General features: G+C 35.4%; 3 protein-coding genes across 3 annotated transcripts; 1 reads left to right on the forward strand and 2 right to left on the reverse strand.

Annotated features, from left to right (window-relative positions):
• Positions 1-31,104: 31,104 nt before the first annotated feature.
• On the reverse strand, positions 31,105-35,590 carry LOC126883973 (uncharacterized). The gene is made up of 2 exons (XM_050649742.1): positions 35,090-35,590; positions 31,105-34,758 (listed from the first exon to the last, which is right to left on the reverse strand). Exon 2 carries the CDS (start codon positions 33,451-33,453, stop codon positions 31,105-31,107), a length of 2,349 nt encoding a protein of 782 aa, XP_050505699.1. The 5' UTR covers positions 33,454-34,758; positions 35,090-35,590.
• Positions 35,591-40,283: 4,693 nt separating this feature from the next.
• Positions 40,284-41,540, reverse strand: LOC126883713 (hatching enzyme-like). The gene has a single exon (XM_050649375.1). It carries the CDS (start codon positions 41,538-41,540, stop codon positions 40,284-40,286), a length of 1,257 nt encoding a protein of 418 aa, XP_050505332.1.
• A 7,740-nt stretch (positions 41,541-49,280) lies between these two features.
• On the forward strand, positions 49,281-54,274 carry LOC126883714 (uncharacterized). The gene is made up of 2 exons (XM_050649376.1): positions 49,281-50,100; positions 54,252-54,274. Exons 1-2 carry the CDS (start codon positions 49,281-49,283, stop codon positions 54,272-54,274), a joined length of 843 nt encoding a protein of 280 aa, XP_050505333.1.
• The last annotated feature ends 17,815 nt before the right edge of the window (positions 54,275-72,089 follow it).

The following is a 72,089-nucleotide window of genomic DNA, read 5'->3' on the forward strand; positions in this document are numbered from 1 at the left end:
GGCAATTCAATAATTGAGATGCGTATATTTTGCAAGCTCATAAATTATTAAACGATATGTAGTCGCCAAAAAATTAATTTAAATTATTTTAAGAACAACTCTCTCTTAAGCCGGGAATATGGGGTCGTTTTCTTGCGAAGGGGTTGTAGCTCTATAATCGAAAGACGCGTGATTTAAGAGTTTATTCTTAGAATATAAGCTATACGAATTAAACTACTATTAACTTTTTTGTAAAAACTTAAAGTTTTTCAGTGATTTACAAAAAACCTTTTCAAAACATGCATTTTTTTCACAAATAATTAAAATCTTTGATCTTTAATAACTTAAAAAGTATTGACTTATTTTATTAACTTTATATAATAAATTTTGCTTTTAATTTGTTCTTTTATTGATTTGTGCATTTATTTTTTATAAAATAATTTTCACCCCCGAGAAGGGGCGGTATCCACCCTCAGGGTAAAGGCGCAAGGTGGTACCATGTCACCTTTGTTTCTTGACGTATCCTCTAACCACTGACCAATTTTCGTGAAAATCGATGAAGGTTCACCGAAATTGAAGGTAATCGTTGATTTTTACCTTCAGTGACTGCACTATACAAAATAAATTGCAATTTACTGATCTAAATGCGCGTAATTTGGAAGCTTATAAATTATTAAATGATATGTAGTCGCCAAATAATTAGTTTAACGCATTTTAAATACAACTTTCTCTTAAGCCGGGAAGATAGGGTGGTTTTCTGGCGAAGGGGTTGTAGCTCAATAATCGAAATGCTCTTGATTTAATAGTTTATTTTTAGAGTATATAAGCTATAGGAATTATATTCGCAATACGATATATTTTAAGTTTTCTCAGCATCTTTCTCTTAAGTTAAATCAATTAAAGGGTTGTTTGGGGGTGAAGGGGATGAGCTCAAAAATCGAAACTATATAATTTCAAGAGCTCATAAATAGCTCGTAATTCTGCCGCAAAAACCGATTCAATATTCCTATTTTTAAGTAGTGGGGGGGGGGGCTGACTCAGACTAGGGTATTAAATTCCTGCTCAGTGGAACGAGCTCAAAATTTTTAGTTTGCGGAATATGAGAGCTCATAAATAGCTCATAAATCAGGGCTATTTGTTTTTTAATTTTTGCAAGTGGGGGGGGGGGCAGCTCAACACGGGTGAATTTATTTTGAAACTCTAGCGGTTTCTGCAGCCAGTAATCACTGATTTTGGTTTGTTTCTTAGAGCCAATAAGTTCAGGACTTCTTAGTCTCTTATTATTTGAAACTTCTACCCATTCTTGTTAAGAAGATAGGTCTTCTTGCTCTTGTGGACCTAAAAATGGGGACGATGTACAAGGTTGTTGAGTTTGTTTATACATTTGAGGTGTATTACATAATTGCACGTCTGCGGACTGCACATCCTGGGTATTGCAGGAGGCCATCTTGTTCTTCCATCAAGTTGAAAAATCGATTTCAGGATCCCATCTAAACATTTATATATATAATTTCTTAATTTTTAATATTTTTTAATTTTAATTTTTAATATATTGTAATATTTATATACAACTACTAGTGTACTAAAAAACCGCGAAAGGAGCTAATTTCGGATCAACTCCTTAGAAAATTAGCCCCTATCGGTTTTAATATTTTTATTTCTTATTAATATTTTCTATTTTTTTTATTTCTGATGTATTATTATGTAAAAATTCTAATAATAATTGCAATTATACTCACCGTTCCTTTGGAGCGTTGATTCCCATCTTTATATCCGCCAACACTTAACAATATAAAAAGGACAATGTTCTACATAGAAATTAAATCCAAAGAAAATAACAAACAAATTTATAATATAGAAAAACTTGGCAACACCATCATAAAATGTGAACCGCCGCATACCAAAAGGATAATACCGCAATGCACAAGATGCCACGCATTCGGACATACTAAAACCTGCTGCCGAAATTCCTTTAGATGCGTAAAATGTGAAGATTTCCATGCCACGAGGGAATGCACTCGCAAGGTACGTGATGAAAATGTTAAAAATGTGTTAATTGAGGAAGTAATCATCCGGCAAATTATAGAGGATGTCTAGTACACAAGCAACTACAACAAAAGCTATACTCAGCATTAAGAGAAAGAAGCAACCCACAAACAAAAGTATAGTTAACATCAACACAGCAAATACAACCAGGCGTATCCTTTGCTCAAATAATAAGTAATACCCAGGTTTTAAGTAGTACTACTCATAATAATAATACTGTGCCCGAAACGTTAACAGCTAATAATCAAACAGAAACAAATATGACTAAACTCGAAGACATGCTTCGTAAACTTACGGAGCAAATAAGCATAATATTGAACCTCCTCACCACTGTCTAACTAACGATATCTGCCATCTATGGTCGTCCAAAACACAATATTAAGAAGGAACATTACGAAAGGTTTTTCTACACACTCGGAAACAGATTCCTGGCTGGTGGCGACTATAATGCCAAACATCCAGAATGGGGTTCCAGATTAACAACTACAAAAGGGCGAGAATTGATCTCAGCAATGAAGGCGAATAATCTACAGAAAATATCTACTGAACCAACATACTGGCCATCTGACAGGAACAAGATTCCCGATGCTATTGACTTTTGCGTCACAAAAGGTGTTGACACTAAAAAGTGCATAGCGAAGTCCTGCCATGAGTTATCATCGGATCATTCTCCAGTGATAATATCAATATATTCAAAAATATTGCATCAGTCAAAAAAACCATTTCTATATAATAATAAAACCGATTGGGGAGTATTCAGGGAAACATTAGATCATTTAATCACCTTAAATCAGCTATTAAAAAATGAAATTGACATAGAAGTAGAAGCAGAAAAGTTGACCAAGATTATACAGGAGGCCTGGCTTGCTATCCCACACTATGAAACGCGCCAAGGAGAATATGAAATATCTCCTTCAGTCAGAGAAAAAATTGCCGCAAAAAGACACTTGAGGAAATAATGGCAACAAGCTAGGACCACAGAAAACAAGAAAAAATTGAACAAAGCCACCAAAAAATTGAAAGAGCTAATCATAGCAGAAAAAATCAGGAAATCCAGTGTTACCTGGAAAGCCTTACACCTACAGAGGCCACAGATTATTCGCTGTGGAAAGCAACAAAAAAGTTAAAAAGGTTTTACTTGCCTAATCCACAAATCAGACTGGGTGAAATTGGGTCATCGATGACACGAGACCCGCGTGATTTGTGTATCTAACAAAGGTAAATAGTTTTACTGTCGTCAGCACTTTTGTGTAATTTCCAAATTATCTTGTTTAATATTGACAAATTAGTATCTAAATTAATGATCCACATGTGTAATAATATAAAAACAAATTATTTCGTGCGATCTACTGGGTGATATAATTATACTGTTCAAAACGGATAATAATTCTGAATATTTGGTATTGGACATACTGCTCGACGGCCAATCTGATGATTTATACAAAAATAGATTAAGAATAAATTAATATTTCTCCAACCGTAACCTTAGATCTCAATGTCCGACTCTATATTTAGATCAAAATTGGGGATATTGGATGAAAATGTGGTGGGTGGAACGTCGGCTTTTGAAGTCGACGGGGAATCGTCTTTTCGGTTCCCAACTAACGTGTGTACCTCGTGTTCGGGTTTCTTATTAAGTGGTTTAACTGAGCGACATTTGGGTGTAACAGGACAGTATTTCCATAATGCTAGTAGCCCAATTACAACTATCGTGGTAATGATCCCGGTGGCCGCTAAATAAGGCCAATGTGATTCTTGTATCGTTCGCCAAGGCATATGTGTTAACTCTTCCTCCAGACTCTCCTCTTCAAGTAGTATAGGACGGAGCTCTTCTCCTTGTATGTTAATGTGGGTGTGTGGTGTCGTATTTAACTTACGTCGTGTCCTCGTCACCAATTGTGCTACGGGAGTGATTGGGGCCTTCAGGTAACTGGTAACCGCTGTCTCCACTCCACTGCTAGTGGGGAGTAGTGTAATATTTTTCGTTTGGGCGATGCATCGGGGTGAGAGTTTCAGAAATGTGACTCGTTCCAGGATATTTTCGTTCCGATTTCCATCACAAAAAATGGACATGTGTATCGTGATCGGCGTGATAACTAGCCAGAGGTTGGGAGTACCCATATTACTCCACTGAGCTTGTTGTATTTTCCGGGTTACCACTGGACATGTGCTATTTTTAGATCGCTCATAAATTTCTTCTAGTATACAGTTTGGTTTGGTATCCATGTTCATTATAGCCGTTGAAGAGCACGCTATCTGTGCCCTTGCCAACTGTAAGCAACTTTCTCTATCTTCCGAGGTTAATTCGAAGTAGTGAAGTGTATTATAATCTACGATCAGTAGATTCCTTGGGGCGGCAAATGAATGCAACACTGACCCCTCAACCCTTAGTGGTATAGCAGTGACCTTGAGCATGTTGCATTTATTTCTCCCTGTCACTATGAAGTAGCCGATGACCGTTATATATTTGTCGTCATGGCTGACTTCTGTTTCTATAATGGGTTGTCGTCGTATTTCAACCCCTTGCGGTAGTATCTGCCCTGCTCTTTCTATTAACTTGGATATTTGACCCTTCCAAATTGTAACTATTAACTTGTGCATTCGCTTCGTGAGCTCCTCTCCTCCGTTGATGATCAGTTCGTTGTTGATTTCATCTGGCCCTGGCGTTTTGTTTACTTTTAGTTGTTTTAGTACCTCCATGAATTCCTGATAAGTAGGTGTACCTTCCTCTTCATCTCTGTTATCTCTTATATCCTCATCCTCTGAATCTGCCCTATTGTTGTTTTTGTATAGGTTCCTGAAATGTTTTTCCCAATCTTTTTTGGTTATTTTCGTGACAGTTTTTTTGGTGTTGTATTGTTGTTTTATGTATTCGAACAATTTCTTGTTGTCTTTATTATTCGATTCTAATTCTTGCATTTGTTCAGAGATCCATGTGTTCTTCTTTCTTCTATAGAGTTTTAATGCTTCTTGTTTTTCTTTTCTATATTGGTCCAGTTGTTCCCTTTCGGCACTCTGTAGTCATTTGTTTCTTGCGAGGTACTTCAGTTGACTTTTTTGGTGACATTCGTCATCAAACCATTCTTTCGATTCTTTGTTTTTTTGGAATCCTATTATTTGTTCTGCTGTCTCTATTATGCTGTTCTTAATGTTTTTCCATTCCTCTTCTATTTCGCTGTTCTCGTACCTACCCAGTTTCTGTTCCAGTTGTTCTGTATATTGTTGCTTTTTATCTTGCGTTTTCAGTTTGGCTATATTCCATTTCCTCCTTTTTCTTTCCTTATGATTATTTGCTTTGATTATTTTCATCTTAAGTTTTGCTATCAATAATATGTGATCGGTGTCCGTATTTGCCCCTCTATATGACCTTACATCTTGTACTATTTGTGTCCACTTTTTCGAAATTAGAATATGATCTATTTGGTGTCCATCCATTCTTCCTGGTATCATCCATGTCATCTTGTGTTCTTTTTTATGTTTATGCCTAGTACTAACTATATATGTGTTTGTTGCTGCTGCTAGGTTGCAGATTTTTCCTCCATTATCGTTCGTAGTGTCATGAATGGTTTCTTTGCCCGCTACATTACGATTATAGTCCTCCTTTCCGATCTTTGCATTGAAGTCATCCAATATTACTAATATATCATTCCTCGGAATATTTTCACAGGTTTCTTCCAGGATATCGTAGAATTCTGCTTTATCTTCTTGGCTTGCTTCTTCCGATCTTTAAGAAAGGAGATCCAACTAAGTGCTGCAACTACAGATCAATTATGCTACTAAATACAACGTATAAGATACTGACCACAATTATAAGAAACCGACTAAATCAATACATAGAAAAAATTATAGGACTATACCAACAGGGCTTTAGAAAAGGAAGATCAACAATAGATGCAATACACGTCCTAACACAAACAATTGAAAAAAGCTATGAACATGACTTAGAATTACACATACTATTCATCGACTTCCAACAGGCCTTCGACAGCATATACAGACAACAATTATTAAAGGAAATGAAAAAAATGGAGATACCGGCAAAATTAATAAGACTAACTAGAATGACAATGAAAGACTCAACAGCAAAAGTTAAAACAAATGAGGGAGATACAAACGACACCAAAATAGAACTTAGGGTAAGACAAGGAGACAGTCTGTCAACGACACTATTTAATATCGCTCTAGAAGGAGTAATTAGGGACACAGGCCTGAAAAAACAATTATTCAAAGCTCAACACAGATCATAGGATATGCGGATGACCTAGGACTGGTAGCACGAGATAAAAAAAGACTAGAAGAGGCACTTTTAACCCTTGTAAGAGAAGCAAAGACGAGAGAGTTAATAATCAATCAGTATAAAACAAAATACCTTATAAGCACAAGAGACAATGTAAATAGAATAACAGAAATAAAGATAGGTGAAAATACATTCCAGAGAGTAGATTGCTTCAAATACCTGGGGTGATGGTGGACGGCAAAAACGGAAGGAGTATAGAGATAAACGAAGGAATTAAAGCAGGTAATAGAGTATATTGGAAATATCACCGACTACTCAGGGACAAAAACCTGAGCAAAAAAACAAAATCAAAAATATATACAGCAGCAATTAGACCAGTGATAGCCTATGGAGCAGAAGTAATGTGCCTTACAAAAAAAAAGACGAAGAAAAGTTAAGAATAATTGAGAGAAAAATTTTGAGAAGAATACATGGCCCAGTGAAGACAGAAACAGGGGAATATAGAAAGCTGATTAACCATGAAACAATAAATATAACTGAAGGAGAAGATACAGTAAAATTCATTAAAGCACAAAGACTCAGATGGTTTGGGCACACACAAAGAAGAGGGGTAGAAGAACTAATCAGGAAGATAATGAACTGGAGACCAGTAACAAATAGACCAAGAGGAAGACCAAAAATAAGATGGGAAGATCAACTGCTAGACGATATATCAAAGATGGAAATTGCAAACTGGAGAGAAAAGATTCAGGACCGGAGTGAGTGGAAGAAGATAGTAGAGAAGGCAAAAAACATCACAACCTATGAACGATGACCTAAAGGAAACTGCGGACTAATCCACTGCGTGAAATGGATTAAAAGAGCTCATAGTATTTGAGCGACCTATACTCTAACAAGAGTGAACGGTCCATATATATTTGACCCGGTTTTATTAAATAAATGAAATATCCGTGGTTGTAGTGAAGGTTTAATATTCCCTCGTAGAATTGAATATATTCGTTTATGAACTCCGTAATTTGTAATGATATAGTTTGTGTTCGCAACCTGCTATATTCGGTTTCTAGTCTTTGTGTTTTGTCCTCTACTTCGTTTACTCCTGTAGCTATTTTTTGTAGACCTGTTGTTAGTGCTTTGTGAAAATTGTTTAGTTGATTGTTTATCCTCATCTTCGTGTGGTTGATAGACGTTATTGTTTCTAACATTACCTTTGCTTGATGCTGTGATCCCTTTATTAAGTCTCTCTGGTTTTTGTCTAGTGCCTCAATATTACTGTAGGCTTCGTCGTTTACGCCACATACGGAGGTTAATATTGTTCCTAATATACCTCTTTTATCTCTTCCTTTTATTTCTACTGTCAACGCCTCGCTTACTGACTCCGCCTTTCTTTGTCCTTCCTCTAACTGCCCTATTATGTCCTTACAATTTACGATTTTTGTCTCTTGACACAGTTCTTGTACGCCTTGTATCATACTTCCTATCAGTTGGTGCTTCTTTTAAATTCTTTTCTTTTCAAGTAGTATCTTTATTCGGAATGTTCCCCGGTCTATGAAAACCTCTCCTGGGTCTTCCGTAAATAACCGTGGTTCCGGATTGTATATTTTATAAAGTTTTGCGTTCATGGGTTTTAATATTGCTAAAAACATTATTGCGATAAGTATTTTCTTCCATCTTGATCCTGCTGTTGTTGTTTATTTGGGTTTATATGACTGCGGGCCCTAAATCCATTGGCCAATTTTACTATTTTTTATTTTATTAGTCATTTTTTCGTATGTTCTCCTAAAACTAATACTAATATTAATCTCTAATAAACAATTCTACTACTAAATAATTATTTTTGTATTTATTTTTTTTTATAGTTTTTCATAATATATTTTTTATTTTTTTTTTCTAAATGATGTTCTCAGAGTTCCACAGCAAAAACTGCAACAGAATGACTGTCGTCATTCATTTTATCTACATATCTTTTTTTTATATTTTTTTTAATACATATTTTTTTCCTATTTTTTTACATTTTTTTTGTATATATTTTTTTATATTTTTTTCCTTTCTTTTTTTTAATATATAACAATTTACAATTACTATATTTTACTATTACAATTTAAGTTTAATATCTAAAATATGTTTATACAATAGTCGGTACACCAACACATTATCTTCTAATGTTAATAAATAATTTAAATTAATGGGATAGTGGACATCAGTCAAAGAATACAGTGAGTTTAAAAACATATTATCTTTATTAGAAATAAGAGAACAGGTCAAAATTTTGTGTTGTAGGTTACCCAACTGACCACAAATACATTGTGGGCTATCAGCTATATTAAGTTTAAATATATATGATTGTGTAAGACAGTGGTTAAATCTCATTCTGCATATGGTTCTTGTCATATCCTTTGTCGACTCCATTTTAGAAAACCAAGGTTTATCTGTTATATAGTTTCTGATTGATCTGTAGTGGTTTCCTGTATTTCCTCTTTGAATAAATCTGATTCAATATCTCTAGACGTACAAAGAAAGATAATGTGTTAATACTCCTGGTGTCACCGCGTTTTTAGCCAATTCATCTACCATTTCATTTACAGTTATTCCACAGTGGCTTTTAACCCATGCCAACTTAACAGACTTTCCTTGTTGCTGAAGTTCTTTAATTTTATTTATTATATATAATTCAATGTAGTTCACTTTTGATTTAGGATTTATAGCACTAATTTTACTTGGAGAACTTTTACTGTCACTATAAATTATAAACTTTGAATGATTTATATTAGATAAATATTTTAGTGCTTCCATTATCGCTATTAATTCAGCTGTGTATATATATACATATAATAGAATTTAGTTTAAACATTTTACTAATTTTATTACTGCTATTCCAATAGGTACACCCCACACCTTCAATATTTTTTTTGATGCATCTGTATATAGCATACAACAATCTTTGAACATTTGTGAACTGACGGAGATAAACACTAATTTTCTTAAAGATAGAGGCAAATTGCTATATTCCTTTAAAAAGTATACCTGAACTTGTTCCATAGTATTAAAGTCAATATTATAATTTGGGTTTATGTCATATTTATAAAGTTGTTTATCATATATTGTCATTTTTGAATATAAATCTACTATATTTAGGGTTTTCTTTTTTATCCAATATTTTTCTGTCAAGTCTGCTAAAAACAGTTGATGTATTTTGGAAAATAAATTTGCCTTTTTTTCATACAATCTAAGTAAAAGGCTGATGCCAAGATTTTTTCGTCTTATATCCATCGGCATTTCATAGCATTCAACTTGTAGATTATTTATCGGTGTACTTCTTAGGGCTCCCATACACAATCTAAGGGATTTATTAATGATTTTGTCTATTTTATTTAAATGACACTGTGATGCGTCACTGTATAATATTGATCCGTAGTTGAATATAGCTCTTATATTATTTTTAAATAACAACAAAGAAATATTTGGATCTGATCCCCAACGTAAGTGTGATACGAATCGAAGAAGGTTTATTCCTCTTTCTGTTTTTTAACTATATATGGTCTATATGTTCTTTTCAGAGATGCTGTCCAGAGTAATGCCCAAATATTTAACATAACTTTGTACTGGATAGGAGATATTGTTTATTAAGATGTGATTAGGTATTTCTTTTCGTTTTCTTGTAAAAATACATAATTTGGTTTTGGAATCAGATATATTTAGTCCATGTAATTCACTCCATATTTTAATATGTTTGCTCCTTCTTCAATGGATTTGACTGCATTTATTTCTGTTTTAATGTTTTCTTGATAAATAACTATATCATCTGCAAACTGTAAAATTTTTGTTGAGTTTAAATTTTATTCTATATCAGAAGTGTAAATTAAATATAACAAAGGGCTTAATATTCCTCCTTGAGGTAAACCACCAATCGCTAGTCTTGAACCAAATAATGTTTTATTATTTAAAAATATATAAATTTTTCTACAGTCATACAATTTTATTATTTTTTGACAGAAACATTCTGGCAGACCTATGTGTATCATTTTGTTATATAGTATATTTTAATCAACGTTGTCGTATGCTGCTTCAATATCTAATAAAAGAGCTATTACTGAAGAATTTTTCGTAAACGCTAAATTTATATCTGTTACCAAATGGCTCACTGCTTCCACAGTAGAATGATTTTTTCGAAATCCAAATTGTGTTTATGATAATTTATTGTTTTTTTCTAGCCAACTTTCGAGCCTAAGTTTTATCATTCTTTCCAGTGTTTTTTTATGCAGGAGCTTAATGAAATACCTTTATAAGATTCTGCTGAATCAGGATTCTGATTTGTTTTGAGAATAGGAATCACCCGGTACTCTCTCCAGTTATCTGGAATATCTTCTGATAGCCATATTTGATTAAAAAAATTTAATAGTGTTTCTTTTCCTTTTTGATGTAAATTGGCCAACATAATATAATGTACATTATTATCTATATCTGGAGAAGTATTTTTCTTATTCTTAAGGCTTATTTCTAATTCACAGAAAATAAATGGAACTAAAAGTGGATGGTTAGAGTTTTTCATTTCCTCGTTGGAACTTTACCGCGCTGAGCAGATGTGACGTGAATTGTAAATTGTAGAATTCCCTCATCTTCCTTAGTTTCAGCATCCGTATGGCTTGCAAATTGTAGAAGCCTCGGAGGTGTAACCAGAGAAGGTTCCCATTGTTTTCATTCTGGTGGGATATGTTATGTGCCATTAGAGTGAAAACTTAGTCTTTTGCTAGCAGTTGCCGCTAGGGCATCTATGCCATTTCGTTCGTTGCAATTCGGGACTTCACGCTGGGGTTTGTTTTGGTTGGATCAGGGAGAGCAGCATATGTGCCTCCTGATGAGAGACTAATAAGTTTCGAAACCGGTAGAGGTGCTTGCAGCACTCTCTGATTGGACTGGAATATGGTTCGGCTGTATTTTCGTTTTGCAACGAAATTGAAAATGGTTATTCATTTTTTATTTACATTTACTCTGTGTGGAGTATGAAGGGAACCAGTCTGTTGGAACTTTACCGCGCTGAGCAGATCTGACGTGAATTGTAAATTGTAGAATTCCCTCATCTTCCTTAGTCTCAGCATCCGTATGGCTTGCAAATTGTAGAAGCCTCGGAGGTGTAACCAGAGAAGGTTCCCATTGTTTTCATTCTGGTGGGATATGTTATGTGCCATTAGAGTGAAAACTTAGTCTTTTGCTAGCAGTTGCCGCTAGGGCATCTATGCCATTTCGTTCGTTGCAATTCGGGACTTCACGCTGGGGTTTGTTTTGGTTGGATCAGCGAGAGCAGCATATGTGCCTCCTGATGAGAGACTAATAAGTTTCGAAACCGGTAGAGGTGCTTGCAGCACTCTCTGATTGGACTGGAATATGGTTCGGCTGTATTTTCGTTTTGCAACGAAATTGAAAATGGTTATTCATTTTTTATTTACATTTACTCTGTGTGGAGTATGAAGGGAACCAGTCTCGTTGGAACTTTACCGCGCTGAGCAGATGTGACGTGAATTGTAAATTGTAGAATTCCCTCATCTTCCTTAGTCTCAGGATCCGTATGGCTTGCAAATTGTAGAAGCCCCGGAGGTGTAACCAGAGAAGGTTCCCATTGTTTTCATTCTGGTGGGATATGTTATGTGCCATTAGAGTGAAAACTTAGTCTTGTTCATTTCCATTACATTAATTTTTGAAAATATATCATCTGGGCATAATTTTCTTAAAAACTCATTCTCATTCAGTCACTGGATTTACTGGTTTAGAAATGTTTTGTAATCGTTTGGCTTGATTCCACATAATATCTTTAATTGGTGTGTTTTTGTTTAAAGTTTTACAAAAATTTCTCCATGCATTACGCTTACTCTCTAATACAACTTTTTTGGTTTTTGCTACACATTTAATATAATTTATATAATTTTGTATATTAGACTGTAGTTTAAACTTGCGTAAAGCTAGTTTTTGTTCTTGTATTACATTTTTACAATTGTCATTCCACCAAGTTTTTCTAAATCGTGGATTAATCCCTGTTCTCTTCTCCGGTATACATATCTTACAATATTCGTTTAATTTATTTAAAAATTGTTGGTAACTTAAATTATTATCAATTTCCGTGAAATTATCAGTGATAGAAGAGAAAAGAGACCAATCCACTTTATTTATGTTCCATTGAAATTTTGTATTTACACATTCAGCTTTATTAACATTAATATTTGACTTAATAACAATAGCAAAATGATTTGATCCTAATGTCTCGTCCATAACATCCCAATCGGAAAAATGACTAATATTTGCTGAGCATATTGTAAGATCTATTGCAGATTTATTATTGCTATTCGGTCTACGCATCAAAGTTTCTTTGCCATTATTTAAAATTACAAGATTATAACCCTCAATAGTTTCTAACAAATTTTTTCCTATAGTGTCTACGGGTCATTCCATTTCAAATCACTCAATTATGGAGCAAAAACAATTTTGGACCTCCGATTTGTCTGAAAATTGGTATATAGCTTCTGCGGGACGTAAAAATAGGATATTTAAGGTAAAAAAATCTTCTTCTTTTTTCTCAAAAAGTTATTTTATGCGATTTGGTGTTTATTTATACAAATTTGCATTTTCTATCGTAAAGTATTACTGGAAAACATAATATTTTATTAGAAGGGACTCAAAAATGTCATTATATGGCATTATAACAAGTTACTTTGATTCAAAACAAGCTTTTTATCAAATTTTATAGTGTAGAAAACGTTAAAATACCGTTTTTTACATTTTTCTCCATTCCCAAAATATATCATAATTGATTTGGCTGAAAATTTGCCCACAGATAAACAAAATATAGGACTTTAAGTGATGAGAAGGATTTGAATTATATTACAATACCAAAAAAGTTACATGCAATATTATAGTCAAAAATATAGGCGTCTACTGTAAGTACAATTAACTCGAAAATATCGACTTCACGACAAAAATTGTTAAAAATAAATTGTAATAATTGTAAAAACGATTTATTTGGAACAATTTCAGTTCCTACCATTTTTGTCGAAAAGTTCAAAATGGCGGAGATATTGAGCAAAACAGGTTCTCCTTAAAAATCAAGATGGCGTCTAACGTTACAGAGGAATTCATTTGTGATTTTAAATTTAGGCTACTATTGACTCCCCTAAAGATCAGAAAAATAAAATTTTGGACAGCTCGGCATTCAAGGTCAAATGCTATTCCGACTGGACTAATATATACTTTGGAGTCTGATATTACTGCATGTAACTTTTGTGGTATTATAATATAATTCAAATCCTTCTAACCACTTAAAGTCCTATCTTTTGTCTATCTGTGGGAAAATTTTCAGCCAAATCGATGATGATGTATTTTGGGAATGGAGGAAAATGTAAAAAACGGTATTTTAACGTTTTTTAGACTAGAAAATTTGATCAAAAACTTGTTTTGATTTAAAATAACTTATTATAATGCCATATAATGACATTTTTGAGTCCTTTCTATTAAAATATTATGTTTTTCATTGATACTTTACGACAGAAAATGCAAATTTGTTTAAATAAACACCAAATCACTGTAAAATCGCATAAAATAACATTTTGAGAAAAAAGAAGAAGAAAATTTTTTGACCTTAAATATCTTATTTTTGCGTCCCGCAGAAGCTATATACCAATTTTTAGACAAATCGGAGATCCAAAATTTTTTGCCTGAGTGATTTGACATGGAATGTACCCTACAGTACTACAACCCCAAACATAATTGTGGCTATTAAGAGGAAACAGTAGCGATCAACAGGTACCGAAAACGCGTTCCAAGATTGCGGCTGTAATTTTGAATATTTTTTCGAGATATTTGGCACACGTATTCGTAATATAATACAGAATGGCGGTACAGAGCCCAATTTGAAAAATATATTAATATGTGGAAATTACTATGTAATTAAATACAATATTAAAAAAACGAGCCTGTACCGCCATTAAGAAGAACAAAAAAATACACTTTCTTCAAATAAACTTTTTTATCCGATGCCTAGATTTTGTGTCATTTTGGAACTATTAATGAAATAAAAAATTTTAGTGGTTCCAAAATGACACAAAATCTAAGCCATCGGATAAAAAAGTTTATTCGAAGAAAGTGTATTTTTTTGTTCTTCTTAATGACGGTACAGGCTCGTTTTTTTAATATTGTACTTAATTACAGAGTAATTTCCACATATTAATATATTTTTCAAATTGCGCTCTGTACCGCCATTCTTTATTATATTACGAATACGTGTGCCAAATATCTCGAAAAAATATTCAAAATTACAGCCGCAATCTTAAAACGCGTTTTGGCTACCTGTTGATCGCTACTGTATCACATTAGAATCACCACCAATTACAAAAGGCTTCTCTAGACTATTCAAAAACTTTCTCCATTCATTTACTGTGATTTTAAGATTTTGTTTTACGTATATTGTATAAATGTTTTTCTTCTTGCCGGATTGAATTTTAATTGATATGCTATTGCACATTATGTCATTGATATGGTGAAAAGTAGGACTGTTGTAAAATTTAATAAATTTTTTCAAAAGGATGGCTACTCCACCATATCCATCATCTCTATCATTTCTAAAGACATTATAACCAGTAAAGTTAATAAAATTATTTTTTTTAACCAAGTTTCTGATATTAATTTTATATCTATTTTATTGTCATACAATAATTTTTCTAAATAACCCTTATTTGTTTTAATTGACCTCGCATTCCATTGAACAAATGAAACGTTAGCCATCACGAGGTAATAATAATTGTGAAATATTGTTTTTTAATAATTCCCACGTTTTTTTATCTAAATTGTGATTAATTTAATTTAATGTTGCTGAAATAAAGTTTACTATTATTTCTCCTATATTATTTTGATTATCGTTTTTTGTTTGTGTTTTGTTAGAATAAATGGGATTATTAAAATTATAACAAGGCTGACTTTGTAATTTTGGTGTTTGCAAAATTGTTCTGCATGCTTCCATTATCTACATGCTTCCATTCCTGTTTCTTTATTTACACACTAGAATCAATACTACTTGATCATTTTCGTTTAGATATTCTATATTTATTTGAAGTATTTTCTTGTTCTTTACTTACTGTCGAATAATATTTTTTATATTTTTGAAAATTTAGTATTATAAACTGTCTTTCGGTCCTTTTCCTTGACGAAGGGAAGGTAAATGCGTGGCCAAAGTTTCCTCTATTTACCTTCTCCTATTTTCATCGTCTCTGTGTTTATATATTGTAAAAACCTGAGATACAGGATGCAGCCAGAAAGCAGTTTATTAGCGAAAAGTCTTAGATTTAAAATATTGTTTATTATATTTTTAGTTTCAATTATTCTAATTGTTTAAAAAGTAGTAAACCTTGTATCTGTGGCTTTTCGTTGTTTTCCTTGTATTGCGAGAGATGTCGCTAGATTGCGTCTCAAAAGGTGAAATCATTGCATCGCGATGGTTCGCCTTAAATAGGCAGGGTTGCTGATGTTTGTTTCAGGCTTGTGACTGCATAGCTCCACCGTGGTCCAACTCTGAATCAAATTAAAACCAAACTGCCGTTATTTCTTTTTTATTTATTATTAGCTTCATAATATGTTATACTTTCATTATTCATAATTTTTTTAATATATTCCTGTTTTTGTCTTTCTGTACAATCTGCTCTCTTGTCAGTAGCGCTGTGTTTTCCTTTGCACAATACACAAAGTAAATTATTCGGATTGGAACAATTAGATTTGTTGTGTTCTTCGCCACATCTTTCACACCTATCTTTTCCTCTACATTGGGCACTTATATGCCCAAATATCAAACACTTTAAACATTGGATTATTCTGGGTGTATAATTTTCCACCTTGTATATCATTTTTTCTATTATTACATTTTTTGGTATAGACTGACCTTTAAAAGTGACAATTACGGTTCCTGTTTTTACATAAATAGTATTACCATTATCTTGAATCATTTTCCTCATAATTCTTTTTACATGTAATACTTCGAACTTAATTCCAAATCTAGGTTTAATTAATGATAATATATCATTATCTTCTATCTCTTTATCTACCAATTTTATCACACCTCTCTTTTGAGTAAAAAACGTTGGAATATATGCCTCATACTCTTTGCTTTTTAGAATTTCAGAATCAATTAATTTATTAGCACTAGCAAAATTATTTAGTTCTACCTTGATTTTATTTCTACCAACTACTGTAATTTGTGTGATATTATTTTCAATTTCAGGTACTGAACTTAAAACGGGTCGTGCCGATCCTGTGTAATTGACCGATGTTACGGTTTTTATGTTCTATATGTACTATATAAGGTGCATTATCTCCAAATTAATATCTATGTTTTAATCTTAAATTTATTACTTTATTTAAATTTGTCTTAACTGACTGATCTGTTTGATTTAAATTTGTCAAAGTTTCATCGTTCATCATCATCATCATCACTGGCTCGACAACCCTTTCTGGGTCTTGGCCTGTTCAAGGATTCTTCTCCATTCTGATCTGTTTCGTGCTTCTTTTCTCCAGTTTTTGATTTTTAAGGTTATTATATTATTTTCTATTTGTTCTAAATATCTCAGCTTCGATCTTCCTCTTGTTCTTTTTCCTACAGGCATCTGTTTGAATATTTTGTTTGGTATTTCGCCTTCTTCCATTCTATCTACATGTCCTTTTCAACGCAGCCGTCCTATTTTAATGAATGTTATGATATCCGGATCCTGGTATATTTTGTATAGTTCAAAGTTGTACCTTCTTCGCCAAATTCCGTTTTCTTTTATGCCCTTATATATGTGTCGCAAGATTTTTCTTTCAAAGGTGGCTAGCAATGTTTCCTCTCTTTTAATGAGTGTCCAGGTTTCTGAGCCGTATGTGAGTACCGGTCTTATTAAGGTTTTTTATATTTGGCATTTTGTTTTTCTTGCGACGTTATCTGATCTTAGTTGCCGAATTAAGCCATGGTAACTTTTATTGGCAATAAATATTCGCCTCTTCACTTCCTCCACAACGTTATTATCAGACGTGACTAGGGATCCCAAGTATGTAAAGTTTTTTACCCCCTCAATGTTGTATTCTCCTATTGTTATATTTTGTGGCTGCCTTATTTCTGCGTTTTTACTTACCTGCATATATTTTGTTTTGTTCTGGTTGATTTTAAAGCCACTATTTTGTGTAGCTCGTTCTATTTGATTGAATGCCTCTATCATTTCTCTTCTTGATCTTGCGATTATGTCAACATCACCTGCAAATGCTAGTATTTGCACGCTTTTATTAATGATTGTTCCTCAAGTATTGACTGTTGTGTCCCTCATTATTTTCTCGAGTACGATGTTGAACAAGATGCATGATAGAGCGTCTCCCTGGCGTAGTCCCTTTTTCACATCTATTGTTTTCGTTAGTTCGTTTTGTATCCGGATTTTATTTTCTACTTTTAGAGATTATTTTGTCAGTTCTATTAGTTGTGTTCTTATATTAAATTCTTTCATTGCGTTTATTAATAAACGCAAAGTTTCATCGTTATTGGAACTAAATTTGTTACTTACCTCAATAATAGTGCTACTTGTTTGGTTTTGTTTGTATGTTACCTTATTATGTACCCTATTGTTATTTTTATTTAATTCCTCATATTCCATCATCCCATCTCCTTCCATTTCTACATAAAATTTCCCTCTATCTGGAGGATCGGGTGGTATACCTTCCATATTATTTGTTTTCTGAAATTTAACTTCTAGGCGCGAAATTTCACTTTCTTACAGAGCACTGGTTTAGTACTTCTTTATACTACTGGTAATACTCAAAAAGTTAAGAAAAAACCTTAAAAATTTATAATTTTTAGGGGAACTAAATAAACAGCCTTTCAATTTGACGTTTATTTGACGTGATCCTGATGTTTTCTTTGGTTTTCCCTGTTTCTCTTCTTACAATCTTATCAGCTTATATATGGGTCTTTTTGTAATTTTCCCGTTTGCCTTTCTTACTGTCACTACTCTGGTTAATCCCTCAGCTCCTGGGTGTGTTTCTATTACCCTCGCTAATGGCCATCTGCCTGGAGGTGTATCCTCTTCTTTAAATATGACTATGACTATTTCTTGTCTTTTTACGTTTGGGTGCGTTTTATGCCATTTATTCCTTTGTTGTAACTGTTGCGGGTACTCTTGCCTCCAAATCTTCCAGAAATGTCTTTTTATTTTTTTAAATAATCTCCACCTCGTTGGCATCTTCAAATAAGTCGTAAGCTCTTCTTCCCGATTCAGTGATCAAATTTCTTTCCCTATAAGGAAGTGAGCTGGTGTAATTGCTATTTTTCTTTCTGGGTCTTCTGATGACTCACATAGTGGTCTTGAATTCATACAGGCTTCTATTTGTGTCAGCACCGTACTCAGTTCCTCATATGTTAAAACTTTCCCCTATGATTCTGTTCAAATGATATTTCATTATTCGGACTGCGCTATCCCACAATCCTCCGAAGTGTGAAGCATATGCAGGTATGACATGCCACTGGGTGCCTAGTGCAATTAATCCTTGTGTTATCTCGTCCTTTATGTTTTGATTTTCTTTTTTCAATAAATTTGCCGTTCCTACGAATGTGGTTCCGTTGTCACTGTAAATGTTGTTGCACTGTCCTCTGCGTGCTGTAAATCTTTTGAACGCCGCGACAAATGCATCTGTAGACATATCGCTTACTACTTCGAGGTGTCTGCCTTTGTTGACAGACACACAAATACTGCAATGTATCCTTTATAACTCCTTTGTCCTCTGCCTTTCGTAGTACTTATTTTTATCGGCCCGGCATAATCTATCACCGTTTTCGTAAAGGGGTGACTTGAGCTCACTCTGTCCTTCGGCAGATCTCCCATTAACTGTTGTGCTGCTTGACCTTTATACCTCCTACACTTTAAACATTTTGTTAAGTAATTTTTCACGGTTCTTCTTCCGTTTATTATCCAGTATTTCCTCTTTATGTACCATAATGTCTGTTGTAGTCCGCTATGCAAAATTCTTGTGTGACTCTCTGATATAATTAATTTTGTTAATGCACTTATATATATATATATATATATATATATATATATATATATATATATATATATATATATATATATATATCGGTTTTAAAACGTTCTCCTACGTCTTCCAATGCCTAGTCGCCATTCACTTCGGTCCATCCAAAGGTCTTCATCCAATTCTCTTTCTCTCATTTCTCGATTTATGCCTTCTCTCCAACTCAGGCGGGGTCTTCCTCTTTTTCGTCTACCATGAGGGGTCCACGTTAGGATTTGTTTCGGGAGTCGTTCTTCGGACATTCTTTGTACGTGTCCATACCATCTAAGCTGTTTGGTACTAATGTCATCTACTATTGTGTGTTTCACATTCATTATTTCCCTAATTCTGTTATTGGTTACCCTTTCTAATCTTGATTTTCCTGCTGAGCGCCTCCAGAAATCCATTTCTGTTGCTTCAAGTTTTCTCTTGTATCTTTCTTTTATTTGCCATACTTCACTGCTCTAAGTGATTATACTCTTAACAATTGTATTGTATATTCTATGTTTGTTGTTGTTTGACATTGACTGGTCCCAGAGGATGCTATTGAGAAGGGTAATTGCTTTTCTTCCCTGGTTGTTTCTTTCTTCTATCGTCCGGTCTACGCTTCCTTCTTGTGTGATGGTCATACCAAGGTATTTATATGCGTCGCAATGTTTAATAATTTCGCCATTCCCCAGTGTAAGGTCCTGCTGTGTCCCACCGATACACATATATTCGGTCTTCTTTATGTTTATTTCCAAACCACCTTTTTTGTACTCCTCTATTAATTTCCTTGTCATATATTCTATATCATCGTAGTCTTGCGCTAGTACAAGTTGGTCGTCTGCAAAAGACAAAGTGTATATTGTATTGTTGCTGATCGGTAATCCCATGTTTTTGCATTTGCGTTTCCAAAGTTTTAGAGTTTGTTCGAGGTAGATCTTAAATAATGTCGGTGAAAGGCAGCACCCTTGTTTTAGGCCTTTGCTAATTTGGAATCCTCTCGATAGCCTGCTTCCAACTTTCACCCTTGATGCAGTTTTGGTATACAATTGTTTCGTCGCTGTTATTAAATTTGCGCTTATATTGGTTTTCTCTAATGCTTCCCATAGTTTGTTTTGTGGGATGCTATCATACGCTTTTCTTAGGTCCACATATAACAGATGCACCTCCTGGTTGACGGCCAGTTTCTTCTCAATAATCTGTGTAATACAAAACAGATGGTCAACCGTTGATCTCCCTGCCCTGAATCCTGCCTGTTCTTCAGCTTCTATATCTTTATATTCGTTTTCGATTTTATTTTTAATCAGTTTTCCGTATATTCGGCTGATCGAGTTCGTTACAGCGATGCCTCTGTAGTTGTCACATTGATCCCGTCTGCCTTTTTTATGTATGGTGGATATCCATGATGTCTTCCATTCTTCTGGGATTTCCGCTCCGTTGATGCATCTTTGAAAGAGTTTAGCCAGGTTTTCATATAATTTTGTTGTGCCATATTTTATTAGTTCAGCTGGTATGTTCCCTGGTCCTGGTGCTTTGTTATTTTTTAAAAACTTACATACTTCTTCTACTTCTTTTGTTGTTACCCGTAATGGTGAGGCTAAGATATTTACATTGCTGGTATCACTGTTATTTAAAAATTCCGCTCTGTCCTCATTTAGGAGTTTTTCAAAATATTCGTCCCATTGATCCGGTGTGATTGCTGATATTATATCTCTTTTCTTTTCCTGTCGTAGCGATTTTAATACTTTCCAACTTTCTGTACTTCTCCGTCCTCCTAAATGTTTGTTAATCATGTTACACTTTTGCTCCCAAGCCTCATTCTTCTTTTGGCATATCATTTTTCGCACTTTAGCTTGGACCCTCTTGTATTCTACCTTATCGGCGTCGGTCCTTGTGTTCAGAAATTTTTTATACTTCTCTCTTTTATTTTTAATCTCTTGTTCTATTTCTTCGTCCCACCAATACGGAGTTTTTCTGTGGTTTTTTATTTGGAGTCCGAGGGCCTCTGTTGCTGCTTCCTGAAGACATGTTTTTATATAATGATAATGCTCTTCATTGCTGGTAAATTGCATGGTTTCTAACTTTTTATCTAATCTACTCCTGTATAAATCCCTCACGCTTTCTTGTTCTAAGCTGTTTAGGTTGTATTTCTTTTCTGTTAATTTTTCTATTTCCGCTGCAGCTTCTTTTAAATCTCTTGCTCTATCTATTCCTATTGTGAGCTTTGTTTTTAATAGATGGTGGTCACTGCCGCAAGTGGCTCCTCTATATACCCGCACATCCTGTACAATCAATTTAGTCTTTTGTCTTATGATTGTATAGTCTATGATTGATTTCAGCCCTCGGGTATTTTGTGTCCATGTATATTTATGGATATCTCGGTGTTGGAAGAATCCGTTTGTGATTTTCATATCATTTTGTTCGCATAAGGCTATTAGCCTAGTACCATTGTCATTTATAGCTTCTTCACCATATTGGCCTATGACTTTATTGGCCTATGACTGTTAATGCACTTTCCTTTGGTAAAATGATAGGATGTTTTTCCGAGTACTGTAGATTCGTGTGCCTCAGTCTTCCGGTGACTCTTAAAATCCCTTGTTTATTCAGGAATGGTACCACTGATACTAATTTGCTCTTCTTGTCTAACTGCTGTTTCTTTTCCAGCTTGTCGATTTCTTGATGAAGTAGGTGTGGTGTGTGAGCTTTATCACTTTTAATAGTGTTTCCTCTAATTATCTGACTGTAAGTTGTCCCTGGTTTTTGCACTGTTCTTTCTGCAGTTGTTTGCAAATCTCGTACAATATGCTAATACTCTTTTCATTCTGTCTAAATTCGAGAATCTCTCGCATATGTCTTCCTTTATCGTTGCCGTGTGCACCGTTACTTTCGTTCTGACTTCCTCCTCATGTGTTTCTGGTATATTCGCTGCTTTCTGCCTAAGTGCTGTTTCACTTGTCAGCCAAGTTGGTCCCTTCCACCATAAATCCGCTTCTAATAACTCTGATTCGGTACTTCCACGTGAGAGGATGTCCGCTGGGTTTTCCTTTGTATCCACTTTATGCCATTTTTCTATAATGCTTTTTATCTCCTCTACTCTGTTGGCGACGAACATTTCCCACCTTTTTGACGATCCCTTTATCCATGCCAGGGTTATTGTTGAGCTCGACCTTGCATATACTTCAATATTTTCCCTGTTCAATGCTTGTAGGGTTTTCTTCATTAAATTTGCTAATAGTACCGCGGCACACAGTTCTAATCTTGGTAATGTCGTTTTTCCCTTCAATGGTGCGATTTTCAATTTTGCTATCAAAAGACTCGTTTTAATTTCCGGGCTTAATACCCTTGAATAAATTACCACTCCGTATCCTTTCAGAGACGCATGTGCGAATCCATGTAGTTCTACTCTGATTGTGTTATTTAAATTGTTGGTATTAATATTTTCTCAAGATTTATTAATTGGGCCTGGTATGCTTTCCACCGGCTTTGTTGAGTGCTATTTAATTCTTTATCCCAACTGGTCTTTTGCTCCCAAAGTTCTTGTATGCACATTTTCGCCTGAATTACTACTGGTGCTATCCACCCTAATGGGTCATATAGTTTTGCTACTTTTGACAGTATGTGTCTTTTCGTTATTTTCTTTGTCGTCGTTATTTCTATTTTGAATTTGATTGCGTATTCTATAGGTGACCAATGTATTCCTAACTTCTTTCGTACTTCTTCTTGCTTGAATGCCTTGGAGTCTACATTCCTCATTTCTTCCGGTACGTTCTCCATCATTTTTTCTTCATTACTCAACCATTTTCTAAGTGTAAATCCTAATTTTTTGAAAAGTTATATTAGTTCCTTTTGGGCTTCTTCTGCTTCTTGCAACGTCCCAGCTTCTCCTAGGATGTGGTCTACATACATATTTTCCTTTACTATTTTCGCCGCCATAGGAAATTGCGCTCCGTCGTCTTCTTGTAACTGTTGTATTGTTCTTAACGCTAAAAATGGTGCTGCGGTCGTGCCGTATGTCACCGTTTTCAAATTATATTCTTGTATTGGATCCTTTGTATCCTTTCTCCGGAGTATTTTTTGATATATTTGGTATCCTTCTGCCATTCTGATTTGTCTAAACATTTTCTCCAGATCCGCTGAAACGGTTGAAAAGAACGCAATTATTTTGCCTTATGCAGAAACCACAAATTGTAAATTTATCGTAACATATTTTTGTCTTACCCTGTAGACATAAAAATATTGCTTCATATGCTAAGTAAATTCATTGAATTTATCTCTGTTTCAAAAAATACGTGAGAATTTGAGTTTATCTGTCTGGTTAAAAGAAAGACACTATATTATTTTGAAGACATATCTACATTCGGTTACTCAGTGTTTATATTATTGCTCGAAATTTGAACTTAGAACAGTCAGTTTGCAATGTGAAAAATAGTTACATTGTATATTATAATGGCCTTTGGCGCCGGGTTTTTTTGAGTTTAGATACACAAAACGTGCTCATATCATTATTAGAGAGCACATGTGTTAATTGTGGACTCAGCAATATCTTTACTTAGAACTGTGGAACGGAGTGAGTTTTGCTGACTTGCGGAATGATTTTTTGATGTTTCCCTATTATGTAGGTTGGACTTAAAATATGTTTCGATTTTCCTATTGGTTAATAAAAAAGTGTAGGAAGTTTAGTTATTTTTTTTATTAGTCAATGATGAAAGAGGGAAGGATTAAACTTTTTTCTTATTGGTTGATTGGATGAGTAGGGTAGAATGAGAAATAAAGTGGGTTTTTGGAAGGAGGCGTTTTAGTTTGAGGAGAGACATTCAAGTTAGGAGATTAATGAATTCAAGTTTGAGCTTTCAAAGAGAGAGGTTTGTTGAGCCTCGGCAGGAGCCGCCACGGCGCGGTTTTCTGAAGAGTTTAGTTTTCTGAGAAAGTTAAATTCGAATATTAAGTTCCGACATAGCTCTTAATTAAGTTTTTAAAGTTCCTGAAAATGTAGTGTAAGAAGCTGTTCTCCTTTCGTGACTTCCTAGTCACAAGCCAAATGCCGCTGTTAGGCAAAGAACCAGTTTATTTTAGTGTATACTACACTACCTAAGTTTCTTTTTGTAAGCAGTTATGGATTAAGTACCAGAGTCATGGATAAAGTCATGCGTTAGGTGCCAATATTAATAATAAATACTTCAAGAAGCTAAATAGAAGTTATTTAAATATTTTAAAAAGTCAATATGAGCAGACTCATTTCGAATTTTATTTATTTTGGAACAATTATTTGGAAGTTTATTTACTTCTGCTGAAACTTTTCATAAATAATAAACATTTTTGTATTATTCTTTATCTAAATTCAGTGAAAAGTGCGTGCTTTGGACATCCACAACGTGAAGATAAGGACAGGACTATATGACAAGGTATTGTTTGTAAACCTTTTTAATGTTTTTGTAAACAGAATCTCTTTTATTTTCTACAAGAGATTCATCATTTCATTTTTTTTATATTTAAATTTTAATAAAATTTATTTCATTTTGCAATAATATTTTTTGCTTGATAATATTATTATTTGATCCCTTTCTCTTGTTCCTAAATGATATTCAACTGAGAAGACTAAGGTAAGGTCATGATATATTTATGTTTATGTAAATGTGTTTGTATTTTATGATGACTATATATTTTTATTAACTTGTTACTTTAATTATTTTTTTTTAAGTTGAAAGTTTTTTTTTATTATGAATAGGTCTACATTGAACTACGTTTGGTCTGTCAAAAACAGACAGACTAAACGTTGATCAATGTAGACCTATTCATAATAAAAAAAATCTCTTAATTAATGGAGTAGAGCATCATGTACCTAGTACTAATCCGTTGGCATCCAATGTAAGCCAAATTATTTAACAAATTTCACCATGTAGTTAGAATGTACATCTTGACCAGTGTTTGGCATTGTGGCTATTTATCAAGGACAGAGAGTTCACTGATGATGGACTGATAAGTCCGAAAACGTTTTGAACGTAATCCGAGATTTTTAAAATTTTTTTAGAATTTTTATTAAATATACCAACTACACTAGGGAGTTTAACTTCATGTTAATTTTATTTAACTAGATGGTATTGTTACGGTCTTTGCTACCGCTGCGCTGGTTAAATAAAAAAATAAAAAAAAAAAAAAATTGAAAATTGAGTTTTGATCATAGGATTCTAAGAACGGTGACCTTAACAGTGGTATTCCGGCTTAGCTCAGAAGAAGGCGATATCGTGAGTCGTACCTAAGTACCTAATGCCTAAATATCTTTTATAATGTTAACCCGGTTGCGCCAATCGGTTTTCCCCAGATACCACTACGTAAAATTACTTACTTCTAACCGATAAATAGGTAAATATCCGAAGTTAAAAGAAATCCTAATCTCATGAAAAAAACATTTTATAATACATAATTATTTAAGTTAATATTATTAAATATTTAAATGTAACCAAGGTTGTTTTCATACATGTTACGGTATTAAGCTCCTTATAGATCTATATAGGCTCACATTGATATTAGAATTTATATATAAAAAAAAAAAGGAAAAACAAAATAGAAAATGTTATTAAAGTATGAACAACATTAAAATTAACGAAAAGTGATAATGTTTCAGTCCACTTAACCGCACGATATTAACATAATCACTGTGTAGAATTTTCTGCGTTGAAACTCCAATACTCCAAAGTAAAAAAAAAAAAAATCCTCCTACCTTTCGATTTCTGCTTTCCCTTACTTACATAGCCAAACTTCAGTTGTTAAGCTTGGTATCTAATCATTGTGACTTCACCTTAGGCAGAACCCTATGCCATGCGAAGACTAATATATTTGGGTAGGTATACCTAGGACCTCACACTTGCACCCTACAAATAGTTCATATTTTAAGCAAAAATTTAATTTGCCGACAACATTCTTATTCAAATTTTGATTTTTGTCTACCCGGCCTAATTAATTAAGTCAGAATTTTATTATTATTCAAAATCATCAACCACCGGTTGTTACTGTAAATTTTAAAGTTCTTAACACCAACAAAAAGTGAAAGACAGTATAGGTAAACTACACGCTCTTTTTACGTTCGAATTCTACCACAAAAACAATTAACAAGTGACAGTAAAGAAATAAAGAAGTAAGATTCAACTTTGAATTGAGGAAAATGAAAAGGGTTAAATTATAACGAGATCTATCTTAACTTACCTCAAAGAGGGCTGTGATTATCCGGGAAAATATAAAATTTCCCTAGCACACCGGCATAGAAAATACGTTTCCAACCCTTGCCTCCGCTCAGCAAAAGTCCGCTACATCGGCTGACCGACAAACAAAATTAAAACCCACCAGACATCAACTCCACAACTATCTGATTTTTCACGTTATTCTTTCAAAGCGTTCAAAGGAAAACCCCAAATTTTCCTCACACTGGCACGTGAACTTGACTTCCTGACCTCCAACCAAAAAGTAAAACCTTTCGCGTCGGTGTCAATGACAGACCCTTGTGATAGTGACTATGCCACCCAAAATACTGTTTGATAATTATGCTGTGTTATCAAGGGTACTGTTGGTTGTCTAACTAGTAGTGACCAATTCAGAGTTATTTATTTTCATATTTTCTTGTAGTACGGTAGCTGATCACAGCAAGTTTATAAATATTGACTGACATACGGCTGCAAATTGCAGTCGGCTTTTGCGTGAAAATAGACCATAACATCACCCCCTTCCTAAAAAAAAAAAAAAAAAAAAAAATGGATGGCCTCAAATTTGTGTGGTTGGTTAAACCTTCGCCCCTAAGGAGTATGATATCCATAATATTGCAACACCTAACTGTGAGTGAACACTAATGTCTACTGAAACCAGAAAGGCGCGTGGACTTGAATATATTGAGCCACTGACGGGAGTAAAAGCATTTTTCTAATTCTATTGTTAGTATCCTTACAAAATAAGACTAAAAACTAGACTATCAGAATCAACTTTGATACTGTTGAAATCGGGACCCTTTACATGGCCTCTGGTAATCACCAGTTACAGCACAAAAAAAAATCATAGCCAAAATTTTGATCCTATAGGGATCGACAATTTTCCAAATCAATTCACTTTTCCATACTAAAAAAAAAACCTGCATGTACACAACTAATACATCATCGGTAACTTGCATTGCCAAAGATACCTCAGTATCTGTAACATTAGAAAAAGTCCTATCTGAGATAAGAATTATACTCAATAACTATAAGGTTCTAATACTCTATCACTTACTCAAAAAAAAAAAAAATCTTACCCACAGCTCGTTTTGTAGAGATATCACTCTCTTGGCAATGTATGCAAAAAAAAAAAAAAAAATCCGTGACAACGAACACCTATAAAGGAAAAGGTCGTTGCAAAATTGCCTAGAACAAAACTATGTGCTCTAAAGTTTCCTGGAGTTCTATTAAAAAAATATATATATGTATACTTACTAAAAAAAACCCATATCTAGACAAATCAGTATTACAATCTACCATATAAGATGACTTAAGTTGGAGTTGAAACAGCAGTGATATCTGCTTTCAAATCTTTACTGTGCCAAGTTCCTACGCTAGTACCTTTATCGTCTTTTAACTTGTATACCCAAGGACTGACTTTTTCATAAATTGTTAAGGGTCCGCGAAATTTTGGCGCTAATGATGCTGTGAAGTAACTTGCCGCATCGGACTGTACATAGTTTTTAAGCCACACCTTTTGCCCTACTTCATAAATTACATCTCTACGCCTGAGATCATACCGTTTTTTACTAGTCTGGTAGGCCTTATCCAGCCGCTGGCGAATATCTTTAAATAACTTTGACAATTCATTAGGTCGGTTCGCAGGTTCTGCAACCACGGACTCGTTAGAAACGCCTTGTGAATGATCTTTACCATTAACAATTATTTCCCTGCCAAAATTTGCCAGAAAAGGAGTTACCTTCGTAGTCTCGCTGATGGAAGTGCGAATAGCACACGCTACCTTTTGCAGGTACTGATCCCACTGACGGTGGTTGTCTGCTACATAGGAGCGCAGCATCGTCTTTAAAGTCCTATGCTGACGTTCACAAGCGTTAGCTTGCGGGTGATAATTAGCAGTGCGTATAAGATCAACACCATATGAACCTGTAAAATCCACAAACTCCTTGCTAACGAATTGTTTCCCATTATCGGTCAGCAGCTTCTGGGGCACTCCAAAAAGTAAGAATACGTGATCCTCCAAAATCTTGCAGATGGTTTTCGAATTTGCCGTACGCATAGGTTGGAAAATACAGAATTTGGTAAAGTAATCCTGTACACTCAAAATATAAAGATATCCATTGGTTGATTTGGGAAATGGACCTACTATGTCCACCGACACTAATTCCCATGGTTTCGATACGTCAGGTCTTCCACATAATTGACCAGCTGGAGCCTTTTGTTCGGGTTTACTAGCGATGCAAGTATGACAATTCCTTACGTACTTGCCGACATCACTCTTCATTTTAGGCCAATAAAATTTTGAAGATATTCGATGAAAAGTCTTATGTACACCAGTATGACCAGAAGTTGGATCGTCATGCTGTTTCCGAAGAATATCTTTCCGTTTATCTCTTGGAACCACTAACTTCCAATCGTATTCGAATCCTACAAGTTTCGAATAACGATTCGCCACATACTTATATAATCGACCATCGGCCACTCGCCACAACGGATACTTTAAAGGAGATTCTTCCACTAACGTCTTCTGTTTGACATACCATGGATCCTTAACCTCCGGAATATCATCTTGCGACTGCACTAAATCGACAACGTCAATGCTCGGGACGGCCCTACTTAACATGTCTGGAACGACATTTTCAGCTCCCTTGCGATGTACAATCCTAAAATCAAATTGTTGGAGTCTCAGAATCCACCTGGCTAGTCGCCCAGTTGGTTGTGGTAATTTATATAACCACGTCAAAGAATGATGGTCTGTAACAACGGTAAAAGAATAACCTTCCAAATATGCCCTCAGTTTCTCTATGGACCACACAATCGCCAAACATTCTCTCTCAACGGTAGAGTAATTTCTTTCGGTATGTGACAAGGACCTACTCACATATGCAATTACGTGTTCGCCATCATCTGACAGCTGACTTAAAACCGCTCCGATACCATACGCCGAGGCGTCCGTCTGAAGCTGAAACGGCTTAGAGAAGTTTGGACAACTTAGGATGGGAGCAGATACTAAACAGTCCTTAATCTTACGAAAGGAATCCTCACATTCCTCGGTCCAGTTCCATTTTCTGTTCTTTCGAAGCAAACCCGTAATCGGTGCAACTACTGACGAGAACTGAGGTATGAACCTCCTATACCACGAGGCCGTGCCTATTAGGCGACGAATTTCTGTTATGTTTTTGGGTGTTGGTATTTCCAGAATGGCCCTAACCTTATCCTGATCACAGTGGAGACCTAAATCGTCTACCACATATCCTAAATATTTTAACTCCTTCCGACAAAACGTACACTTGTCCTTAGCCAAGGTCAGACCAGCACCTGACAACCGTTTGAAAACTTTTTCCAGAATTTCGAGATGTCTGTCAAATGTGTCCGTGACTATTATAACGTCATCTAAGTAGACGAAAGCATATGGTTCTAATTCGGGGCCTAACACTCGATCCATTAGTCGCTGAAAAGTAGCGGGGCTATTAGATAAACCGAAAGGCATACGCTTGAATTGGTAATGACCACGACCAGGTACCGAAAAAGCTGTATACTCCTTAGAATCTGCGGCAACAGGAACTTGGAAGAAAGCGCTCTTGACATCCACAGAGCTTATGTATCGGGCGTTTCCTAACTTATCAAGTATTCCAGCAATAAAGGGAATGGGATAAGCGTCCTTCTTCGTAACCTTATTCAGCTGCCTATAATCAACACAGAATCGATACGAGCCTTTTTCTTTTTTCGGAACCATGACAACCGGAAAAGAGAACGCTGATTTAGAAGGTTCAATAATATCTTCTTCAAGCATCGACTTCACTTCCTTATCGATCATTTGTTGAATCGCTGGAGAAACTCTATATGGACGTATTTTGATTGGTTCTGAATTAGTAAGAACTATCTTATGCTCAATAAGAGTAGTTTTCCCTAATGATTTTCCCCCTACGGTCTCGAAGTAATTATCGACCAGCCTGTTCAATCGTGCTGACTGCTCATCAGATAACGTCCTGCTGAGCTTAACACTAGCTATGGGACATACTTGTAAACTTGAAGTCGCACCCTCATCTTGTTCAACATTAAAAGACCAACTCTGGTTCTTGAAATCTGGGACTATTTCCATGGCCAACCAAAAGTCCATACCTAACACCAAGTGATGGGGTAAGTCGGGAATGACATACGCTTTTAAGACCCTAATTCGTCCTTCTAATTGAAATGGTATTTCTACCGTACCACTTACCTCGCAAGCTGCTTCATTGGCAACACGACAAGTCCTGATCTCTGTAGCTGAAAGTTTACAACCTAAATTCATTAAAATATCCCAACCGGGACTTCCAAAAACTGTTAAATTTGCTCCCGTATCCAGCAAAGCTCTAAGTTTTACACCTAAAACATCTACGATAAGATGAGGCCTATTGTCGTCTGGCAAACTTGCAAATATATAATCCAAAACCAACCGCATCTGAGTCGAGACGACGGACTTTGATAAACAAACCGATTGCACTGACTTATCAACACAATCTACTACCCTAAGATCACTAGAAGGAGGATCGACCGAGTGGGTAGCTACCTGTACACAATTAAACTCATTAGCCACTGAAAAATTGCTCAGGCTACCAGGGTGACTGCCTACTAACCTGCCAACTCGTTTCCCGAGCACTTAGGACAGTTCGTAATCTTCACATTCGGCTCTTTACATCGATAACAGAAAGGACGTGCTGGCTGGGCACACTGTCTTCGGAAATGACCAATCTTACCACAGTTGTAACATTTACCCCTAGTAACTAAAGTCGTGGGAACCGCACTAACATCTGCAGATGAAGATGGACTAGTATTGGTAGTTGACGCTGTGACATTTACCTCTGCTCCAGAATTTGAAGTAGTACCCGTAAACGAAGGACCTACTGGACCACTTTGAGAATTCGTATTGCAATATCCGCCGTTGGAACGTCTTGAATTATTAATGGCAGAGACCCTTAAGTTCGGTCGCCTATACTCTAATCCTGGTTCGACAGAATTACGAGGATTAACAGGTGGAGTACGATATTCCTGCGCATTTGCATGTGCCTCCTCAATTTCTCTACCGACATAAATCAGGGTATCTATGGTATTAACCGGTTTTCCAGCCAAACCTAATTGAATATATGGCAACATACGGTTCTTAATGTGTCTGACCCTCGAAATCTCGTCTGGTTTAGTAGCCAATTTGTTATAGAGTCCTTCCATATATGCAACATAGATAACTACGTTTTCTCCCGTAGCCTGGGTACGATGTCTCAAAATCTCTAAAATTTTCTCCTCGTAATTACTAGGCAAGAAGGTGTTCCTCAAAACTTGTTGAAATTCTCTATAGCTCGAAATTTTGCTCCTGGCGAAACGATACCATATATTTACGTCGCCGTTCAGTAATTCCGACACACTATTTAACATTTGAGTTTCAGAAATATTCCTCGAAATTCGCATTTCCTCAAGACGATCAAGGAAGTCTGTTACACTAGAAGTCGCGTCAAAACTTAACTTCCATTTACCCACATCTACAAATTTATCGGGTACCTTTATTTCTGAATTTTTAGCCATACATTTATCGGACACCTCATTTGGATGTGTCGAATAACCTAAATTATTCCTTGAAATATTTTGTCCAAAATGTGATGAATTACCTACGTTAGTAGTGAAAGCTGTGTTAAGATTTGGATAATTATCAGGAGTGTAAAAATTTTTCGGCTGAGTCGTATTACCCCCTAAATTATTATAATTATTATTTAGTTGAGAAACAAAGCCTGAAAAATTATTTAAATCTGAAGGAACGTTACCAGAAGGTGTAGGATAAAAATTGTTACCGCTACTACCGGAATGTTGACTTACTAAATTATTATTGGGAAAATTATAATCCGGATTTGTCCTATGCATGTTAGGTACCTCCGCGTAGCTTGTTCTTAACGATTGAGCGATATCCTCCGCAAAAGTAACATGGTTTGTATTATTTGGAATAATGTTTGAAGAAATGGGAGTATTCCCAAAATTTCCAGGAATATTATTTGTACCAAGATACTGATTATTATTTGATTCAAGAATATGATTAGTACTAGGTATAGTCCTATTAGTAAATCTATTAAAAGCTGGCATTGTAGAAACATTGTTACTATCCAACGAAGGATTAATTATCGGACCAGGAATATTAATACTAGGTCTAAAAAAGTCATTATCAGCATTGTGACCGTAATCATTACTTGTAACAACAACGTTATTAATAGTAGGAACCTGCTGAGCTGAACTTGTAGTAGTATTATTTGTATTAGTTTTTAAACTAGGTTTTGAACTAGACGAAATATTTTTAAAAAGAGGGTCAAATTCCTGTAATGTTCGTTTGGGCATCCAATTTCCTGACCAAGTCGCTGAAGGAGTCGTATTACAATTTTGGGTATAATTTAAAGCTAACTTATTAGGATTATTCGTTTCTGTACCATATACTGTTTCTCCTATCGCCGATGATCTATGTAAAAGGTCTGCCAATTCGTCTGTACTCGCATCCAATAAGCTGGAAGATGACGTAGGGTCATCTTGACCGACAGCTTCTAATGTACCACCTGTAACTAGTGTCTCTAAATTAACTACTAAGTCCTTCATTAAATCCATCATGTTCCGTTTCTCATCTCTAAGCTCTAAAGGAGCACAAATATTTTCCACTCTTCTACTAACATGAAGTAACCTGGTGTTAATCCTAGCATATTCAGATCTAACGTTATTAATATCGAATTGTTCTAAGTCCCCTACTATTTCCTGAATTTTACCGGAACAAATACCTAATTCCGATACGGGATCGAATTCCACCGTTCTGGGTTTAATTCTTCCTAAAATCTCTGCTTTTATAGCACTCCGTAGTAAATTGCGCTTAGTCTCTACCTTACCGTCTCCAATGTCATAGCCTCTACTTGTGAGTTCATAAGTTAACTCGTCGCTACGTAACCTATAAATATCCATTTTGGGTAAACAGTCCGAGCCACAAATTACTTTACAACAATAAAAAAATAATAAAAAAAAGAAGAGAAAATTTATTTATATTTCCTCACCCCCTTCAAAAAAATATAAAGGACCAGCAGTAAAAGCAAAATTAGTAAACCCATAAAACTGTTAAAATTTTTAGGGAAATTTAAAATAATTACCCATATAAGTCGTTACTTAAGTCAAAATTGGATTATCAAGCAAAATTAATCAAATTCTAAGTGGAAATGTATAAAGCACAATACCGTACTAAAGAATTCTTACTAACTAATATTTTGACACCACAACAACTAATTTAAGTGTGTAGACTCTTAAATTAAGACTCGATACAATATAAATATGATAATATCACTGTGATATGTAAATAGTGATAAATAATACTGGATTATTTAGAATATATTAATGGTACATACTAAATGAATAAATGAAATATGAATAAAATTAAATTATTTTGGTAAATTCTATGCATAAGTTATGGTGCACACTGTATAAAAAATCACGTTTGGGCGCCACTTGTTACGGTCTTTGCTACCGCTGCGCTGGTTAAATAAAAAAATAAAAAAAAAAAAAAAAATTGAAAATTGAGTTTTGATCATAGGATTCTAAGAACGGTGACCTTAACAGTGGTATTCCGGCTTAGCTCAGAAGAAGGCGATATCGTGAGTCGTACCTAAGTACCTAATGCCTAAATATCTTTTATAATGTTAACCCGGTTGCGCCAATCGGTTTTCCCCAGATACCACTACGTAAAATTACTTACTTCTAACCGATAAATAGGTAAATATCCGAAGTTAAAAGAAATCCTAATCTCATGAAAAAAACATTTTATAATACATAATTATTTAAGTTAATATTATTAAATATTTAAATGTAACCAAGGTTGTTTTCATACATGTTACGGTATTAAGCTCCTTATAGATCTATATAGGCTCACATTGATATTAGAATTTATATATAAAAAAAAAAAGGAAAAACAAAATAGAAAATGTTATTAAAGTATGAACAACATTAAAATTAACGAAAAGTGATAATGTTTCAGTCCACTTAACCGCACGATATTAACATAATCACTGTGTAGAATTTTCTGCGTTGAAACTCCAATACTCCAAAGTAAAAAAAAAAAATCCTCCTACCTTTCGATTTCTGCTTTCCCTTACTTACATAGCCAAACTTCAGTTGTTAAGCTTGGTATCTAATCATTGTGACTTCACCTTAGGCAGAACCCTATGCCATGCGAAGACTAATATATTTGGGTAGGTATACCTAGGACCTCACACTTGCACCCTACAAATAGTTCATATTTTAAGCAAAAATTTAATTTGCCGACAACATTCTTATTCAAATTTTGATTTTTGTCTACCCGGCCTAATTAATTAAGTCAGAATTTTATTATTATTCAAAATCATCAACCACCGGTTGTTACTGTAAATTTTAAAGTTCTTAACACCAACAAAAAGTGAAAGACAGTATAGGTAAACTACACGCTCTTTTTACGTTCGAATTCTACCACAAAAACAATTAACAAGTGACAGTAAAGAAATAAAGAAGTAAGATTCAACTTTGAATTGAGGAAAATGAAAAGGGTTAAATTATAACGAGATCTATCTTAACTTACCTCAAAGAGGGCTGTGATTATCCGGGAAAATATAAAATTTCCCTAGCACACCGGCATAGAAAATACGTTTCCAACCCTTGCCTCCGCTCAGCAAAAGTCCGCTACATCGGCTGACCGACAAACAAAATTAAAACCCACCAGACATCAACTCCACAACTATCTGATTTTTCACGTTATTCTTTCAAAGCGTTCAAAGGAAAACCCCAAATTTTCCTCACACTGGCACGTGAACTTGACTTCCTGACCTCCAACCAAAAAGTAAAACCTTTCGCGTCGGTGTCAATGACAGACCCTTGTGATAGTGACTATGCCACCCAAAATACTGTTTGATAATTATGCTGTGTTATCAAGGGTACTGTTGGTTGTCTAACTAGTAGTGACCAATTCAGAGTTATTTATTTTCATATTTTCTTGTAGTACGGTAGCTGATCACAGCAAGTTTATAAATATTGACTGACATACGGCTGCAAATTGCAGTCGGCTTTTGCGTGAAAATAGACCATAACAGTATACAGCCAACCTTCTGGTATTATCCCGTTTTATTTTTTTTATATTATATTTATATAAAATCTATTAAGAATCCACACCCCTAGATCTCTGAAGACTTAGAGCTACCGAGGTACTCGTAAAGTTACGTAGCACCAAGTATATTTTCATGTTTGTTTAATTTGTCGAGTTCATATTATTTTTTTTTGCCTTTGTTATCCACGCTGGGGCTGTTATACAAAAATGGCTTCCACCGTCGAGGCTTTGGCATTTGACGTGTTAATGTTACAAAATAGCGTCCATCCATGACGCTAATGCTACAATATACCGCCCCTTCGTGGGACTGCTACAAAATAGCTTCCATTCGTGATGCTGGTGATAAAAAATGAACGCCCGGAACGCTGGGGCCAGTGTCCTTTTTGTTTTCTTTTCTTTGTCCATGTTTTTCTGCTAAATAATGTTTCCCCACCTTTTTTTGCTTGTGTCCTCTTTGTTTTCTTTTTTTTGTCCTCGGTATTTGATACATAAATGACGCCGACAACATCTATTTCTTTCATATATGTATATATGAAATAGTTCATATGTTTATTTCTATTTTATTCTATTTTCTGTCTATTTTAAATTTTCGCTTTAGTAGACCTCAATCGCGCCGAGACCCATTTTCAGTTACGCGGCGAGAGAATCGAATCGCCCGCATGTCATGATTTTCGTTCTCAAACGATCAGCCTTCGATCGCGAGAATAAATCGTTCCTTGTTTACGATGGTGTGACAAACTGTTTTTGAACTTTGTAATTGTTATTTTTGCTATATTATTACCCTGTTGAATTTAATATTTTGTGTTTATGATTGATTGGTGAAAATAAATATTATTATTTTCAAATTTTATTTTTTTTTGTGACTTGTCTTAGTTGAAATCTTACGATCAAGAGAAGGGATAATAATTGATTATTTTTGTTTGTTTCTCTTACACTATACTGTAAAAGTAAATGTTTTTGTGTAAGACTTTTGTGTAAACTAAATAAATAAACTAAGTGCATAGCGAAAATATTGTAGACAGTTATGCACGAATATAATGAAAAAATTCAGCAAATAATTTGATTTTGATTAACCTAATTTTTTATTGATATACACTGCTCAATTTAATTATCATTTTTTTGTCGTTAATATTTTTATTTTCGACTTTAGTTTATCTTTCAGTAAAAATTTTAAGATATCTTATCATTGGACAGATTAATTTTTAGGTATAGCCTTTCTATGTTTGTTTTGTCATCTTGTTGACGTATTTTTGGAATCTGTCGATATGTTCGACGGATTAACAGTCTGCATTTGATAATTGTTTTTTTTTGTGAGTTATTTTGTGTTACGGGCCGAAATGTTTTTTATTTTTAGTTGTAGGGGATCTGCTTGATAAACGTGTTTTTCCTGCAATTTTCCTGCAAGCTTAATTTTGTTTTTTGTGGTCTATTGTAGTACATACTTATTTTATTTTTTTAACATCAATGTTTATTTGTGGTTTGAATGTTTGTTGCTTTCTTGAGAAACTTACTGAAATTTCAGGGCCTGCAGTTTCTCGAGATATTTTTTTGATTCGATGTTAGAATTCCGGGAGGCTTCTAAATATTCGATATTTTTTTTCGTGCAAGTTCCGGCGAGGTTCTTAGCAATCGATTTTATTTTGGAGTTGACATAAATTTTGTGGTTCTAATGTTGTTTATTGGAACAAGTTTTTTGGGTTTAGCCCAAAAATTATTTTGTGTATTTTGAATTATGTATTTTTCCGTCGACTCACCGTATTTTTGAACCATTTTGATAGTTATCTACTACATCTCTTTTACCTAATAAGAAGTTTTAGTATTATTTATTTTATTTTGCCTCTTTTGAATTTTTTTGCTGAAGAATGGAGTAGGTAAATAGCGCCGACTCCCGCTCACCGTGGGAAACATGGTAGGCCGAATCCCGCTCGCGCCGACTCCCGCTCACCGACATGGTAGGCCGAATCCCGCTCATCATGATCCAGAATCGGCATACCGATTCCCGCTCATCATGATCCAGAATCGGCATACCGATTCCCGCTCATCATGATCCAGAGTCGGCATACCGATTCCCGCTCATCATGATCCAGAATCAGCATACCGATTCCCGCTCATCATGGTCCAGCATACCGATTCTCGACCATCGGGGGCATCCATCAGGGTCCTTGGCATCATACGTTGAAGAAAGAAGCGGCTAACAATGACCAGACGGTCGTAGGAAGATTGTGATAAGGCAAGAGGCAATGGGCCATTCTTAACATGTATAAAAATGCAATATAATCATCATCATGACAATGGACCATTCTGGGATGAAGATCATGACAATGGACCATTCTAGGGTGAAGTACATAACAATGGGCCATGCTTAACATGTATAATCATCATCATGACACTGGACCATTCTGGGATGAAGATCATGACAATGGGCCATTCTAGGGTGAAGTACATAACAATGGGCCATGCTTAACATGTATAAAAATGCAATATAATCATCATCATCATGGCAATGGACCATTCTGGGATGAAGATCATGACAATGGGCCATTCTAGGGTGAAGTACTAACAATGGGCCATGCTTAACATGTATAAAAATGCAATATAATCATCATCATCATGGCAATGGACCATTCTGGGATGAAGATTATGACAATGGACCATTCTGGGGTGAAGTACATGACAATGGACCATTCTGGGATGAAGAGCATGACAATGGACCATTCTGGGGTGAAGTACATGACAATGGGCCATTCTTGGATGAAGAGCATGACAATGGGCCATTCTGAACATGTATAAAATGTGAAATGCTATACGATCATCATATATAGAGATGAAAATATAATATTTGTACAAAATTACGAACAATCAAACATTTTGAAATATTTACAAAAATATTTTAAGTTGTTTGTTAATATGCCCGATGCGTATGGTTGACAAGAAAGAATGTAGACGTTATTTTTGCAACAACAGGAAACCGCTAAAGATATGACAAGCCACAATGCTAAAAGGCCGGATGGAGTCGGATGATAATACGTAACCACAGTTGTTATTTGTGTAAATGTTATCGCATATTTTTAAAGCCACAAGGTCTTGTTTTCATGTTTGTCAGGAAACTATTTTTGCAACAACAGGAAACCGCTAAAGATATGACAAGCCACAATGCTAAAAGGCCGGATGGAGTCGGATGATAATACGTAACCACAGTTGTTATTTGTGTAAATGTTATCGCATATTTTTAAAACCACAAGGTCTTGTTTTCATGTTTGTCAGGAAACTATTTTTGCAACAACAGGAAACCGCTAAAGATATGACAAACCTCAATGCTAAAAGGCCGGATGAAGAAACTGATAATACGTAACCACAGTTGTTATTTGTGTAAATGTTATCGCATATTTTTAAAACCACAAGGTCTTGTTTTTACAAAACATGGAAATCTTATCTCTGAAATTAACAACGTAACCAGGAGAATGTAAACATGCAGCGCAATTGCCAAAACGGCACTCTATCATATCTTCTTTGCTAATGGTCCGATTTTGACGTAGGGGGTGTCAAATGAAAGCGGTGGCGACACAGAAACCAACTGTCAATTCTTCTTTTGTCAACGTTCAATATTAACTGTCAATTCTTCTTCTTCTTTTCCGTATAATGCCTAACAGAACATGACAGTGCCTAACGTGACGTAAAATAACGTGACGTAAAATAACGTGACGTAAAATAACGTGGCATTTGAACGTGACGTAAAATAACGTGACATTTGAACGTGAATGATGTGACATTTACACGACGTTCGACGCAGGAGGTGTGCTCCAAAGTTGAAATTTAGTGAGACATTTCACGCAGAACATGATCAGTACTAGTATGAGCCCCATCGGGTACATACATAGGGTAATGGAATTTCAAAGTAAACTCAACCAGTTAAATAAAGACATTAAATCGTATGAGGACATGAGGATGTAAAACACATTAATAGACAATTCAATTGTTTGCATATTGAAGACAAAACGTGGAAGCCGGAAGAGGTGAATCGACAGCAGGAGCAGCAGCATCAGCAAGGTCTTTACGCCTTTCGAAAAGTTCCACAAGCTACATATCCATTGAGACGTATTCAGCCTACACCATGGGGGCCAGCAACAACACAAACAGCGAGAATATGAAAAGTGAAATAGACAATGTCTTTGCAATGTCGTGTGTAATATTAGCATCTGTATTTATCTTAATTCTAAAAATTATTTTTGAAATTGTAAAGAGAATATTTGAATCTTCATGTAATATAAGACTTGATCACTAAATAAGGTGTTTAAATAAAAACCAAAAAAAATCTCTAAATTATTTATTTATACATAGAAAAAAATTACAACGGCATTACAGTAGAAGAAAACCAGTGCCGTAGACGATCCACATTTCTTTCGGTGCATGAAAATAGTCCAACAGCGTGGCAGGGGTTTGTAGCAGGACCAACGTTTCCAGTAGCAAGAGGCGTACCATTAAACTTGCAAACATCAATAATAAGGGGAAAAACTCCAAAAATGTGACATTTCTTGCTTAAAAATTCGGCTTTTTGTTGTCCGCGGACATATATGTAATCAGCGGCATACAACAACTTGGTTTCAAGTATTTCATTTAGTTTGGATAATTCTACATCCCCTTAAGTTTTTATTTCATGTTATATATTACAAAGTTATGTATAAAAAGAGACAACTTTATTCAGTAAATATTTCACCTGTGTAATCAGGCTGTCATCTGGACAAGGAATTCCGAATAAGTTCCAATTAAATCTGCCAATTTCGATGATCTTCTTTGTAAATTCATTATATTTGTAATACGTGCCGCCATCTAGAAAGTATAAATGTCCATCTATATATTTAAATACCGATTTAACGGTGGTCGGTACTCCAGGGAATATGTCCTTTATAAGTCCTCTGCTAATGACTAGGTCTATTATGTTGTCATATTCAATGAATGATGTATTGTCATACCATATATATGTCTTTCCTGTATGAGTCTGAAATACAACGTTTATCTCGGCATGGGGTGGTAATATAAACAGAGGTATATCTCTTGAAATAGTTATGCTGGGAAATGATACTGAGTACATAGTATTATTTGATGTAACAATTAAGTTACCAGCCGTATTCTGAAACACATACGAAATATTTCTTATTTGTTTAGGTAAATAAGTACTCAAATGTTCGGGATTATTCGGTACCATGTGACCATTTAGATCATTCTTCCATACAAATCCGTCATGTATTATATACATATGATGGTTCTTAAACTGAGGATCATATGCCAGAAAGAGAATATTAGGATATTCAATAGCACAAAAAGGCGGTGCAGTTTTCGTTGTTTGGTGAGGTATAATCTCGGTTGGTATAGGACGGGGTCTTGTAGTATGCACCCTCGATTTATGCGATCGAGTTGATGTACTAGCCTGTGTAGGAATATAAGATGTACTTTTTCGCGGTGTTGCCTGGGTTGATGCACTAGTTTGCTGCGTAGTAATATATGTACTTTTGCGTCCGTACAAAGCCTCCATACCGTTAATATCATCCTGAGTAATAGTGAGTAATTTATGTGAATACCAGGGATACATTACAGCATTCTTATCGTTACTATGCGATAAACCTAAACTGTGACCAATTTCGTGAAGAATAACCATAAAGAGATTGGCAGAATCATAATCTGTATCGTTCACATTATAACTCCATTTTTCATCCAAGTCTACATGTATTTCTACGCAAGTATCATTAATGAGGGGAAAATATGCATGTGCTAATTTTCCACCACGACCATCAAACTGCTGTCCACACTCTCGGTTACCCATACAGTTGGAGCGAAAATAATGCTTTCCTTTAACGGCTGTTATAGTGATATCTGGTGTCGGAACAGGAAGAGTTACTCTGCTAAAATGCAAATTTGAAACATCTTCCCACATTTTAAAGGCTCGTTCAACTATTTGAATTATATGGTGCGCTCGATCAGCCTGAGGAAAATACCATCGTACATTATGTTTATACCATTTTCCAGTAAGAGAGTAATCGTTTTCACCAGTTTGGCATCGAGGTTTTTGCATTAATGCTATGGTATCATCGTTTAATGTACCATCAACATATAAATTATATCGTTCTTGGAAATATAGGAGCGTTGTATTGAAATCTGCTAGAGAACCATTTTATATATACCCATACTGATGAAAAAACCTCATAGCATCGTCTTCGGAAAAGGCGTCGGTTGCTGCTATAAAACGCAGGAGTAGCATACACATGAAAAACACCTCCATCATTGTTTACATACAAAAATGGACTAACCTATATTTGTGTAAGCATCAATTTATATATAATCCCATAAAACATATGATAGAGTGCCAAAGTGGCCTTATACATAACATGTTGTTAAAACAGACGTCATAACGTAATTTGTCATTCAAAATCCTGTAATTTGAGGTGCTACATGATAAGATTCTACATATAATGCGAATAATATAAGATAGAGGGTCAAAGAGGCGTTATACGTGACATGTTGTTAAAACAGACATCACAACGTAATTTGTCATTCAAAATCCTGTAATTTGAGGTGTCATAAGATGAGATTCACCATACAATGCTAATAATAAACGATAATGTGTCAAAAGGGTGTTAAAACAGACACCACAACGTAATTCATCATTCAAAATCCTTTAATTTGATGGGTCACACATTGATTTCTGATTATCCATTCCAAAAATACATGGTACATTGCCATAACGGCCTAAGGGATAACTTGGTTGAACTGTAAATGCTTATTTATTTTTATTGACGTTAAAACAAAGCCATTAGCATAGAAAAATCTCTTATCGCAGTTTGATCTCTAGCAAATCCTAATTCGCTCAATTTTGCACCAAGTGCTCCGTGCAAAATATCATTAGAAAGGTATTTTCATGTATATTAAGAAAATCACTGACCAAGTGTGTTACGGTCATTATTTATGACTAAAAACGATAAATTCTCACTACTCTCATACTAATACACATTATATCTATATAAAATTTATCTGGAAATATGGAGGTCTGGATGCTGTCAAATGTGCTCACGAAGAGGAAGCATTCGAAATGCATCAACGCATTCTTCGTATATCCTAGGCCGAACGTCACCAACATAAAATGAATGTTTTAAAAAATATATCATATTTGTACAAAACTAATAATCAAAGACTTGGAATTATTTTTATATAAATATTTTAAATAAAAATATGTTTAAACAAAGTGTTTGTTACCAGTACCGGATGTAGTCAGATGATAACATGTAACCACAGATATTAGTATTATAAACTGTTATCAGTATTCGTTAACCGCAAAAATTATGTTTTTCCAGGTTTTGGTTGTATTTAATAAAAATAAAAGACAACATATTTAATAATAATACCATTTATGTTTTACATGCAATCTGTTAAATCATTCTAATTTTATAATAAAATACATATTCTCTTAAAGCTAAACTTAACAAAGTATCTGGACAAATAGCACAATATGCGTTAAAGGCTTCAACTGGGCCATACAAAGAGTCTTTGACACACAAATTTTTCTTAATGAAAGTTGAAATGTGTATATAGTATTCGCGAAATTGTAAACTCTTCAACAGCACCACTTTATGGGATATTATGCTCTGGTCCGCTTCTTTACATTCTGGAGAATATAGCACCACAGCGGGCAATCCTTTCCAAAAAAAAAAAATGTATTGCTATGCGGTGGATTAAAAGGTAGATCCTTAAACTACATCTGAACTATTGATCCAACTGTTGTGTTTGCTATCCAGTCCTAGCCATTTAACATACATCTTGGTGCCTTTTCGTCTAAGTACTTTTTCAACCAAGTAAATGTCGGGATTTTTCGTTTTCTGCAATTCTTCTTCGTAAAACCCACCGCTAATCGGCGCACCTTGCATGTCTTCTAGCAAATACGTTATAGGATTTGTTATCTTCACTTGTACAATTCTAAATAATTCTGTAGTCCAATTGGGTGTGTAGGCCTTTTCAAAGAAATGTTTTGCCTTTGATACACGTACAATATCACCAACTTTAAATTTTCGCGGGCCGGCAATCTTTAAGTAACTATAACTTTTGTGTAAAATAACTTTTTCGTTGGATTTGTTGACCTGAGATGGTTTGAATCCCGTTTTACTGTGCTTCGTATTGTTGTATTCCTCGGTGATTATCGGTAGGACATCCAGCCATTTGTATGATCCATGTAAACTGAAATATTTGTACAACTTTGCTTTCAACGTTCTAATAACTCTTTCACAAATGGCAGCCTTTTTAATCGTGTAGGTGCTGTAATGATTAATTTCGTGTTTTTTCATTAAATTTTGAAATTTTTTGTTGTAAAATTTGGTTCCCTGATCGGATTGTAGGTTCTTCGGCACTCGTCGAGTATGGGCGAGAATATCCGAAAATGTCCGAGTAATTTCCTCACCGGTTTTAACCTTTAGAGGGCGTGTCCAAACAAACTTTGAAAAACAATCAATGACAACTAGTATTAGTTTGTAATTTTTATTCTGGTGCGCATAAGGACGCATTTCAGCCAAATCCATCTGCCACAAGTCATCGAGTCCTTTGATTATTGTTCGGCGACGAGGATAGTTTTTGCGTGCATGTTTATGCAATTCGTTCACCACCTGTTCTTTAGACATTCTTATATACGACTTTCAATTGCATTTAGGCGAGTATCTATATTCATCGAATGAAGATTGTCTACTACACCCTGTAATGCCGCGTTCATTTTTTTTATTTCATTTTTCGTCGTCATCTCGAATACCGCAAGCGCCTCAATTTCTTCGTGTATATCAGTAGTTTTCTGCTGCACCAACTTATTTACATTATTCTCCGTATCCTTTTTCAGTGTATTCATATCATCTTTGATTATTTTCTGTAACTTTTGCTCGAGAATGGGAATTGTAGTTTTATGAAGCTCTTTTCCTACTTCATTAAGACCGATGGTTAAATCCAGTATATCATTAGTTTTTTGCTGCAACAACTTATTTACATTATTCTCCGTATCCTTTTTTACTGTATTCAAATCATCTTTGATTATTTTTTGCAACTTTTGCTCGAGAAGTGGGACTGTGGTTTTATGAAGCTCTTTTCTTACTTCATTAAGGCCGATGGCTAAATTATGTATATCATCAGTTTTTTGCCCCAATATCACACCATGTGCTTGAATTAATGGCAGGTGTACGTTACGCAACTCTATTATTTGTGTATCAACGTATTTTTTCGTTGCAGCATCACCATTTTCCGATGGGTCCTTAACATTACAAATTTTTACATGTTCGGCATTAATATTACCGTCAGAAGTATGTGGAAATGTAACTCGCATCACCTTTTGGGCGCTACCACCACCACCACGAGAATGATGACCGAATTTGTCGACGCTCATAATGGAAATGATGCTGTCATTCCCAGTTACTCTATTATATTAGCTTCTTTTAGTTCATTGATGATAGCCACGATTTCGTTGTCGTGAGATGTGTTGCCGTCGTCTTTTGAAGCCACCAAGAGTTTCAGCCCATCAACTAACTCATTGACGTCATCCCAATAAATATACTCTAAGGGTGCAGCGTTGTATGTTAAACGAGAGTCATCCAACCCCGTTCCTGTGACCGTAGATGAAGATGCTGACCGAGCTGTTTTCGTTCTGGGTTCAAGTTCTTTTTGTGATCGAGTTGCATGCTTTTTCATTGTTGTCTCAGATGGTTTGAATAGAGGTTTAATAATTGCATGGTATTTTTCTCCGCTGGAACCTTTAAGACGTCCTAAGGCATCCAGATGAATTTCTGTGTTAATCAACAGTGTTTTATACTTTTGTAAATCGTCTTCATTATACTGTTCTGGGCTGGCATAAAATAACAGGTGGTATAGGCCTGGCGTACCACCTAACCTACGTTCTTCAAAATCACGTTCTCCAATTATTACTATGTCTCCATTGGTTTTGTCAAAGTTTATTCGACGTTTTCCCAATATCCATCCACTAATAGTATCATAAAATGGACCATAGTTTCTATCGATTTTGTCATCTTTTCTCAAATATTCTTTTATGTACTTGTGACTTAGTGGAGGATAGCGGCCGATAAATTCTTCTGTGGCATCCATCGGAATCTCGTTAGAACCGGAGAGTGGCTCTTGAATAATGTTTTCATCAGGTGTCGCTATATCGGGTGCATCAAGAAATACATCCTCCTCATCCTGCTCCTCCTTTTTCACCTCTTCTTTTTTAACTTGTCTAAACTTGTTATCAATAGCATGATGTAACGTTTTTGATGATTGAGCAATATCCTTGAGAGGTGTCGAGATTGGTTTAAAAAGTTTATTTAGTGACTCATCTCGTTCAGTCTTGCCTAATTTCAATGCCAAATATTTCTTGCGAATTACTCTAGCCAACTCGGCGACTTTCTTCTTGCGCATGGCAATGGCAACCGTATCATCTGACATTTTGTTGACGACTAAACAATTAGCTTACAATTTTATATATTTATCAAATCCTTTGCGGTATCGGCCATTGTTGAGGGCAAAATCTTTCATAATTACCAGCGTGCCATACCTGTCACGCCAACATTCTGAACACATTTTTTTAAATTGATCAAATGACACGTCTGGTGATACGTGTTCATCAAATATATGTTTTAAATTTATCTCGTCTTGCTTGAATAATACAATCATGTTACAATTGTCTCTTATTAGCTGCTTCGGTATTTTTGAATATGTTTGGCATAAATAGGCGGCATCGATATCTTTATGTCTGCACATGGAATAATACTCGCGAATCTTCTGCTGTCCATCACATGCAACATCGTCAAATAAGAACACGGAGTTTGGTTGAGCTTCGTTGGGATCAATAATTTCATCATTGTCTTTGAATGGAAAATACCCAACACCTTTAACTTGCGCTATTACATCTTGCAGTAGTTGGTATTTCGGTTGAAAGAGGGATTTCGAATAAACATAGACATTTTTGAATTTGGCGCCATTTGGATTACATAAAAGTGATAGCATGATGTTAGTTTTTCCACATCCGCTTGGACCACAAATAATGGCTCTGAATGAGTTTGGTAATAATTTTCCATGTTTACTGGTTGTCACTTTCTGGACAATGTCTAGATTATCAATTGGCAGCGTCTGCTCTTGTTGAACGACCTTCATCGTGTGACATGTGTAGTAAATAAGTACGGCAATATATTATAGATGTCGCCACTTGCATGTCATCAGTCCAATGTTGGTCTTCGAAGGAGGCGGTCTCTTGAACACTCTCATTAATAAACTGCCGATGGAGCTTCATATTCCTGGTGTTTATCAGTATTGTGGGCCTGGAACAAAACTAAAAAAACGTCTTGCACGCGGAGATCCAGGAATTAATCCATTAGACGCAGCTTGTAAACAGCACGATATCGCTTATTCGCATCATACATCTCTCGAAGAACGTCACAAGGCTGATAAAGAATTGGAAGATAGGGCTTGGGAGCGATTCAAGTCTAAGGACGCTAGTTTTGGTGAAAAAAGTGCTGCTTTACTTGTAACCGGTGGAATGAAAACCAAAAGAAAGTTGGGAATGGGATGTCCTCATCATCGTGGAAGAAAGGGACGGTATTCTTTCAATCGAGATGTTGTCTCACAAATCACAAAGTCCATGAAGAGAGGAGCATCGTTAAGAGATACTGCTTTGACGGCTGTACGAATAGCAAAATCGGTAATTAAAAGACTTGGTGGTCGCAAAGAAATTGATGTCCCACGAGTATTGCCACTAAAATCTGGAGATTTCCTACCCCTCATACCTCTATTTGCCGGTCTTTCTGCTTTGGAGGCTTTAGCCGGTGGTGCAGCTGGGGTGGCGAAGACTGTGGTTGACGCAAAGAATGCTCAAAAGAAATTGGATGAAGACATACGTCATAACAAGGCGATGGAACACATCGGATCAGGTCTGTACCTGCGTAAGAAACCCAGAGGTGGATTTGGCTGTATTTGAAAAAAAAACTTCCAATAAAGCTACCCAATCGTCCGCTGTACGACTTGGACATTGCACATTACGCAAAAATGATTAAAATACCACATTTTCGAGGAGTTTTCATGAATGACACTCTGCCTAGAGACGGTCCTCGACAGCGAGAATGTGCAATAGTTAACTTGGATGTGTCAACACATAACGGAACACATTGGGTAGCATATAGAAAGATAAACGATGACGTAGAGTATTTCGATTCATTTGGTAATCTGAAGCCGACCAAAGAACTTGTGAAATATTTGGGTGCACGTGCCAGAATTTTCTACAATAATCATCAGTATCAAACTTATAATCAAATCATTTGTGGACATTTATGCTTAAAGTTTTTATATAATGGAGCATATTAAAGGCATGGAACTGCTTATGGATCACATGTTTCATAAAAAACGTTTTGAGGAATTCAGTAAAGAAGAACTACAATTAATACCGCTAGATTATATTATACGAACTGTAGAACCTATAGAATTGTTATCTATATGGCATAAGTTGCCGGGGGAATATCGAGGAGAATGGAACTTGCAGATACTACTTCCGTGCTTCGTACATTACAACAGGCCAGATTGGAGGACTCATTGTGATGGACCAGCCGGCTCTCAAGCATCTTGCCATTTATGTAAACTTGCTGTGGAACAAATAAAAAATATGCGAACATAAAATTGATTTTTATTCAACTATATATATATATATATATATATATATATATATATATATATATATATATATATATATATATATATATATATATATATATATATATATATATATATATATATAACCTATTAATCTATTGGCATGAATCAGTCATCATGTCGCAGTTGTTGAGAGTAGTTAGTACCAATTATACATTTTCATTTCAACCTTTCACACCAATCGTGTTGGATCCGAACAAAGATTATGAAATAGCTCTTCGTACCTTTCATTCCTACAACAGTATACCAAACCTTGAAAATAACAAGTTTTATTACTACAATGACAAAAACCAATTGACAAAATTTGATTTTCCCGATGGATGTTATGAAATTGTCGATATTGAAGAATACATACAAAAGAAACTGGGTGCTGACAATGAGCTTCGACCGGAAACGATATTTAGTCTAAAACCTAACCACAACACGTTACAGTGCCAAATATTCAGCAAATATAAGATTTCGTTTAAGCAACCAGATAGTCTTGGCACCATATTAGGATTTTCTCCGGCAACACTTACTCCCGGCAAAACATATTCTTCAGATCTACCTGTTAGGATTATTAAAGTATCTAGCATACGCTTTGAATGCAACATTAGTACCGGAGCCTTCGACGGTAACAGACCTGCTCACACGATCTACGAATTTGTCATACAATCGAACCCTGGGTACGCAATTGACGAAACTCCTCACAATTTGTTGTATTTACCAGTTGTGCCGCAGCGTGAACTTACCAATATCACAGTCTTGGCTCTCGATCAAGAAGGACGACCTGTGAACTTTAGAGGAGAAGAGAGCACATTGGTGTTGGAACTTAGATCACGAGGGAAATGGGATTAGTAATAAGACCATCTACTGCTCAAAGAACGTCATTAGTTGTGCAGCAGTCTAAGCGGCAACATCTTACGTTCGCAAACAAATTGTTTTTACAATAACTTGGTTTTAAACTACAAAAATGACAACAATGTATGGAAAACGAGCACATTCAGACAGCGTAGTAATGCCTCCAATATTTGATATTTATCGTAAGCCAATCTTTGATGAATCGATTCGAAAGGCTGAATACCGAACTTATGTACCATTCATCAAATCATTCAACTGCAATGATATTGTTGAATTTAGCATTAATCAAGTTGACTCGTTTTTTGCAATGAGCGAAACCCTGTTATGCATTAAAAGATCACTGGAAATAACTGGAAATGGTGACGTCAAACTAGCAAATAATGTGGGTGCCTTCCTTTTCGATTCGTGTACGTATAGCGAAAGCGCAAGGGAGATGGAAACAGTGCGGGATCCTGGCATCGTAAATGCTGTACGTGCCATGACATGTTATACTCAAGAAGATTCTAATTATATGGTTATGGCTGGATGGAATTACCCTAAGGACCCAATTCTTAACGATACTTCATTCAACATACAGATGCCTCTTAAGCACATTTTTAACATTTTCAACGATTATCCAATGATTACGTGTGGTCGTCAAACAATAAGACTAGTTCGAGCTCGAAACGACAACGATTGCATTGTCATTAAAGAAAAACAAAACGCTGAGAAAACTCCAACTGTTACAACCGCTAAGATTAACATTACCAACATTGAACTCAGAGTGAAGCACATATTTCCCAATGACGAAATTAAATTGGAACTCATGAAATCCATTCAACAAGATCAGCCCATAGTTATTCCATTTAGAAAGTGGGAATTACACGAATTGCCTGCCATTACCAAAGGTGCTAGGCGTGAAGTTTGGGCTGTTAAAACTAGCACATCCGTTGAAAGACCACGTTATTTATATTTATTTATTAAGCTCAACAGGCCGTGAAGGCCTAGGGCTGAAAGATTTAATTTTTCCTTACAATTACTATTACATATTTATATATAATGCTATATCCTATACTACTATAATATATACAATATTACATTTGTTTGTATAAAACACTTAATACTACACTTAACATTATAGTCCTTCCATACATTTCTTCACCACTTCCTTCCATTGTTTTCTGTCCAAAGCTTTTTCTTTCCAGTTTACAATATTACTTTGTTTTAAGTCTTCATATACGCTGTCCTTCCATCTCCTTCTTGGTCTTCCTGTTCTTCTTTTTTGTATTGGCTTACGTAATAGAACCATTTTTGGCATTCTCGCCTTTCCCATTCTTTCTATGTGTCCTAAGTATCGGATTCTCTGTGCTTTGATTGCCGTCGTTATTTTTGGTTCATTATATAGTTCTTCAAGTTCCTTATTATTTCTTCTTCTCCATTGACCGTCTATTTTCACGCCTCCATATATTGCTCGTTGTATTTTCCTCTCCCATCTTTCTAAAAGGTCTATTTCTGATTTTTTGAGCACCCATGTTTCACATGCATATGTAGCTGTAGGTCTGATAACTGTTTTGTAGATTCTTATTTTTGTTTTTCTTGACACATCTTTGGATTTCATTAATGGACGCAATGCTCCATACTTTTTGTTTGCTTTTGCTATTCTTACTTTTATTTCCCCTTCCCCATGTCCCTTTTCATCTACTTTTACACCCAGGTATGTAAATTCTGAAACTCTTTTAAATGCGCATACATTTTCTCCTTCTATCTCCAATGTGAAATTGTCTTCATTTTCTTTATCTGTTTCTCCCATTATCATGTATTTTGTCTTTTCCTTATTTATGAGAAGACCAAAAGGTTTGGCTTGTTTTATTATATTGCTCATTAATTTTGTTAGCTCTTTCTTACTTGTCGATAATAATGTTAGATCATCTGCGAATGCAATACATTGGTGGCCATTTTTAAAAATCGTTTCCTGTGTGCTTATTTTACTTTTCCTGATTATTCCTTCCAGTATTACATTAAAAAGAGTCGTTGATAGTGGGTCTCCTTGTCTTAATCCTTCCTTTGTTTCAAAATTATTTGATTTATGTCCCTTCCATGTTATTTCGTTTGTGGAGTTATCCATAGTCATCTTTACCATCCTGACGATTTTACTTGGTATGCCCATTTCTTTCATTAGTGCGTACATCTGTTGCGCTTTACCGTATCATAGGCCTGTTTAAAGTCGACGAACAGGACGTATACTGCTATTTTATGTTCGTAGCACGTAGTTTGGATTTCTTTTAACGCAAATATTTGGTCTGTCGTCGACCTATTACTTCTGAATCCTGCCTGATATTCGCCCAATATCTTTTCCGTGTATTGATTCAGCTTTTTTCTTAAGATGTTTGTCAATATTTTGTACACGACTTCTAGCAACGCGATACCTCTATAATTTTCACATCTCATTTTATCACCTTTTTTATGTATGGGGCATATCCTTGCCCTGGTCCATTCTCCTGGCATTCTTTCTGTTTCCCATATACTTTTTATCAGGCTATGTATCTCCTTGTGTAGTCTTTTTCCTCCTGCCTTTATCATTTCCGCCGATATTTCCGTTATTCCTGGGCTTTTATTGTTTTTTAGCCCTCTTATTTCATTTTCTATTTCTTCCCTCGTAGGTGTTTCTATTACTATATGGTCATCTTCAATTTCCTGGATTGTTCCCCTTTCTTCTTCGTTTTTGTTTAAAAGTTGTGTAAAATAAGTTTGCCAATTTCTCATTATTTCCCCGGGTTCATTTATTAATATTCCTTCCTCATTTTTCATATATGGGTTATGTTTCTGATATCCCCTTTCCATTTTTCTTGTTTCCTGGTAAAAGGATCTTATTTCCTTTTTTTGGAATTTTTCCTCTATCACTTTGAGTTTTTCTTCGTTGTATTTTCTTTTTTTATTTCTGCATGTTCTCTTCATAATTCTCTTCAATTCTCTATATTCTTGTGTGCTAATGTCACTATTATTTCTTAAGTTTTTTATTCTTATTTTTCTAATTTCTTCTGCTATTTTTTGACATTCCTCATCATACCATTCTTTTGCTTTTTGTTTTCTATTACCTTTAATTAATATTTCTTTACTGGTGTTTAAAACTGCTTCTTTTATGCTTTCCCACTTTTCTTCCGGGTCTAGTGTTTCTGGTTCTTCGTTTAGTCTGCTGGTTATTTGTTGTTCGTACTTCTTCTGTGTCATATTATCTTTTAGTATTGCTGTGTTGAATTGTTTTTTGATTTCTTTGTCCCTTTGATTGTCTTTCTTTATATTAGCATTTATTCTATAGGCTGCTCTTACCAAAAAGTGATCTGAGTCACATTCCGCTCCTCTCATACTTTTTATATTTATTATATTATGGGCGTGCTTCTTCTCTATTAATATGTGGTCTATTTGATTTATTGTCCTTTTGTCAGGGGAAATCCACGTTCCTTTATGTATATCTTTTCTGCGTTGGTATGTGCTTTTTATTACCATTTGTCTTTCTGTGGCAAAACCTATAATTCGTTGACCATTATCATTTGATACATCGTGTTTACTGTATTTTCCTGTTATATTTTCATATATATCCTCTTTTCCCACTTTAGCATTGCAGTCTCCCATTACTATTTTGATATCAAATGCTGGTAATCTGTCATATTCTCTCTCTAGTTGCTCATAGTATGCATCTTTGTCTTCTTCGGTGGCGTCTTCTATTGGTGCATGTACATTTATTATGCTTATGTTTCGTTGATTCCCTTTTAACCTGATTGTGCACATTCTATCTGATATCGGCTTGAAATTCATCACTCTGGTTTTCCATCTTTTCTGTATGATAAAGCCTGTTCCTAGCAATCTGTTATTCCCCCCACTTTTAAAAAATACTATATCATCTATTTCTACTATTTCTGTGTCTAATTGCTTTGTTTCTTGTAAAGCTAATATATCTATTTCATATCTTTTTGTTTCTCTAATTAATTCTTTAAGTTTTCCCGTTTCGTAAGTGCCTCTTACGTTCCATGTTCCCAAATTAGTTTTCATTTTCTTGTTTTTAATCCCAATCGTCCCCTTGTCCATTGCCGTTGTTGCTACCGTTTCATTTACGTCGTTTAGTTTTTTTGGTTTCAGTTTTGGTTTTCTATTTTTAAGAGTTGTTGCTGATGTTTATTCCATGTCCATACCTCCTCATTTATTTTTATTTTTTGAAATCCTACCTTGACGTTTTTTCCTTCCAATTTAGCCTCTTTTGCCTTCGTTCTGATTTTACCCTGTATCATCCGTTCATTTTTGTCCATGTCGTCATTAATATATATTTCTTTTCCCTTTATGTCTCTCAATTTGCCTTTATTTTTCATAATTTCTTCTTTGTCCGTTGCATTTTCGAGCTCAATCAAGCAGGATTTACTTCCAATTTTTCTTGCGCTTTTTATTTTTGTCTCAACTTTTAGTGCATTGCATAAAAAATCTTGGACGTTATCTTTTGTTATGTTTTGATCGTAGGTATCCATATCTACTCCCTGCAGTATTATATTATTTCGTCTTTTGTCCTTTTCCATTCTGTCTATTTTATTTTCCAATTCTTCCACTTTTTGTTGGGTTTCTCTGTTTTCCTGTTTCAGCTTTTCATTTTCTTGTCTGAGTTCCTTCATTTCCGCTCTGTACTCTTTTTGCTCTTCTCTTAGTTCCCTTATTTCCATTGTGATAATATTTAGGCTCTCCAATATTTTTTCTAGTTGCCTATCATTCCCAGGCGACCGATGTACTTTTTTACTTCTGCTATCGTCTGCCTCATCTTCCGATTCATCTCCTCTTTTTCTTGTCTTTTCGTCCACACTATACTCGTTCTCAGCCATTTTGTACGTAGCGTTAACTGGGCACACCCGTTTCAACCACGCGGAGGTATGCCCAATTATCCACGCACCAAAATTGCTTTTGTTTTTCGGCAGGTGTTTCTATTTTTTTTAAATCCGGCAACACCGCTTGAAATTTGACCAGCGTTCGCCAGTGTTTATAAGCTTATCTGTTAGCTGTTAACCTCACTTTTATTTGTCCGTTTAGTATTTTATACTATTTTTTACCGTTTTTACTTATATTATTCTTGCATTAGGTAGGGCACAGTTTATACCTTAACTTTTTCACTCACTCAGCATTCAATGTTCGCTGCACCACGCGAAAATCGGGTAAAATGCAGGCGAAAATTAAAACACTTTGTTTTCTATCTAATGCCACGTTGCCACCCCTGAAAGACCATTTTTAACATTTTCAACGATTATCCAATGATTACGTGTGGTCGTCAAACAATAAGACTAGTTCGAGCTCGAAACGACAACGATTGCATTGTCATTAAAGAAAAACAAAACGCTGACAAAACTCCAACTGTTACAACCGCTAAGATTAACATTACCAACATTGAACTCAGAGTGAAGCACATATTTCCCAATGACGAAATTAAATTGGAACTCATGAAATCCATTCAACAAGATCAGCCCATAGTTATTCCATTTAGAAAGTGGGAATTACACGAATTGCCTGCCATTACCAAAGGTGCTAGGCGTGAAGTTTGGGCTGTTAAAACTAGCACATCCGTTGAAAGACCACGTTATGTCATTGTTTTCTTTCAAACAGGTAAACGTAACACGATCACATCTGATCCCACATTATTTGACAATGTCAGCATCCAAAGTATTAGGTTATCGTTAAATGGAGAATACTGGCCAAACGAGAGAATGCAGTTGGATTTTAACAAAACTGACTACAACGAGGCCTATTTCAACTATACAGAATTTTACCCAAGCTACATACATTCCCAACACAAACGACCTCTACTTGATTTCTTAGCTTTTAAGAATCGTGCATTGTTCGTTATCGATTGCTCGAAACAAGAAGAAAGCATGAAAGCATCCACCGTTGACGTAAAACTCGATATTGAAGCGTCTACTGGCTTTCCCGCCAACACCAAGGCCTATTGTATTATTATTCACGACTGTGTAATGGAGTACTTCCCTCTCACCGAAATTGTAAAAAGTCTAACTTAGACGCATAAAGTGTCATTAGTACACGAGCAGTCATCATGAGAGTAGCGTTCGTAGATATTCAGGGATTCGATGTGGACGGGTGGTTTGTTCCCAAAGAACTTACCATCGAAATAGGTTTTAAACGAAGCCATTACATATTTTTACCTCCGAAACCATTCAATGCGCTAAGTAATGAGGATAAGAAGACTGCATCATACGTGGAGAAAAAACTGCTTGGTATTCGGTATTCTGATGGAGATGTAGAATTATCCAAACTAAATGAAATACTTGAAACCAAGTTGTTGTATGCCGCTGATTACATATATGTCCGCGGACAACAAAAAGCCGAATTTTTAAGCAAGAAATGTCACATTTTTGGAGTTTTTCCCCTTATTATTGATGTTTGCAAGTTTGATGGTACGCCTCTTGCTACTGGAAACGTTGGTCCTGCTACAAACCCCTGCCACGCTGTTGGACTATTTTCATGCACCGAAAGATATGTGGATCGTCTACGGCACTGGTTTTCTTCTACTGTAATGCCGTTTTAATTTTTTTTCTATGTATAAATAAATAATTTAGAGATTTTTTTTTTGGTTTTTATTTAAACACCTTATTTAGTGATCAAGTCTTATATTACATGAAGATTCAAATATTCTCTTTACAATTTCAAAAACAATTTTTAGAATTAAGATAAATACAGATGCTAATATTACACACGACATTGCAAAGACATTGTCTATTTCACTTTTCATATTCTCGCTGTTTGTGTTGTTGCTGGCCCCCATGGTGTAGGCTGAATACGTCTCAATGGATATGTAGCTTGTGGAACTTTTCGAAAGGCGTAAAGACCTTGCTGATGCTGCTGCTCCTGCTGTCGATTCACCTCTTCCGGCTTCCACGTTTTGTCTTCAATATGCAAACAATTGAATTGTCTATTAATGTGTTTTACATCCTCATACGATTTAATGTCTTTATTTAACTGGTTGAGTTTACTTTGAAATTCCATTACCCTATGTATGTACCCGATGGGGCTCATACTAGTACTGATCATGTTCTGCGTGAAATGTCTCACTAAATTTCAACTTTGGAGCACACTTCCTGCGTCGAACGTCGTGTAAATGTCACATCATTCACGTTCAAATGTCACGTTATTTTACGTCACGTTCAAATGTCACGTTATTTTACGTCACGTTATTTTACGTCACGTTATTTTACGTCACGTTATTTTACGTCACGTTAAGCACTGTCATGTTCTGTTAGGCATTATACGGAAAAGAAGAAGAAGAATTGACAGTTAATATTGAACGTTGACAAAAGAAGAATTGACAGTTGGCTTCTGTGTCGCCACCGCTTTCATTTGACACCCCCTACGTCAAAATCGGACCATTAGCAAAGAAGATATGATAGAGTGCCGTTTTGGCAATTGCGCTGCATGTTTACATTCTCCTGGTTACGTTGTTAATTTCAGAGATAAGATTTCCATGTTTTGCAAAAACAAGACCTTGTGGTTTTAAAAATATGCGATAACATTTACACAAATAACAACTGTGGTTACGTATTATCAGTTTCTTCATCCGGCCTTTTAGCATTGAGGTTTGTCATATCTTTAGCGGTTTCCTGTTGTTGCAAAAATAGTTTCCTGACAAACATGAAAACAAGACCTTGTGGTTTTAAAAATATGCGATAACATTTACACAAATAACAACTGTGGTTACGTATTATCATCCGACTCCATCCGGCCTTTTAGCACTGTGGCTTGTCATATCTTTAGCGGTTTCCTGTTGTTGCAAAAATAGTTTCCTGACAAACATGAAAACAAGACCTTGTGGTTTTAAAAATATGCGATAACATTTACACAAATAACAACTGTGGTTACGTATTATCATCCGACTCCATCCGGCCTTTTAGCATTGTGGCTTGTCATATCTTTAGCGGTTTCCTGTTGTTGCAAAAATAACGTCTACATTCTTTCTTATCAACCATACGCATCCGGCATGTTAACAAACAACTTAAAATATTTTTGTAAATATTTCAAAATGTTTGATTGTTCATAATTTTGTACAAATATTATATTTTCATCTCTATATATGATGATCGTATAGCATTTCACATTTTATACATGTTCAGAATGGCCCATTGTCATGCTCTTCATCCAAGAATGGCCCATTGTCATGTACTTCACCCCAGAATGGTCCATTGTCATGCTCTTCATCCCAGAATGGTCCATTGTCATGTACTTCACCCCAGAATGGTCCATTGTCATAATCTTCATCCCAGAATGGTCCATTGCCATGATGATGATGATTATATTGCATTTTTATACATGTTAAGCATGGCCCATTGTTATGTACTTCACCCTAGAATGGCCCATTGTCATGATCTTCATCCCAGAATGGTCCATTGCCATGATGATGATGATTATATTGCATTTTTATACATGTTAAGCATGGCCCATTGTTATGTACTTCACCCTAGAATGGCCCATTGTCATGATCTTCATCCCAGAATGGTCCATTGTCATGATGATGATTATACATGTTAAGCATGGCCCATTGTTATGTACTTCACCCTAGAATGGTCCATTGTCATGATCTTCATCCCAGAATGGTCCATTGTCATGATGATGATTATATTGCATTTTTATACATGTTAAGAATGGCCCATTGCCTCTTGCCTTATCACAATCTTCCTACGACCGTCTGGTCATTGTTAGCCGCTTCTTTCTTCAACGTATGATGCCAAGGACCCTGATGGATGCCCCCGATGGTCGAGAATCGGTATGCTGGACCATGATGAGCGGGAATCGGTATGCCGATTCTGGATCATGATGAGCGGGAATCGGTATGCCGACTCTGGATCATGATGAGCGGGAATCGGTATGCCGATTCTGGATCATGATGAGCGGGAATCGGTATGCCGATTCTGGATCATGATGAGCGGGATTCGGCCTACCATGTCGGTGAGCGGGAGTCGGCGCGAGCGGGATTCGGCCTACCATGTTTCCCACGGTGAGCGGGAGTCGGCGCTATTTACCTACTGAATGGTGACCATTTTTTATTCTTTGATAGCGACCATGTTGGATTCATTTGTCATATGTAGAGTAATAGTCGATTTCTTAATGGTTCCTTAGTTTTCTTCCCTTGTGTATATATATTTTATGGCTAGCTGTTGAATTGATTTTACCGACTTTGAATTTCCCGATTTGGACTTTAGTTAGGTTAGTTTACGTTAAGTTAGTTTAGATTAGGTCTACCTCTGTCAATTTTCTTGACTTCGTGTCTGAGCCATTTTTATGGTCAATGGTAGTACGGATGCAGAAACAAGTTCAGTTTTGATAGAGTGGACACCAAATATTCAACAACATGGCTAATATTTTTTTTGTCCCTTTTCAGCATTTTGCGTGTTCTTTGTACATATTTTTTTGCCATTAAAATTGAGATGCCTTTTTTTGAAAGTTGAATCCACTCGCGCAGTAAGAATGTTTTGCTGTTCGGTATTTGTTACTAAATCTTTGTTTTGCATTACATCTATCACAAATTTTTATTAGATTATTACATCTATCACAAATTTTTATTAGATTACAAGTTGAAATTATTTTTTTATTCCTTTAAAGGATAGCGAAAAAACTAATTTTTGAACAGGACTCTATTCGATTAATTATCATTTGTTTTATTATAAAGAGTAATTAGTAAAACAATTCTTTATTTTCTTTTAGCTTTTTGACTTTGTTATTCTTATGACTGCTTGCCTTTTCTTTTTGTTTGTTATTCTTCTTTCAAATTTAGAAACCTATATATCTTTTTATTTGCAATAAGTACATCTTAGCTTTTGTATACTTTAGCAGAATATGCCACCTCTATGAATGTTTGTCCATGTAGCTTATGCGAATAAAATTTATTTTACGGATTTATAAATCCAATCTTTCCTTTTGGTACCCAATTCCGCGGTATCAGAGAACCCTCTGGACAGTTATCAATGGTAGTTCATTGTATAACCCGTTCGTTTTGTTTTGGTTTGTTTTTGCTCCTGGATTTCTACCTTTTTTTGTTGGAAGGAGTTGTTGTTTGGCAGTGTGAAAGAGCAGACACTGGGAAAGGAGAGCACATTGATTTGGGATATGTCCGCTAGTTGGCCAGTCGGAAAGGGAAGTTGTTCATGGCTGCAATTCAGCAACATATCCAGTAATTTTTGGGATTATTGCGCTTTGTGAGTACACTTACCAGAAACATATCTTTGAAGAACTATGATGTTCCTATTTTTGAACTAGCCGTAACTTTTTGTGTGTATTTGTTCGGTTGTGTGATAACTGCTTATGACTTTATCATACTATGTTGTCCTTGGAGTTAGTCATAAATGAAAGACTTTATGCATCCAAAACAAGGACAACATGTTATCTTGTGTTTGTTTTTTATGGCGTTAATGATGCTAAGACTGTAACGATGCGTGATACGTATCGTCACTTTATAATAAGCATTACAAAATATTTGGAACACTCTCACTAGGTATGCAACCAACGTTACAGACACTTGTATTGAAAGTTGCTGTTGATCGACGACAAAGTTGGTAACTTTGGGGAATTCAGAACCTAGAAGTTGGTTTGTGTGTCGATACGGCTTCCGGCTGACGTGATTGTCATTGTAGAGGGACCGGATCGTCACTTCAATCTCGGCTTTTGTGGAAGCAAGACCTCACACCAGTGGCCATTACGGAGAATATAAAATTTTGGTTGAAATGTTTTAAATAGAATATTAATTTACGTGAGAAGGAGTTGTTTTGTTTTTGGTTAAGTGTTTGAAAGGAAGAGTTTTTGTGTTATGGGTATGTATTGAAGAAATGTTTTTCATTAAATAAAAAAAAATAACCCTTTTATTCATTCTCAATATCTCACATATATTATCTTTAAATGAATTGTTATTCTTCAATCATCAGATTTGCAATATTTCAATACCATCGCACTTATTTTTTCTACAGAGAAAAGAATTCTTTCTAACTATATACTTCCAGTTCAAAATCAGTTTGGAATCAATGACCATTCTTATTCTCTCATTTATATAACTCCTTAAAGTAATCTTGATTACCAGATTCATATTTACTTGTTCAAATACTTCCTTATATTCGTTTAAAAAGGCTCTTTCCAGTCAAGGACAATCAAGGTCACTGACATTTCAAGCAAGTACATCAAGCTTAATTTTTACTTAGATTTTTTCTCTGTCAAGTTCTGATAAGGTGGTACACCTTTTTGCCTAGGCCTGTTCTTGTGTGTTCAAGGCAATCAGCTGATCAAAGGTTTTGTTTTTAGCCACTGGTGGAGACCAAGATTAGATCACCCAAACAAGTTTTGAAATGGAATAGACAATCATTTTGGGTTTTTGGGCATTGGATGGAGTTTAGTTTTGGTTTATTTTTTTTGGAAAATATATAGTTTTCCCGGTGCTAGGAAGTAGCTCCTTGTCGCACCTCATCTTCATACCTTCTGGTTGGTGAGAAGTACTTCCCCCAAGGTAGGGAAAACCGGAAGATACCTTACTTGGCTCTCCCCGTATCAACTACTGGAGTTTGGAGAAACCACAGTCCTGCATTTAGTAGAAGCGACAGGTTTTTATTGTTAAAATTTACATTCTCAATCCTTTTGGCTAATATTTTTTTTTCAACTTTAACATTTTTAATAACATAAATAACCTTAATAATCATGTAAATTCAACTTTTCTAAAATCACTTCACTTTATCATATTAAATATTTTCTTTTCAACAAATTTTAGGTCATTTTCATTATTGTATCTTTATTTAAAATAGTCCGGAGATCATAACCTACCTGGTAAGATAATGTGCACACTATCGTAAGGTTATTACCTCATCTCTTTAATAGTATTTATTTCATTCGTAAGTATTGTCCGGTTCGTCATTCTGATCAGATACGAAATTGTCAACCAATGTTGTAATACTCTTTAATAATAAGTTTTTGTACAGGCATATTCAAATCAACTAATTGTCTTGGTATAATAAATTCAATCCATTTTTATACTGTAATATATAGGTTATAGACAGGAGCGTACTAGCCTAGTACGTCAGGTGTTAGCTAGTTTGTATAAATTGTATATAGGGGTTATAGGTAATTTTTTTTCCATTAAACTGGTTGGTTGTACATACTTATATGTTTTATTATCCTACCACTTTAATAGTCTTAGTTAGGTAGAGCATTACAAGTCACTCGGGAAAGAATTAAGTTAATCCTTCCCAGGCGCCCATATACGTTCTCTGTAATATCTTCTCGGTCAGTAGTTTAACTTTCTTTTCATCCCTTCTTATTGCTAATTTATTTCCTATAACATTTCAGTACTTCATTAGATATTGTCTTATTTCGGGTGTGCAAATTCGGCCAACCCTCTCCTGAGTCCCACTTATCAAGTCTCTTAAACATCCAGCTAGCCTAGTTTCAGGAAACTTCCGTAACTAAGTAACTACCCCTTTGAAGCTATATCTATTCTGCCACAACAAAACCTCATTTTTGCAACAATTGACGCTTGCCAACGTGGTACCCGACTTCGCAATAAGACAGTATATATTATCTTCTTTTATTTTGGTTGCTTTTGTTGAAAACTTTTCTAGTAAGTATCCGTCTGGTTCATAGTTGTATAGTTTAGAGTTATATAGAGATATATGTTTGTTCTTTTGTACGTTACTTGAAAAAAATAAATAAACTAGTGCACTTGTGTTGCTGTATTGGTACTATTTTATTTTATTTAAAATAATAATCGTAAATCTTGAGTAGGATAATATTTGAACAGATATATTGGTTGACATTTCGGTTTGATCGGTTTGGTGATACCTGGATATTTATTTTGAAAAATTTTGAAGGATTTATTTTTTTTTTGATATCTAGGTACATTACTATTTTTGATTTAGGTGCAGCCACAATATACTACAATTAGCTAAATTTTTGCTTACCATACCTATATATAATTTATAAAATTTTCATTTTTTATATACATTTTCGTTTAAACATTTACTTAAATTATTTTAAATATCTACCCCAAATATATATCTCGGTTATATTTGGTTTGTCGGTTTGTTAGGTCGTTAGTTTAGCAGCTCGTCGGTTGAGCAGCTTGTTTAGTACATTGTCGGTTAATTGGATCGTTAGTTTGTTGGGTTGGGTTCGGTTTGTCGTTGTTGGGTTGGGCTTATTGTTACTAAATTTTTCCTACCACCATGTGTACCTTTCAGCCAGAGCATTTATTAGTTAAGGAGGTAGATTATGAGTTGAGGATAAGAGAAATAGAGGTTGAAGAATCCGCTAAATGTGATAAAAAACGCAGTCTATTGCGCGGTGCTCTTAAACAAGAGCAAGGAAATAGGAGTTTCCGTCAGATTTCAGCTGCAGCTATTCCTTTCCTGGAACAACAACAGGGAATAAATGAGACACTAGAGGATCTTACGCAAAAGATAAATAATTTTAGAGGGACTGTCCATGATAGCATGTATTCTAGATACATTTCACGTCTTGCTCATATCTCTGGTCGTGTCCACTTATTATGTTGCTCAGATGAGGAGCAACAACTTTACAAACGCTCTATGTCTATTAGGATTCTCAGTCTAGAAGGTGAACTCGATTCTCGAGTAAATCCTCTAGCCACGTCCACTCCTGTTTCTTCAGTTCAAGCCTCTAATTCCTTGTTACATCCCAAGCCTGTGCAGGTACATAAGTGGGGAGTTTCGTTTTTTGGTGAAGGTCATTATGACCAAGTAATTTCATTTTTAGATAGGGTAGAGTGTCTTCGTGTTTCGAGAGGGGTGAGTGAGGAAGATCTTTTTTCGGCTTCTGCCGAATTATTTACAGGCCATGCTTTTACGTGGTTTATGAACAACCGTGGTAGCTTTACCACTTGGACTGGTTTGGCTCAGAAACTAAAATCCGATTTTCTGCCTTATTCTTTCCAAACTGATCTCTTAGACGAGATCAAGAACCGCAAGCAAAAACCTGGAGAATCAGTGACCATGTTTATCAACACTATGTTGGGTATGTGTAGTCGTTTAGATTCTCCTTTAACAGATAATGCAAAAATTAAGATAATTTTAAAATGTTTGCTACCTTTTTACCATGCCCAATTGGCATTTGTTGATATAGCCACTATCGAAGACCTGACAGATAAGTGTAAACGGTTAGAGGAAACTCTATCCTGGTCTTTTCATCCTCCTACAACATCTAATTCTGGTGCTGGATTTACCTCTCACTCCTCGAGAAATCGTTCTTGGCAATCTAGACCCTATACACCGAATGTGTCTGTGACTACTCATTCCTTTTCTTGCTGGAATTGTCAGTCGATTGGTCACGCATTTCGGGATTGTACCAGACCCCAAACACGGATTTTCTGTCACGGTTGTGATAAAGATAACACACTGAAACGAAATTGTTTTAAGTGTTCGGGAAACGAGCATGCAGAGGCTCGTACCCTGAGCGTTCCTCAAACAGCAGCCCCATCAGGGAATATGACCGCAGCTGTAGACGAAGCTTCAGGTCCAATACCCGCCAACAGCTCAAACACACCCTCTCAGGAAGGAAGAAACACTTCCAACCGGAGACCTGCACGCAAACCGAATTCAGGGAAAAAGTAGTTGTTAGTAACACTTCAGTTGACTCGTGCGGTTCGCTTGATCGTAGATTATCCCCTCCAGTCTTAAACTGGAATTTTAGTAATAAGCATAATCAAGACAAGGAAACAGTTCCAAATTATATACCAGGTTGTACGTTTGTAAATAATAATAATATGTCTATGTTAATACCAGATAACTTTGAAAATAAATCAGATATTTTGGATTTTCATATAAATTCGTTATTAGTTAGGAAACATAATGATTGTGCGAAGATGTAGGTGTTGTTGGCCTTACACTTCGTCCAGGTGCCTTTGTTTCGCGCACCAGTTATAGATCGCTGGTTTTTCCCCTTGGGGAAATTGAATTTTCTTTCCTTAGGGAAATGGTTTCACTTTTTCTCTACTTTAACGAAGGACCACCCAAAGCTTTGGGACAAAATGAAATATACGAGAAGAACGTTTTTACTAAGTCTATTTACCAAAAACAATTACAATAACGAAATTTTGGACGCCGATAGCTTGCTTGCAATAGCTCAATAAACACACTATGAGCACGAAAACAAAAAGAGTTGGCACTAGTTACTGAACACGTATTAAAGAATCCGGTTTGCGCTGAACCGAGAGCGTTGAGCTCCAACCTTTCGACTGTCCCGTCTGGCAGTTGCAACTGTACTGTCCACTGTCTCCGAATACACACACCCCAACCCCCTTTCATCGCAACCGCCTTCCTTGACCTTCAAAATTTCCTTTTTTGGTTAAAGTTTACGTCAGCGGTCTTTCTCATGAAATGGCCTGGTTGGAATTTTTGGATAACAAAGACTGAGAGATAAAAATTTCTAACTGTGTACTGTCATTGTTATAATTCTTAAGAACGCATTATGATTATATTTAGAAAGTTACTTTTCAAGCAAGTACCGGCATCCGTAAAGATAATTAAATTTTAGGAAAATTAGGAAAGTCTATATCTTAAAACGAATATACAGCGTGAGCGAAATTAAACTAATATTAAACATTGTTGTTTAGCAACATAGTCCCCCCGTTGATGTGACCTACATCTAAATGAGTATGAGGTAGAGGACACACTTTAACAATAGATCTTATGAATGTTCCGTCTTTAGTTCTTACTTTTATGGTTCGAACCTTGCCGTCTTTACCTGGTAATGTTTCAATTACTCTTGCCAATGGTCACTTTAGAGGGGGAGCGTTGTCATCGATTAGGAGTACAAGATCGTCAACTTTAATGTTTTCTTGGGGCGTAAACCATTTGGGCTTGTTTTGGAGACGATTTAAATAATCCCTGGACCAGCACTTCCAGAAATGCTGCTGAATTTTGCTGCATTTCTGCCACAGTGACAAACTATTTTCGGATCTTGACGAGATGTCTTTCTCTGGATAGGAAGTCATGCTGCTGCCGATCAGAAAGTGACCGGGGGTTAGAAATGAGAAGTCATTTGGGCTGTCTGACAATGGACAAAGTGGTCGTGAATTTAAAACTGCTTCTATTTGAGCTAAAATAGTGGTTAATTCCTCGAATGTAAAAATATTATTGCCTATCATCCTTACCAAGTGATACTTACAGCTTTTTATTGCTGCTTCCCAAATTCCACCCTGATGTGGAGATCGAGGTGCAATGAACTTCCACTCAATTGATGTTGAGGCTGCGAATGCCTTTATGGTAGGTAGGACATCCGCTCCCATAAAGAAGTCGTAAAGTTCCTTCAACTGATTACGAGCTCCGAGAAAATTGGTCGCATTGTCCGAATATATCGTTTTAGGGATGCCTCTGCGTGAAATGAATCTTTTCAAAGTTAGTAGGAAAGCTTCAGTACTGAGACTGGACACTAGCTCTATATGGACTGCCTTAGTAACGAGGCATACGAATACTGCTATATAAGCCTTACAAATGGGTGCACGTCGCAATCTTGTAGATTTTATTTGAAGTGGGCCCCCGTAATCGATACCAACATTAGTGAACGGTCGAGAGACCTGAAACCGCTCTTTGGGTAGATCGGCCATTATTTGATAAGCCGGCCTTGCGTTAAATCTATAACAGCTCTTACATTTGTATATGATTCTCTTGATTTCTCTTAGTCCATCAAGAGGCCAATAAGTGAGTCTTATGTTTGACAATGTATTTTGAGGGCCGGTGTGCAATAGGCGAATGTGTTCTCTTTCAAGCAATGATCTAACTACATGGCATTTTGAAGGAAGAAGGAGTGGAAATTTTTGATTATATGAAACATTTGCGTGGCGAAGTCTTCCACCAACTCTTATAAAACCAGATGTGTCTATAAATGGATTCAATTTTAAAATTGCCTTATTTTTAACTAGTTTCTGGAGCTGTATGTCGTTAAATTCTGGTTGAAAGAATGTTAGTTGAATAATTTTGACTATCCTTTGCTCAGCTTCTATCAGTTCAGTAGCCGAAAGTACACCATTTCTTTTGTTTTTCTTATTCTTAAGATTGTAGATAAACCTATTGCAATATGCAATTACTCTTTGTAAACGAGTGAAGGATGAAAATTTGCAAAATGTTGTATATAGAGTTGGCTTTGAATTATTTACAGTGTGAAGAGTGCCTTTTATTTCAGGGACACCTGTTAAGTCAGTATTTGGAACGAATTCATTGAATTTAGTGGTTGTGTTCATTAAAAAGTTAGGCCCATGCCACCATAATGTATTTTCTATCAGCAAAGCGGGTGTGGTACCGCGAGAAAGAATATCTGCAGGGTTATCTTTAGACCCTATGTGATTCCATGAGTAAGTTTGCGTTAACTCCTGTATTTGAGATATACGGTTTGCTACGAAGATTGACCAACGAGAAGGATGAGAATTAATCCATGCAAGTACGATTTGGGAGTCTGTCCACAACCTAACCGAAGCTATGGGAGAAACCTTTGGTGAAATAATAAGGACAATATTTGAAATCAAGGTAGAGAGCAAAACAGCACCTAATAATTCAAGCCTCGGTAGGGAAATGATTTTTAACGGAGCTACACGGCTCTTTGAGGTGATTAGGTTGCACGTAACGGTTCCATTTTCATGTAAAACTCGTAAATAAATACAAGCACCATATGCTTTCATGCTTGCATCGCAGAAACCATGGATTTCAATTCGAGAAATATTGAGAGGATTGAGCAGAGGTCTAGAAATTGCAAGTTTGGCGAGATCAGGAATGTGAGCTAAAAAATTTAACCATTCTGAGGAAATTTCTTGTGTGAGTTTGTCATCCCAATTTAAGTTACACATCCAAATTTTTTGCATTAGCAACTTTGCAGATACAGTAATCGGATTTATTAGACCAAGAGAATCGAAAATAGAGGCAATAATGGATAGAACTTCTCTTTTTGTGTATTTTGTTTCATTGGAAATGTCAGGGATAGATATAGAAAACAAATCAGACTTAGAATTCCAACATATCCCCAGAACTTTATTTGACGAATTTTCGGGTTTTACCACATAATTAGAATTTTGTGATTCAGTGGAAATGGAGTCGAGAAACTCAGAAGAATTAGAACTCCATTTATGGAGTGGTATTCCGGCGGAATTTAAACTCACAGAAAGCTGTTTATAAGTCTTATGCAAAGTGTCGATGTCATTTGCACCATGTAAAATGTCGTCTACATAACAAGAATTTTGTAGTGCATCAGCAGCTAATGGGTAATTTCCTTGATTACGAACTGCCAACTCTTTGAGGCATCTAGTGCTTAAAAAACTAGCTGAATTTGTGCCGTAAGTCACGGTCTGAAGTTCTAGACATTTTAATTCTTCTTGCGGGGAATTGCGCCATAGAATGTTTAACAGAAATGTCTGTTCCGGATTGATTCTTATCTGCCTAAACATCTTTTCGATGTCGGCGATGAGAGCATATTTGTAAAGTCTAAAACGAATTAGGATTTCGAATAAATCAGGTTGTACGGTATAACCTTTAAGCATAATATCATTGAGAGACACATTTGAGGTTGATTTCATTGATCCATCAAATACAACCCTGAGTCGGGTAGTTAGGCTATCATGTTTGAGAACACAATGATGTGGATGAAAAAACTTATGTACTGACGATTCATTAATTTTAGAAAGAGGAACGCATTTACAATGACCTAAAGATACATATTCTGATATGAAATCATTGTACTGACGCCGTAATTCGTCTGATTTATTAAGCCTTTTTTCAAGATTGAAAAAACGTCTTTTTGCCAAATGAAATGATTCGCCTAATTTTCGATATTCATTAGGAGTTTTCAGAGGTAGGTCTACTTGAAATCTGCCACTGGGAAGAATTGTAAACGAAGATTTGAATATGTCCTCAGCTTGCTGTTCTGAGGGAGTTAATGTTTTTGCATGAATAGGATTGATAGGTTTAGTCTCTTCTATTTCCCAAAAGTTCTTTAAAAGAGAATCGAGATCAACAGTTTGTGCGTGTAATGAAACATTTGAGTAATGAGAGTGAACATTAGTTGAAGGATTCGAGTTTGATCCTAACATTGCATTACGAGAGTATGGAATATTTCCTCCTACAATATACCCCAAATGAGTGTTTTGAAGAATAGGAAGATTGGGACCTAGTTTTATTAAGCCATACGTAACTAGATCGAAATAGATATCAGCTCCTAAAAGAATGTCTACGTCCGACGGGGTACAGAAATGTGGATCTGCGAGTTTTACATTTTTTGGTATTTTTAATAAATTTAAATCAAGCGCGACTTGTGGATGCTGGCACGTAATGCTTTCAAGGATAGCGCAAGACAGATAAAAATTTTTGTCAGGAGATGTGTTTGAATGGATTTGAAGGTCTACCATCCTGTTTGAAACAGAAGAAGTTTGAGCTATGCCTGATATTTGAAGATTTCTGGTATATGGTGAATAAGAAATTCTTTTGGCTAACCTGTCTGTTATGAACGAAACCTGGCTACCGGAGTCTGTTAAACAACGAACTGAGATGGGATTATTTTGAACATCGTAAACAGTTACCAAAGCAGTTGCGAGTAAAACTTGTAGGTTTTTCGAATATACAGAGTGAGACGAAATATTGCTCGGACCTGGGGGATTTTGCATATCTGGCAAAGATTGCGGAATTGCATTTAGAACAGAATTGTTCTGCGAATTTTCTTGAATATTCTCCGAGGTATATTGAGAAGTATGCTGGTTTTGACGTTGGTCACGGAAATTACGAACAAATTGATTTTGGGCGGGTTGACTTTGATGATTTGACCTATCGGAAACTTGCTTTGCATTATTTTCCGACGGATGCGAAATGTGGAGCAAAGAATGATGGCGCCTATTGCAGGTTTTGCAATTCGACAATGAGGGACAAATATTAGATTTATGGCCACTAGCAAGGCAATTGAGACAGAAACCTTTGTTCTTTACTTTTTGTATACGCTCTTGAGCAGTCAAATTTAAAAATTGTTGGCAAGAGTATACCTTGTGTGAGCTATAATTGCAGACAAAACATTTAAAAAGTGTATCTCTGTTATCTGCAGAAGTATGCAGAGACGGTTTTGGTTTATGATTTGTTTTTTCTTCAAAGATCAAATTTTCCAATATCTTACATTTCTTTTCAATGAAATTCAAAAACTCATCTATCGTAGGAAGTTCGTTAAAATCTCTTTCTGATTCAAAGGATCGTTTCATATTAAAATCTAATTTTTGTGTGAATATATGAATTAAAATTAAATCTGCAAGATTGTCGGAAATATTTAAATTGTTTATCGCACTTAAATTCTTTTTTATGTGAGTTAAGAATTCACGCAAGTTTTGAGCAGTATTTTTTGTTATTGAAGGAACGTTCAAAAGTTGTTTTAAATAAGTATTAATTATTAAACATTTATTTTCAAATCTATTTTTAAGTATATCGAGAGCAACAGAAAAATTTGAACCCACAATTTCCAAATTTTCAATTAGTTGTAGAGGTTCGTTTTTGAGAATTGATTTTAAGTAGATTAGTTTTTCAATATCTGAAAGATGAGTGTCATTTACGATAAGATTTGTGAAAATCTCGGAAAAACTAGGCCAATTCCCTATAGTCCCATCGAAATGAGGAATTTTTAGCTCCGGTAAGCGGACATGACGGTTATTTGAGTTTGTGGGACTTTGTTGAGCTGAGGTGCTCATAACAGAATTTACTGAAATTTGATCAATTTTATCATTTAAGGCTGATTCCAAGATTATAAATCTCCCTTCTACATCTGCCATGTCAACAGCATATGCATCATCTAATATTTCTAATTCATTTTGAACGTCAAGGTACTTGTCAAAAACTTTTGATAAATAATCTTTTCTAGAAATAAGTTTATTTTTTGAAATATTTTTATTTCCATTATCTTTTAACCAATTCTCCAATCTAGTTATCGAAGCTTTGCTACGACCCCTTGCCTTAACAAGGTCATCTCTTGCTTTAGTGAGATCGTCAACGGTTTTATTCATGGTTGACTGCGTAAATTAGACAAAAATTTGATGAGCGAAAACTACGTGAAACGATTTGATCTTTGAATTAAAAACCAAAAAATAATATTAAACAGAGAAATTAACGAAATGTGAGAATGTCCAATAAAATCAAGAAAATATATTAATGTCCAATAAATATAAAAAACAGCGAAATAACGAAAGTGTTCAATAAATATTCAAAGAGAGTTTATAGTGTGCACTTCACAAGTAATATTAAAATTAAAAAGCTTACAGTTTGTTGTGAGTTTGATGCGATGCGTTGAATCAGCTACCACGATGAAGAAGTCTGGAGACGTCCACTGGAAGATCCTGAAGGTGCGTCGATGTCTAACTTGAAGGTGAACCAAGCGAAGATCTTTGGTTCGAAGTTAAAATATGAAGATATCCGGTCTCGAAGGAACATGTGCGAAGATGTAGGTGTTGTTGGCCTTACACTTCGTCCTGGTGCCTTTGTTTCGCGCACCAGTTATAGATCGCTGGTTTTTCCCCTTGGGGAAATTGAATTGTCTTTCCTTAGGGAAATGGTTTCACTTTTTCTCTACTTTAACGAAGGACCACCCAAAGCTTTGGGACAAAATGAAATATACGAGAAGAACGTTTTTACTAAGTCTATTTACCAAAAACAATTACAATAACGAAATTTTGGATGCCGATAGCTTGCTTGCAATAGCTCAATAAACACACTATGAGCACGAAAACAAAAAGAGTTGGCACTAGTTACTGAACACGTATTAAAGAATCCGGTTTGCGCTGAACCGAGAGCGTTGAGCTCCAACCTTTCGACTGTCCCGTCTGGCAGTTGCAACTGTACTGTCCACTGTCTCCGAATACACACACCCCAACCCCCTTTCATCGCAACCGCCTTCCTTGACCTTCAAAATTTCCTTTTTTGGTTAAAGTTTACGTCAGCGGTCTTTCTCATGAAATGGCCTGGTTGGAATTTTTGGATAACAAAGACTGAGAGATAAAAATTTCTAACTGTGTACTGTCATTGTTATAATTCTTAAGAACGCATTATGATTATATTTAGAAAGTTACTTTTCAAGCAAGTACCGGCATCCGTAAAGATAATTAAATTTTAGGAAAATTAGGAAAGTCTATATCTTAAAACTAATATACAGCGTGAGCAAAATTAAACTAATATTAAACATTGTTGTTTAGCAACAATGATAACCGACCTTATCTTGAAATTGAAATTTTAGGACAATCTTGTTTAGCTCTATTAGATAGTGGTTCTAACATTTCTTTAATAGGTTCGAATTCGCTGAAATTGTTAGAAAACACGGATATTAATGTTATACCTATTTCTTCTCCGCAAGTCTCTACTGCGGATGGTGCTATCCAGTCAATTACAGGTAAATTTGACACAGAAATCGTAGTTGCCAATATTCGGAAAATGATTACATTTTATGTTATCCCTTCAATTAAAAATTCTATAATTCTTGGCATGGATTTCTTAAATGCATTTAATAGTACATTAAACTGTTCAGATTTTTCGTTGTTTATATCTTCCTTTAATGTCGCAACTGTAAGTGCCATTCGTGAGTTCTCTAGTTTGTCTAGCTTAGAACAAACCCAGTTAGAGAATATTATCTCTAAATTTTCTTCTATCTCTTCCAAAGATAAATTAGGCCGTACACATTTAATATCTCATACTATCGAAGTGAACACTTCAACTCCGTTTAGACAATATCAATATCCCATACCTCAGGCATGGCAAGCAGATTTAGGTAAAGAAATTGATTCGATGCTCTCTCTAAACATTATCGAACATTCCAATTCTTCATATTGTTCGCCGTTATGGATGACAAAGAAGAAGGATGGATCATTCCGAGTATGCTTCGATGGTCGCAAACTTAATAGTATCACTACTAATCGAGATGCTTATCCCAT

This window comes from Diabrotica virgifera, chromosome 4 (genome assembly GCF_917563875.1).
Source record: "Diabrotica virgifera virgifera chromosome 4, PGI_DIABVI_V3a".
Classification (NCBI taxonomy): Eukaryota; Metazoa; Arthropoda; class Insecta; order Coleoptera; family Chrysomelidae; genus Diabrotica; species Diabrotica virgifera.

Excerpts from the sequence above, each read along its gene's own strand:
- LOC126883973 (XM_050649742.1), bottom strand. The coding sequence starts at position 33,453 with ATGGATATTTATAGGTTACGTAGCGACGAGTTAACTTATGAACTCACA.
- LOC126883713 (XM_050649375.1), bottom strand. The coding sequence starts at position 41,540 with ATGTGGGAAGATGTTTCAAATTTGCATTTTAGCAGAGTAACTCTTCCT.
- LOC126883714 (XM_050649376.1), top strand. The coding sequence starts at position 49,281 with ATGTATGGAAAACGAGCACATTCAGACAGCGTAGTAATGCCTCCAATA. Across the intron at positions 50,101-54,251 it reads CACATCCGTTGAAAGACCAC|GTAGGGCACAGTTTATACCT; the intron begins GTTATTTATATT and ends TTCTTGCATTAG.